The sequence below is a fragment of the Lissotriton vulgaris genome, chromosome 5 (assembly GCF_964263255.1).
Source record: "Lissotriton vulgaris chromosome 5, aLisVul1.2, whole genome shotgun sequence".
Classification (NCBI taxonomy): Eukaryota; Metazoa; Chordata; class Amphibia; order Caudata; family Salamandridae; genus Lissotriton; species Lissotriton vulgaris.
In genome coordinates, this window is record NC_141693.1 from 1446978717 (window position 1) to 1447050805 (window position 72089).

The window sequence follows — 72089 nt, forward strand, 5'->3', positions numbered from 1 at the left end:
GGTAGAGGTGTGTTGTATGGCGTTTTAGATTCCGAATGAATTTTCGCGATTCATGCCCTTATATGGGTACAATTCACGTTGCGCTTACATAGGCATAGAAATCAAGCCCTTATTTAGGCATAGCCCGTGCTGCCCAAATACTTGCATCCGTACATCTACGTCACAACGATTTCGTAGAAAACCAGCTTAAAGCCGTTAGGGACTTACGCTTGCTTGAATATTGATTTCTCCAAGAACTCAGTTATTTTACAATGAACATCTATTCCTTAGGGGTTCATTCATGACGTTCATATGCCCGACTTTACGTCAATCCTGGCATTCCTAAACACCTTCAAGGTATAAATGTACCTTCACTTGCTATGGCAAAGCACGGTGTGGTTTGATGCAGTTTGACAACCTACTTGCCCGACGCAGCTCACTACAGCAAGTGCCGAAGGAAGTCAACTCTTCAGCTGATGCACTGATCAGGAAGCTGCCCTCCTCTGCCGAGATTCCAGCTCCAGTGTTTCTGACTCCCCTAGCGGGGTGTTGGGAAATCGAGTCCGACGCAGAGATACCAGACTCCTTCACTCTAAAGGTATGGAGCTGATTAGAACCTAGAGAAACCTTCTGCCAATTCTTGGCAAAACTAAACCTATGCTAAAAGACCATACTTACTTCTTCCCTCGTACTAGACTTAGGTTAGGTACATTGGGGTAGGCGTATTTTAGAAGCACCAGTTAAGTATTTCAGCGTATGTTATTTATGTATGTATTTTCATATGGCTTAGAAACCATACAGTGCTCTTACAGTATTATTTCATATTACTGTTTACGCTGTACGCATTATACTTTACACTCTGCCTAATTATTGTAGCATTTCACCTCTCTTGCATGAGAAAGAAGACTGTTCAATAAACCCTTTTTTATTGAAACGCCCGTCTCTCTATTTCTGTGCACCCTCTGTAGAAACGAAGCATGCATGATTGACTGAGTGAAATACTTATCTATTGTTTCCACAACTCTGAAGATAGTTATTCCAGTCCTAGGGAAACAAAGTTGTCATGTTTATGCGGTTGTCAGAAACTAATCCCTTCTTGTGTATTCGAGAAAGTTTCTAGTGACCTCTGAGCTAGCTGCCACTCACAATTAAGTTTAGTATATTCGATAGAGACCTACTGACCTAAGTCCTACGTCATCTCTATAGGATATATTATTCCAATGCGCAGAGCCTATTGGGAATATAGGAACTACACTACATGGCGCCCAACGTTTGGTAAGGCACTAATTTAAAGCTAGGTACTAAAGTAACTCAGTCGTGCTTTTCTCAGTGACCCCTTTTTTCCGTAATACTCTAATAGACGTGTGTAGTGGGTTAAGGGATACTATCCGCCATAGCTAAGTAGGACGAAAAATCCTATGTATTAGCTTTTTGGTTTGTTCAACGTTGAAGGATACAGTGTTCCAAAATATTGTGCACCTTATCTTTGTTTCCTTGAAACTTGCTTTGCAACTTTCATTAAACAATGTCTAATAACGGCAACAACACCGAGGCCGGTGGAGTTACAGGTGATGACGCCGTACAAGCTTTAGACTATCCAGATTTCCAAGAATCCGATGAGGATGCTATAATCATTCCTCCAAATTTAAGGAAAGCAATCACTATAAAACTTATGAAAAATGGCCTATCAGCAAGAGGTGATAGGGTAGTTTTTGTAATAAAGGCACATGAATATAACCAGACGGAGGTATTCAATTCATGGATAATCTTCCCTGAAGTAGATCCAAGAACACAAGTGTTTCACTTCTACAAAGAAGATGAACCACCAACAGAATAGATTCCTTTAGAGGATATTGAAATTCCACTAACATAGCAAGAGCATGCAGTCTGTTTTAAAGGCGCCCTACAACATTTAAATCACATTACCAGGCTCGGTCCACTAGGTAGACCAGGAGCAACATGGCCAGCTATACACCACATCCTGAAATTAATGAAATGATAGATGTGCTAAACTCAAAGAGCTAATTAAAATCTATAGACAATTGGTTCAATATGTCATGCGGACTCTTACAGTCCAGCCTGCAATAACGATTCGACAACATCCCCCTCACCAGGGGAACACAAATACAATTACACCTCAGACTTTACATTCAGTCATTGGTAAATTACCCGCAAAACCGGAACAAATTCCATTCTGGATAGCTCAAAAAATGATTCAGCGTGAAGCAGTATTTACTAATACTACCCCTCATGAGAAACTCCGAATTTTAACAATCTGTTTACCAATGGGGATCGCACCACATCTGGAAGACTGCGGAACTTGGGATATAGTATTTGCTGCAATCTACACTAAAACACATGGTGTTCCGTCGATGAAGGTAATACCGTCCTTAAACAGATTCAAAATGAATACGGGGCAGAGCCTACTTTAAATCTAGGTATGAAATTACTGAGCGATTTCAAAACAGGTCTCAATGATAATATTAGCTAATATAAACGTGAAGCAGCATCCGTGGCAATCCGTCAGAAATTAAGGGAATTTGATGTAACTGAGCAACCTCAAGAAATAGCCAGAAGAATTGAAAAATCCTATGAAGAATTAGGCTGAGACAGTTTAGGTGGAAAACCAGTGAAACCACAACTGTTTGAAAGTCCTGAAAAGGTCTTTACTAAAAACACTCCTACTCCTTCTAAAAAGAAGTGGGAAAACACTAAACAAACTTCTAAAGAGAAGCGTTCTCATTCCAGGGGTAGGTCTCCTCAAAAGAAGCCCTGTGAAAGGAGGTATAACCTCAGGAATAGGGATAATTTGAGAAAACCTGATAGATATCAAGATACTGATACACGTTCCTCTCGTACCTTTCAGACTTCGTCACAGAAATCCGAAAGAAGAGGACGGTCAGAAAACAAGTTAGAACACGTGAAGTCCAAAGACAAACAGCACGTTCAGAAAAACAAGAAACCTCAATTCACCAAAAAGAAGGTAGCAGGTCTAAAAATCAGACATGCAGAGGATCTTGAGGACACAACTCAAGAAAGGGGAATAGGCTCAGACAATGTTGGACAGCGCAGCAGAAGTCACCATAGCTCGCAAGAACTTCAAGGATCATCTGGAGACAGTGGACTTGAATGAGTACATTCAAGTTGAAACTGCAGATACCAGAGTTAGATCTCCACATAAGTTATATGAAGTAACACTCCGGATGGAGGGAGACATACCAAGAAAAGTGAGAGCACTCTTTTGGGAGCGACTCTCTCAGGGCTATGATATTCTTCTCGCTGAACAAGACTGGCCACCAGAATTTGTCAGGGAGTGCCCACATGGTGAAGACATCATTATGCCAGCCTTCTCCAACCACATTCCAGTTCATGTAAAATATACTTATGCCAGGAATTGGGTAGTTGCCCAAGCTCCTGCATTATACAAAAATGATGTAGGATGGGATGAGAATTCTCCTCACCATAATATCCAGTTAAAAAATCAACCAACTGCACAACAGCAGTATCCAGTTAAGCAAGAAGCTAAAAAAGAGGTCAGGAGGATCTTGAATACCAAGGGGTGATTGAAACATGCACCTCGTCAATGAACAATTCTTTGTTTCCTGTCTCCAAAGCAGATCTTGAATACCAAGGGGTGATTGAAACATGCACCTCGTCAATGAACAATTCTTTGTTTCCTGTCTCCAAAGCAGACAATACCTATTGTCTAGTTTTGGATTACAGACATCTAAACTCTTGTTGCACTTTGGCAGTACAAAATGCACACAGTGCAGCATTAATGAATAATATTGCGCGTAAAAAATATAAAACCACTTTAGATATTTCTAACGGTTTCTTCTGTCAAAACATTGCACCAGAAAGTAGGAATTTGACCGCTTTCTTAATCATGGGGACACAGCATCACTTCTGTTGTCTCCTTCAGGGATTCAAGAATATTCATGGGTTATTCTCAGGTAACAGGGTAACAGAGTTACTACAAACTTATGATGATGAAGCATTGCCATATGTTGATAACATCTATCTAACAGATGATGAATTGGACAGGCACTTGAACAGGGTGAACACCATTTTACTGGGCTTTACCTCTGAAGGGTACAAATTCAGTTTTTAAAAATTGAGAATTGCCCATCTCAACGTCCTTTTTCTAGGATATGAATTATCAAGTGAAGGCAAAAGCCTTGCAGCAAACTTTCTAGAAAAGTGTGCGCTGGTCCAACCTCCAAAAACGCTGAAAAACTTAGTCGATTCTAGGTTTCCTAAACTTCGGAAGAACTTACATTCTAAATTACGCAGAAGGGGTTACACCTCTCTACAAATTAATCAAACCTGATTTTAAAACAAATAATTGGACACAAAAACACACTGAAATTTTGCGTTCATTGCAAACAGACATGTTAGAGACAAAACCTTTACAAACACGCGTAAATGTACGCAACTTAGTGATCAGGATCATTCCAGGAAAATGCGGATGCACATACTTAACTTTTAACAAAGGTGAAAAAGTACCAATAGCTTACAAATCACATTTGTATACACAATCTGAAATGAAATTCATTTCTACAGAAAAAATTCTGACAGCGGTTCAAACTGCGGTAGCAAAAAGAGAGAGCCCTCGCACAGGGTAAGCGCATTATGGTCGTTACACCAGTACCAGCCTTAGAAGCAGTGACAAATGCGGGCATTCCAAATGCTAAAGCTTTACATCCAAGATGGATACAATGGGTTAATTATCTTGCTGCAACAGACGTTGAATACGATTTTGATCCTGATTTGAAAACACAAGAATTTTGGCAATACGAACAAGAATGTCCTCTGCCTACGGAAAATCTGCCTCTGGAGCAGTATGAATGTATCATTTATTCTGATGGATCAGCACAGCGCGCTACGGGGGGCAAACAAGCATATGGTGCTGCATGCGCGAACGATAAAAGTCATTGGAGCGATGGCAAATTCCGACCAATGGTCACTAAAACTCAATCTCTAGGAGATTGTACCGCTCAGCGAGCTGTACTACAAGCATTTAAGATGGTGCTTGAGAATACGGACTGCGAATTCCCCACACTCATAGTGTGCGATTCGTAATATTGTGTTCAATCTTACAATGAATAAAATGATGCAAAAGGTGGCACAATCAAGCATAAATTGCTTTGGAAACAAGTAGTACAAAACACTCACGTGATAAATACGCTGAATCATCAACATGATGGTGTTCACATTAAAGGGAAATCATTGGATAATGAAGCCCCAAAGGCAGCTGTGCAAATGGCTTCCATAGCTGCAATCACTCATACAAAAATTAAAATAGATGGCAAATAATGTTAGCTGTCAGTGCCACAAGCAAAGACAATGGTAAAACAGTACCAAAAGGCTGTCCACTCAGATACTCATAATTAACTGATGCGAACAATGTTCCGGTTGCTCAAATCCCTGGAGTGGGGGATAGAGTAATTCCAAACAAGGAACATAGATTAGGACTAATTTTAGCAGCAGGTGTTAGTAGCAGGTGTTTCCGCCACAGTATCATTATTAAAACAGAGATTCTGGTGGCCGCGCACTAGGAAACAAACCAGAAACTATGTTTTGGAATGTGAATATATGCCTAAAGATAAAAGTCTCTTCAATGAAACGTCCTGCGCAGACGCCCCTGTTAATTTCAGATAAACCATTAGCTTGCGTTTACCTGGATCACTGTGGAACCTTACAGAGGGATGGTAACTATAAATATATCATGATCGCAGTGGATACGTGTTCAAGATTCATTTGGATGTGGTCTTAGCGCTCGGCAGACGCTCAAACTGTTATAAAAGATTTGCTCTTTATCGGCACATACGCAGTCAGCACACTACATTTTAACCAGGGTCCTGCGTTTAGCTCTCGAGCTTACAAGGAGATCATGGCCAATCTGGGCATTGCATTGCGGTACTCTAGTCCATTCCATCCTGAGGAAAATTCGGTGGTGGAGAGAAAAAAACGGGACATAAAGCAATCTATAACAGCTAGGGTATTAGGTTCGGGTGAAGGGTGGGTCAAACATCTAATAAGTGTCCAACGTAGTCTTAACAATCTGCCAAGAAGTTCTCTAGGGGTATCACTCTATATGAAGTCCTTTTTGGAACCAGAATGTTAGTAGCGGACCTCGATTGTCAGACTTCAGTGGTAGACCAAAAACCCTTTGATATCAAAGACCGTTTGGCTGTTTAACAGGACTTAAATGAAATAAGAACAAAACAAAGTAACGTGTTCCTGAAGCCAAGCACCACTGAAGAGAAACCGACCGTCCCAGCAAGGCCTGTCTGGGTCCCTAAGCTTGGATTTTTAGTTTTTTTGCGTGTTCGCCTGGCTTTTTGCGTGTTCGCGGACCGCTTGAACGGCGAAGTTACCTTTGCGGTCGTGTATGGGCACGGCCATCTTGTTTGCGTGACGTGTTTCCGTTTCCGGGCACTAGTTGCATGCTCGCGTTGTATGTGGCGCACAAACTTACCCACGCGGTCCTCAATGGGCGCGGCCATCTTGTTTTTCATTCATTGCTATGGTTCTGTGCATGCTTTCTAATCCTCCTTTCATCTGTGCAATCCTTTGTTTCTTTGGACTTTTTAAAAAATCTTTTCTACTCTATATCTATCCCTCTTTTTTTCTAGATCTATATTTTGTGTTTTTTTCAACTTTTCGTTACACTTAAAGATACTTTTTTAAACGTTTTCCCTATTCTTCCTTTTTTTTTCTTTCTGCTGTACAGGACCATGGCAAAGGGTGGTGGGAAGGGCAAGGGGAAGGGTCCCGCACCCCGTACCCGCTCCCTTGCGGGCAGTTATGAGGGGAGGAACTGATGGCCAGGGAGATATTCCGCGTGGTGGAGGTGGCCGCACTGACATTTTATGTGCAGCGTCACCTCCCCAAGACCGTGGCAGCAGGCCAGCAGGGGGCAGCAGGGGGCAGGCTCGCATCAGGTTATGGCCTCCGGGAGCGTCGCCAGCTGTGGGAAAAGGTGTGCCGGGCCTTGCGGAGGGAGTCGGGGGTCCGGCGCACCTACCAGCAAGTGACGCACCGGTGGTTGGACCTCCTTGACCGCGAGCAGGACCTGCTCCACCTGCTCGGTGTGGAGATCCATGGCCTTGGTGAGTAGCTATTTAATAACTACTTTGTTTTCTTCTGCTCTGTGTTATATTTCTAATATATGTTTTTCCCGAAGAGCAAGAATGCTGCCAATTCGATTGCATTGCAGGTAAATTAATGTTTTAAATAGCTTCTGTGATTGCAGGTGCTTGCCTGCTCAGTGGCGTTGCTACTATGCTTACTTGTTTGCAACTGTGTGCTCATTTGGCCTGAATATGTATGAGTGTAGTACATTACAGAACTGCGTAATACTAGAGAGATTAGAGACAAGTCTAGTCCTTCCTTTGTACTCCTGCTGCCACTAAGAAGAAGATATAGTGATGGATTGATAGGTTCAGGTTGAGTATATTATGACTTGTTATTAGTAGTAGTAGTAGGACATTTTTTAGTGCTCTGCAATCATGATGACGGACTGTGTCTGTCACGTCGCTTGCTGCTGAGAGCTGGCAGTCGTAGAAGAACCTTTTTGTTGTTGGTTTAGTTAGTGATTTACATAACTTTCCAAGTAGACAGTCCGCAAATCCAGCAATACTGTACTAGTATCCTCCTAGTTGACCAGATCAGATAGGTCAATACATGTAGTGCAATTGTTGCTAATTTGTTTCCCCGAGATAATTTAGGATTGTGGTCAAAGAAATCAAATATTTTCAAAAAACAATCATCCATGTTTGTGTTTATTTCATGATCATCAGCACCTCCCAGGGGCAAGAGGACAGCAACACCCCGAGACTCCGGCGGAACAAAGTGCACAGGAGGAACGGTCCTCTGCAGGCTCTTCTGCTGGCCCCAGTAAGTTGTTCTGTTGTTAATATAATTATACTTCCCTAACTCTATTTTTTACAAAATAGTCTTTGATCTTCTTGTACACAGTTTCTACATTCTTATCCTGCCTCTCTACCATCACTCTCTGTGCTACTACTATTTACTAGCGCTATAGGCACTCAGTGCAGTCCTCTGGGTTGCCCTTGCTGTCTATTCCAGTCTTCTTAATGTTAGTGCTTTGACAATTTCCAACAACAGAATGTCAATGTCCACCAATAAAGAATAAGCTACTAGTTGTCTTTTTGATTTGATACCACGCTAGTGTTTCAGGGACTATTCTGCACATACAGAAGTGTGGACAAGAGAAATAGGACATTGTTGATGATAGGTGCAGTTCGACTTTCCACATACCTCAGTCACAAGTAACTGTGCGGGACTCGGGTGCCCTCACCTTGTTGGAACTTCAAGTCCTCTTCGCGGTGATGAGGAGTAGTTGGTTCTGTCTGTAATTATAAAAATGTTGCACGTTAAAGAGCAAGCATTCATCAGTTGTGCCAAAAAGAGTTGCATGTTATGGCTAAGCATATAAGTTAACACCCTCCCCAAAACCGTGACTTCTTTTCAGACCCAATATTAAAAAATTGTTTAACATTTTCTCTTCCATTACGAGACGAAGTAGGGGGTGGTGTATGGCATCTAAAAATATGACATGTTTTTTCTAGGCGTCACAACATCTGATTCAGCACTTGCCACCAACAGTGCCGGGGTCAGCAGCACGGAGGGGTCCACTCAAGCAGCGGCGCCACCAGGAGGAGCTCAGCAGCAGCGGACGGTGGTAAGTTATTATTATACTCCTTACTTTTTGACATTTTAGAGTAGGCTCGCAAAGGAGTGTATGATGTACTATACAGTAGAAAGTACACTACTACAAGTACACTGTACTGTTAAGAACAGTTACTAATTTGGAACAACATTTTTTTTTGTCAATCACGGAGAAGACAGTCACCCTTGACTTAGCAATAGCATTAGCAGCGGTAGTTCTCGAGTAAGCAACGGCCCCCTCTATTTGACTTCAAATCAGGTGGGAAACTTTTATCGTGAAGCCAAGTCATATCAGATGAACTTGAGGGATGTGATGAACGAAAAGGGAAAGAACTTCGGGTCAATGGAAAGACGAGCGAGTCGTAACACTTATGACTAAAGAATGATACGTATTTTTGAATGCAGGCAGAGGTGGCTCATAGGAAGGAATCAGATGCATGGCTGCTTGAAGCAAGGATGGTTGGAGGAGAAAGAAAAAATGACTGCCTATGTGGGTCAATCGGAAAATTCGTGTGTGGTGTGCATTGCAATATATCATTTGGGTGAAACTCAAATGCAAGTCAAGACGGTGGTTTACCAAATAAAATGAAAAGGGTATTATTTGGTTGTTGAGAAAAAGTAAAGTTGTTACATTTGAGACATTAAGAAGAATGATAGACGTTTACTTTGGAAGCCTGGATGGTATCTTCTTCCTCATACATAGCAGAGGTGTATGTAGAGCAGATGCTCAGTGCATGAAGAGTGTTACTTTGTTCGAACAGCATGCCCGTGCCAGAGTAGAAAGGCAGAGGAAATCCAAATACTACAAGTTGTGATTGTTCAGAAACTCTCCCTTGCCTAAAGTAACAGTACAGTAGTTTACTTTGCAAGCACAGCATATATTGTGTATGTATTGTATAGTTGACAATTATATCAAGTCAAGTCCCTTCCTCCGGCAATTATGGTTACCACACTCACTCACTATGTTCATAATTTTCTATCTGCTGTGTTAATCATGGGTGGACTATCGCTGTTGTTCACTCAATCTATCAGAATAAAGCACCTCAAGTCATCCATCACATAAGCAAAGAGATCATGTGATTGGCTGGATACATGATCAGAAATGAATAATCTTAAGTTTCCTTTTCTAGTACTGACGGCCCGGGGGGGGGGGCAGTGCGAAATATAAATTACATTGAGCAGTAGCCCTTGATATAACTGAGTATGGCCAGTGCCACCCCTATACAAAAGTAAGAGCTTTCCTATCCCCACCTGCATATACTGCTTAAAGTAATGCTTGCAAGTCTGCGCCATCATGGCTTGTGTCTCTTTTTCTTGGGTGCAAGCTGAGTGAGCTGGCATTATGCCGGCTACCACAAGTTCACGTACAAGTAATTTCTTTCACAAAAGTAGAGAAAAAAAGAAGAATACTGGTATACTCTCTGACTCTCTGACTATGTATTGAGTCCATAGTGCTGCCTGGTTGTAGAATTCCTGAAACGCCCACTGTTACAGGCCTACAAAGACGGCGGAAAGATACATGCCAAAATGTTATACTGTGCTTGCAAATTGCTAGTGTTACTGTGAGACAACTTTCTGTTGAATTATTTTGTGTTATTGTTAAAGAGTATTGGTTACATTAGGGGAGATGGCTGTCCGGGCCAGGGCCCGTAAGATGGAGGCCATTGCTGTGGAATATCGCCGGCTTTGGGCTCGGGAACAGGAGGAGGGGGCGTTAACAACCTCCTCTAGTGCCCCCGGGGCCACCAGCCAGCAGCCTCCATCCAAACGGCGCCATGGCCCGACGGCCTCCCACCGCTGCCACACAGCAGCCAAAACAACTGCCCCCCCCCCAGAGCTTGGATGACACGCCTGTGCCTCCTGCGAAAGCGAGTGGACTTCCTGGAGCGCTTGGCAGAGAAACAACAGCGCCAGCTCCGGGAGCTCTGCAAAGAGCTGCGGGAACACCTGGCCACAGGACACCGCCGGAAGTGACTGTCCATTGCCCCTTTTTTAAAGACTGTTGGGGGGGTGGGAATGGGGCGTTGGGGAAAGGGATTTGAAGGACATTTGGACATTGGTTGGGCTTAGGGAGGGGGTGAGTCGGGTTAGTTTATTTTTGTTAGGGAAAATATATTCATTTATTTTACATGCTTAAAGATAGTATACGCGTTCATATTATTTTGTGTGGTGGTGGGCGGGTGTTACCGTACGTTTGGTTTCTTCAAACTTACTACCAGAATGGCTTATCTAAACGTCCAAAAATGTACAAAAGTGCAAGTAACAGTGTTAGTGAATTCAATTGCCCTACTAGTTTTACTAGTACTACTGTCAGTCTCTCCTCTCCTCCGAGTCCTAACCCATTATTCTACCCCCCAAAATGCTTATATTACCTGTGGTTCGTGTTTGAGAATAGGGCTAGGTAGGCACAGGGCTGGCTGCATGGCAAATAGCGAAAGGTTTGGTGTTGACTTGAATACTGGATGGATGAAATATCATCATTGTGCTGGTAGTAGTAGTGGTACACACTGGCAGTAGCAGCATATGAAAAAAACCGAAATGAAACATAGAGTGGCCTGAACGTAGCATTAGAAACAGTACAATACAGATAGTACGGTAGAGAACAGTGCCATAAATTGTAGCCTAAGCAGTGCTAAAGTAATGTAAATATAAGTAGTAGTTACATGGAGTATGACTACTATAAGAAATAGTATTAAGCCAAAGGACATAGCAACGTAAGCATTAAGCATTTGATTTGTCACATAGGAGGAGGATGTTGTTGATGATCAATCCACGATTGCGCACATGAAATTCTGATTGGAATGATTTCTCGGTTGCTTTAACCTTATCCTCCCCAGCAAGCGTGTGGAATTTATTGTTGTCAGTCACACCTCAATGAAAAACCACACAGCCCGGGGGAAGAGAGCTAGGGTTTGCAAATTGGATGGGAATGGGGGTTTTCGGGAAAGTTTGGTAGAGAGGAAAAAAAACACAGCATGGACAAACAACAAATGTAGAGAAACAAATCTTTGGATTCGAAGATATTGATAAATCTTCTAAGGTACATAAAGGAAGTGCACTACTGCATGCATGAAGTTGTTTGCTAATTGGATGGTTAGGTTACTGAAAAGTAGTACTACTACTTACTGCAACTTACTAGTAACACGAAGAAACAAGTTGACAGTACAGGGCTGCAGTAACTAATTACGCAATTTCACTTGCCTCTCTGCCCTCAGAGAGAATAAAGAGTAGACTTATTATTAGAACATTAAATTAGTTTTAAAAAAAGCAAAGACGTATATCAAATAGCTGGAGGGATGAATTTGAAGCAGAGGCGGAAGCCGGGAGTGATTGAGACAATCTTCTTATTTTTAAAACGCTTGTGTGTGATACTCTGTACTTTTTAAAACAATTACCTCATTGCACTTGGCAGTTCACGAACAGCGAGCTCATCGCTGCAACGCTTGTCACTCCCCCACCGCCATTCTCGAGGGCGAGGCGCGACGAGAGACACGCCCACCTCAGGCGGCCACGCCCCCTGATTACACTATAAATAGTGCGCGCAGCTGGAAAGCGCGACACTAAGACCTACGAGACTCCTGAGGCGGAAGCCGGGAGTGATTGAGACAATCTTCTTATTTTTAAAACGCTTGTGTGTGATACTCTGTACTTTTTAAAACAATTACCTCATTGCACTTGGCAGTTCACGAACAGCGAGCTCATCGCTGCAACGCTTGTCACTCCCCCACCGCCATTCTCGAGGGCGAGGCGCGACGAGAGACACGCCCACCTCAGGCGGCCACGCCCCCTGATTACACTATAAATAGTGCGCGCAGCTGGAAAGCGCGACACTAAGACCTACGAGACTCCTGAGGCGGAAGCCCCGGAGTGATTGAGACAATCTTCTTATTTTTAAAACGCTTGTGTGTGATACTCTGTACTTTTTAAAACAATTACCTCATTGCACTTGGCAGTTCACGAACAGCGAGCTCATCGCTGCAACGCTTGTCACTCCCCCACCGCCATTCTCGAGGGCGAGGCGCGACGAGAGACACGCCCACCTCAGGCGGCCACGCCCCCTGATTACACTATAAATAGTGCGCGCAGCTGGAAAGCGCGACACTAAGACCTACGAGACTCCTGAGGCGGAAGCCGGGAGTGATTGAGACAATCTTCTTATTTTTAAAACGCTTGTGTGTGATACTCTGTACTTTTTAAAACAATTACCTCATTGCACTTGGCAGTTCACGAACAGCGAGCTCATCGCTGCAACGCTTGTCACTCCCCCACCGCCATTCTCGAGGGCGAGGCGCGACGAGAGACACGCCCACCTCAGGTGGCCACGCCCCCTGATTACACTATAAATAGTGCGCGCAGCTGGAAAGCGCGACACTAAGACCTACGAGACTCCTGAGGCGGAAGCCGGGAGTGATTGAGACAATCTTCTTATTTTTAAAACGCTTGTGTGTGATACTCTGTACTTTTTAAAACAATTACCTCATTGCACTTGGCAGTTCACGAACAGCGAGCTCATCGCTGCAACGCTTGTCACTCCCCCACCGCCATTCTCGAGGGCGAGGCGCGACGAGAGACACGCCCACCTCAGGCGGCCACGCCCCCTTGACGCCTCTTCTCTTGACTATAAATCATGTGCCTCGCCAGGAAGCGCAGCGGACGAGCGCAACGGGCGCGACGATTGCGCGCCGAAGGCGCGCCTAAGGTAAGCCCGTCTGCGCCCGTCCGCGCCAGACCGAGCCCTGAGCCCATACCCCAGGCTGGTCACAACTGCCCTCGATTGAAATATTCACTCGATACTCTGTACCAGCTCAGGGAACTAGTTAACATTAGATGTAATGGAACTATCATGCCGGAAACCGATCCTATTGGCTGCCCAAACTGTGACTACAGGTTATCCCCATCCCCCCAACCCGAACCAGTTTATCTTGAGATGGCCCTGCTTAATTGTAGGTCACTCCCAAAACATCAGACAGAAATTCACTTATTACTATCAGAGTCGGACTTAGATGTCCTGTTCTTAACAGAAACGTGGCTTTCCCCTAGCACAGATCCAGACATCAATCAAGCACTTCCTCCCGGATACCTCATTAAAACACTAAATAGACCGAAGGGTATTGGTGGGGGTATTGCGATTATTTATCGTGACAATCTTTCATGCCAGCTTAAAGATAGCCCCATTCTAGATAGTGAAAACGTTCTGTTCTCCCTTCACCTGCCGCCATCTACGACACTTTCTGGGGCCCTAATCTACCGCCCACCGGGACAGGTAGGGTGTTTCATAGACTCACTCATGCACGCCATCTCTTCTCGCGCTTGTGTGACCCCAAACTTCACAATCCTTGGAGACTTAAATCTCCACTTCAATGATCAAGGCAACAAACTCGCCACTGACTTAAAAGCCGATTTGGATTCCCTTAATCTTCATCTACTCAACAATGAACCCACCCATACGAAAGGACGGCTACTGGACCCCATCTTTTCCAACCTTTCCACCCTCATTGTACAAACCCCTCTGCCCCTTCCCTGGTCAGACCACTTTTTGGTCCCTTTTAAACTTCAACTTCCAGGCAAATCGTCTGACACCCCCCTCCCTCGAGTCCCATCTTGTCCCTGGAAAAAACTGGACACAATCTCATGGGATCACGCGCTGACTTCCACTGTACCTCTAGTGGACCCTAATCCCTCGTCAGCTGAAATCCAACTTCATAACTTGATAAAAGACTCCCTCGACTCAGTCTTACCTCTTAAAACTCTCCCTTCCAGTAGGAAATCGTCCAAACTACCATGGTTCACTGAAGAACTTCGTGAATTAAGAAGGAAGGGCAAAAGGCTTGAACGCCATTGGAGAAAGAACTGGAATACAAATGACAAAAGCGACTATAGAACCCATACTAGGCTCTATAAAAACGCATTAAAAACTGCGCAGGCCAACTATTTTGAGGAGCAAATAGCCTCAGCCGCTAATTCCGCGAAAGAGACCTATCGAATAGTGAAACTCCTCACCAAAATACAAGACCCTCCATCTTCCCCAGACGTGGATGGCGCAAAATGTAACCAAATGGCAGATTTCTTTTCGGCAAAAATTGCTAAAATCCTGACTTCCCTTCCAGCTCCATCTACCACTCATGCATTCCTTGGTTCCTCCCCTCTCCAAGACACCCCAAGATTAACCTCTTTCTCCCAAATCTCCACTGAAACGTTTCTCAACGTTTTACAGAAAGTCAAAAGTGGCTCCCCATCAGACCCAGCCCCCATTAGTAAATTGAAGCTAGTTGCTCCCACTATTGCTCCCCTTTTTACCAAGCTGATCAACGCCTCCTTTGAAAACGGTATAGTCCCGGCGAACTGGAAAAAAGCCACAGTCAAGGCTCTCATAAAAAAACCGCACTTAGATCCCACAGATCCTTCCAATTTTAGACCAATCTCATTGCTACCAGCTATGAGTAAAATAGCCGAACGAGTAGCAAATCATCAACTTTCGGAATTTTTAGAGACCAACCATCTTCTCTGCATGTCCCAGACAGGCTTTAGACCAGGACAAGGGACTGACACCGCATTGTTAGCCGTGGTCGAAGAAGCTAGGGGCATATTGGACGCAGGAGGATCAGTGGCAGTGATCCTCCTCGACCTGAATGCCGCCTTCGACACGGTGGACCATGCAACCCTTGTCCAGCGCCTTGGTCTGATAGGAGTGGCGGATTCCGCTTTGGCCCGGATCTCATCCTTTCTCAAAGACAGGTCCTTTCAAGTTGCTGACGGGTATTCCGTCTCCAATGCTCAGTCTCTTAGGTGTGGTGTGCCTCAGGGATCTTCCCTGAGCCCCACACTTTTTAATGTTTACATGGCTCCCCTTGAGGATGTTGTCAAGCCGTTTGGCATTAAATCAATAATGTATGCTGATGACACCCAGCTGGTCGTCTCCCTTAACCAGTCTGACAACGCCTTGTCCAATCTGAGCAGCTGTCTGGAGAAGGTGCATCAATGGATGTGCGAATCAAGGTTAAAACTAAATGGGGAGAAATCTGAAATACTCCTCTTAGGAACATCCAACAAAATTCCCACATCCCTTCCTTGGCCACCATGCATGGGAACGCCACCTATTCCCAAGTCCGAAGTCAAGAGTTTAGGGATATGGCTTGACCAGGATCTAAGTTTCAAAACTCAGGCGAGAAAAACGGCGGCAACCTGCTTCGGCCTGATAAAGATGGCTCGAAAGATTTTACATCTACTCCCGCTCCAGTCCAGGAAACTCCTGCTGCAGGGGCTTGTGAACTCCAGATTGGACTATGGAAATGTCCTGTATCTGGGGGCCCCAGCCTCGGTTGTCCACAGACTTCAATGCGCACAGAACGCGGTGGCGAGAATCCTCACAGGAACCTCAACGAGGAATTCGGCCAAACCAGCTCTCAGAAGCCTGCATTGGTTGCCAGTAAAGGAGAGGGTAAATTTCAAGACCCTGTGCATTACTCATAGAATTTTGCACAATGAAGGCCCTCCCATTCTTAGGACACTTGTGACTCATCAACAGTCAAGTCGACAATTAAGATCCAACTCTCTTTCCCTCGCCAATGTCCCTAGAATTAGGAAGGCCAGAACAGGCGGTCGCCTGTTCTCCTATAATTCTCCTAGACTTTGGAACGCCCTTCCTCTCTCCCTGAGGCAAGAACATAACCACCTCAGGTTTAGGAAACGCCTAAAAACCCTACTTTTTCCGTGAGCTCGTCTTCCTGACCATTCCTTCCCTCAGTACCGTGGTCTTTTTAGCGCCGGGATGCCCTAGGGTAGCTGTGCGCTCTAGAAAACATAAAATCAAATCAAATCAAATCAGAGATCAAACAAACGCACAGAGTCACACTAGTAGAAGTAAGTTCAAGTTCACAACAATAACATTTAAAAGATAAGGAGAATTTAAGAGGATACTGTAACTGTATGTTGTAGTTGTCCTGTTGAATATGTGAAGTTGATGCATCCAGCCATTCCTCTTATTGGCGGTACTCCTTCATTCCATCTGATGCTCCGTCGATCAATCTTGGTGACCAGACACACTGTCCACTGCCTGCCGATTGCGGAATTGCGGATTGCTAATGGTAAGCCTGAGTAGTACAACATTTGTTCCATGGCACAGGGTAAAAGCCGGTTTTGTTGGGTATGTTGGCCCAACGAACCATGCACTATCCACTTGGTGCTATGCACCTGAACTGGTTGTGTTTTTTCAACAAACAATAGTCTTTCTGTTTTCTCAATTGCTTCTATTTATTTTTGAATATTTTTTATCTTTTTTTCACATCTGTGTATTACCACATCATATTTCAAGGAATTATATTTCATTCATATTCACAAAACCAAAACATAAGCATTACATTTCATGTAATATTCAACAATGTTAAGTGCTGTACAATTTCTGAAAAATGCCCGGTGCCCAATGCATTTCGGCACTACCAAGGTGCCTTCATCAGGGAAGAATCTGTAAAAAAAAAAATGACCATGTAATTTCAAATTTGAGTTGCCCATGGGTGTTGTTATATGTGTGCCCGGAATATTATCATACCTGTTTGTGTATTGCGCAAATCTTAAATCCTGTGTAGAAAAATAAATCTATTTAATCTTTATGCCAGCCATGTATAACAATTCATCCTAAATATTAATAAATAGACCAAGTCTAGATTGCAAGCATTAGCTTACCACAGATCTCGTGTGTTCAAAAGTTCCCTAAACGACAAACAAGAAATGTATTCAGTGACCTCTTCACTACTACAAGATATTTCCGTGCATCTTAAAACACTCCTGTATATTGGCAGGCATACCTGTTATTCCAGCACTGTTTCGTTCTGCAAGACATAATAACAAATTGCGTGTCCTATATTAATACTCCAATGTTCTGAACCGCTAATTATATTTCAACATCCTATGCATTCCACTCCCGCATACCTGTTGAATTTGTCCGTATGATATTCACTGCGAAACGTAAACAAACAAATTCACCGTTAGTACTAAGACCAGTCACGAATGACTACACCACAGCTACATCACTTTCGGTATAACCGAGGACTTCTTACCTCTTTTCCAAACTATCCTCTCCGTACCAATATGACCTGCTCTCACATCAAAGAGTGTCTCAACTGTTGCTGATGTCTCCGCGTCTCATAACAGTTCTCCCGCGCGCCTGAACTCACGAACATAAACAACGGACTACTACACTGCCATTAATCAAAACACGGATGCCATATTTCAATGGGTTTTCTATGGCATTAATACTGTTCGCATCACCTCCGCTTAGTTCCCGAACCTCGTCCTACCTAATATGTTAAGTGTCAAGTCAATAAGTTCACTGTGTAATTATTGTATTGTCACATCACAGTGACCCCGCGATTCTCCTGTTATTACCAGCATAAACCTCAGACTTTAACGCTACCATCAGTCAGTCTACGGACGCCATATTTCAATGGGTTTCAGTCTCGATAACACCGTACGCATAACCTCCACATTATGCTCAAACCCTCGTCCTGACTAATGTACTAAGTATCTTGTCAATGTGTTCACTCTATGGTTGATGTTTTGTAGTGCAATCAGGTTTATATTTAAAAAAAAATTTTTATGGGCAATGATAGTGTGTGTTATAAGATATAACAATATATACATGAACCAATGTATTCAAGTACACAAAAAGTTCTTAATAGGTACAGTTATATCGTGATTACATTTCTTAATATACATTGCAATTAAATCTCAATACCCTTGCTGCTTGTCTCAGTGCTGTACTGTGATTGAGTTGGTTAAATTTGTGCAACTTCTTACGTTCTTAATATTCATAATTTTCAGTTTATATGTGCTAACCTGTCAGGGCTGTGTTTTTAATATACTGCACGTACTGATCAGATGCTTTGTTTACTTATAGAAAGCAAGATAAATCATATTTGTCGTTAAGACCAATGGGAGCCATCGCTTGCAAGTTTTTAATCCAAAATAATTCTCTTTGCAACAGTCTTTGGTGGTTATTGATTCCTGCCTTCATGAGTACTTGTTCAATGATAAAGAACCGTAATTGAGAGATTGTGTGACCTGTGTCTCTCCAATGGACTGCTAATGGTGACGTTAGGTTTAAGTTGTATTCTGCTCTTATGCTCCGTAATTCGAATCTTAATCTTGCGTTCCGTTTTTCCTCCGTAGAGCTTGCCACATGGGCACTTAATTCCATACACTACGTTTGCGGTATTTCAGTCACTGGTGTGTCTCAAATCTATGACTTTTCCTGTAGTGGGATGGCTGATGGTGTTCCCCATTATTACATTATTGCAATTTGTGCAATTCAGACATTTACTCATTCCTTTGTGAGATACTGTTAAAGATGTTGGTGATTTCGGCTTCAATCTTTCACGCAAATTGTTCCCCCTTGTATATGCGTGTACTGGTAAGTCTTTGAATAATCCTTTGAAATCTGGTTCATTCATTAAAAGTTCCCACCTGGTGTTAATTATCTTTTTGATTTCTCTCGACAAGTTGACAGTACAGGGCTGCAGTAACTAATTACGCAATTTCACTTGCCTCTCTGCCCTCAGAGAGAATAAAGAGTAGACTTATTATTAGAACATTAAATTAGTTTTAAAAAAAGCAAAGACGTATATCAAATAGCTGGAGGGATGAATTTGAAACGGAGCTCAAACAAACGCACAGAGTCACACTCGTAGAAGTAAGTTCAAGTTCACAACAATAACATTTAAAAGATAAGGAGAATTTAAGAGGATACTGTAACTGTATGTTGTAGTTATCCTGTTGAATTTGTGAAGTTGATGCATCCAGCCATTCCTCTTATTCGCGGTACTCCTTCATTCCATCTGATGCTCCGTCGATCAATCTTGGTGACCAGACACACTGTCCACTGCCTGCCGATTGCGGAATTGCGGATTGCTAATGGTAAGCCTGAGTAGTACAACGTTTGTTCCATGGCACAGGGTAAAAGCCGGCCTGTAATTGTTGATGGAAAAACAAGAAGTGATAAAAACACCACGGAGAAAGAAAAATATAAGGTACACTGGGTAGTGCAAAAATAACACTCTCAGTTTCAGAGTTGACAGTATCACTCCCAAAAATCCAGAACACCCCACATTACCCTCCCAAAAACATGCAATACTGCTACCTCGCAGAGGCCTAAGTTCAAATCGTGCCAAAACGCACTCAGAAAGTAGGCCCAAAACCCCCCTTTTTCACCATGGATTTTCTTCAAACCACTTGCAACCAAAATAAGACATTCCCACGAGTGCTCCAAGACCCGGCCAGAACCCAGTCGCAAAAATCTAGAACACCCCCAACACATGCAATACTGCAGTGCTAACCCTAACGAGCCCTAAGTTAAAAATAGTGCCAACCGCTCTCTGCAACTAGGCCAAATCCCCCCTTTCCCACCATGTATTTTCTTCAAACCACTTGCAACCAAAATTAGGCATGCCCAGCAGTGCTCCAGGACCCCCCAACCCACCCCCAAACACCAGGAACCCCCCAAACAGCCCCCCGAAAACACGAAAGTGAGCGAAAAGTCTGAAAAGTAAAAACTTTTTCACCATGGATTTTGTCCAAACCACTTGATTCCGATATTAGACCTTCTCAGCTATGCCCCCAGACCCCTGCAGCCACCCGCAAAAAAGCAGAACACCCCCAAACAGGCAAAAAGCAAAAATGCAAAAACGGGCACTTAGAAAAATGTATGCCTAGTTCCCAGATCAATCCATGCGCGCTCTGCAGATAGGCCCTAACTCCCGTTTTCCACCATGGATTTTCTCCAAACCACTTGCAACCAAAATTAGGCATGCCCAGCATTGCTCCAAGACCCCCCAACCTCCCCCCAAACACCAGGAACCCCCCCCCCGAAAACACGAAAGTGAACGAAAAGTCTGAAAAGTGAAAAACCTTTTCACCATGGTTTTGTCCAAACCACTTGATTCCGATATTAGAACTTCCCAGCTATGCCCCCAGACCCCTGCAGCCACCGGCAAAAAAGCAGAACACCCCCAAACAGGCAAAAAGCAAAAATGCAAAAACGGGCACTTAGACAAATGTACGCCTAGTTCCCAGATCACTCCATGCGCACTCTGCAGCTCGGCCCTAACTCCCCTTTTCCACCATGGATTTTCTCCAAACAACTTGCAACCAAAATTAGGCATGCCCAGCATTGCTCCAAGACCCCCCAACCCCACCAAACACCAGGAACCCCCCCAAACAGCCCCCCAAAAACACGCAATACTGCTAGGCCTCAGTTTAAATTGTGCCAAAACGCTGTCTGCAACTAGGCCCAAACCCCCCTTTTCCACCATGGATTTTCTTCAAACCACTCGCAATCAAAATTAGACTATCCCAGCAGTGCTCCCAGATTCCCCAACCCACCCCCACAAATCTAGAACACCCCCAAACAGCCCCCCAAAAACATGCAATACTGGTATATTCATAACATGGCAAATTGCGCTGTTCACAAAACATTGCTGTTTTCAGCACTTCCCCTACTTCGATCCTCTTGAAACTTACCTGGACACTTGTTCCAGCGATTCCCAAGAATCTCAGCAAGGCAGAACAAAATCGAACCACTGTGCTCTTTGAAGAAGAAGAAGAAGAAGAAGGTCTACGACTAGTTTTCACTTAGTTTTCACCCAAACACACGCGCCCGCAAAACACCCAAAATTCTGCCAATTCTGGACCAAAGAACACCAAACCCCCCTAAAACCTTGCCAACATCATTATAACCGAGCCTGCATCGGCCCCTGAGCCCTAGACTCAGCGGGAACCCTACCAACTTAAACCCAAAAACCCTAGTAAATCACACTGAACCCTAAACCCTAGATTTGCTTTGTCTGTCTGTGTCAAAGAGCCTAGGTATGCTACATCAGGAGGATGCTTCACCTAGTGGTGCCTGCCTTGACCGTCTGCATGGCCCTGCCGCAAGCATGGGCCAAAAATCCGTTCCGCTCAAGAATTTGCGATTTTTCAGTAATTTCGCGAGATTTGCGAAATATCGAAAAACAGCAAATTTTGCAAACATAACGGATATTTGGCCCAAGCTTGAGGCAGTGCCATGCAGACGGTCAATGCAGGCACCACTAAGTGAAGCAACCTGATGTAGCATACCTAGGCTCTTTGTCAGACAAAGCATATCTAATTGTATGCAGCAAGCCACATAGCCCCAATTTGACATGAACTGCTGTCTGGAGTGGACTCTGCCTGGCATAACAACAACAGTACACTGACTCGCCCTCGACCACTAGATACCACAAATAGACAGACATGTAGTTCTGCTGTAGTAGTTGTTGTAGACAGGTTTACCTGTTTGCCACTCACGAATTGGCCATAGTTCTTCCGAAAACCGACGCTGATGATCCATCCATCCCAGTGAGTGACTGTAAAGAAAAAAGATATATTATTTAATCCATCATCATGGTATATTGGCAAGTGAGTCCACTCCAAGGACATTTTTCATATTGTAAAATGCAACATAGTGGCCCCTGAATTTGAAGTACAATTTGAATTAAACAAAGTAAAAAAAAAAAACAGAGTAGTTGACATGAGTTACAATTACTGTGTAAAAGATTAAATAATAACTAAGACAAGACATATGATTCATCATTTCATGCACAAAAAACAAACAGCAATTGGTTTCATCAGAGCCAGCCAGCCATTGCTGTCCACTGCATGCCATCTTCTCAATTATTCATTACCTGTTCTACTTTTTGTCTGCATCTTCTTCGGGAAGTGAGGGCCCACAGGGCAGCCTCTCCTGTCAGTATCAGAAGTAACTCTGTCAGCAATCAGCAAGCATGTAGTCAGTCAGTAATTTCAGTCCCACTTGAGGGGACACATCGTAATCCATCCATCTGCCTTGAGGGAAATGGATAGGGGGAGTCTGGAGGAGTAGAGGAGCATGATTGAGTTGTGAACTTGTGAACCTCAGGAATGCAGACTGCGGCACCTTCATATCAATAAGGAAAATAAGATGAAGACAGTGCTGCTGATGGACTTGTTGTGATTAGGTGATTAGAGTTTTGTTGTGGTAAAAGTTGCAAAACAAAGAAAGACACACAGGAATAAAAGTGAATAAGGACGAAAAAAAGGAAGTCATTTCCAGGCCTCGGTGTCAGGGAAGTAGAGCTTGTCCTCAAACTCTATGAATTGAGACGGGAGTAGGTCAGCTAACAGAGAAGAACTTCTGTCACCTAAGTCGGTGTCCTCTTCTTCCTGCGTGCATTCACATACTTTGTAATCTGGTGGTATGAAGTGCTGATTCATCTTGATCAGTGTTAACCTCTCCACATTTGTGGGCGAGACACGGGTCCTTTTTGAAGTTACAATGACACCCGCAGCACTGAATTTGTAAAGTATCAAGGACCCCCTGATAAGGATAAAGAACCTGGGTCAGGGAAAAAGTTTCAAATGCAAAGGTATCTACCCAGGCCAACTTTAACATAAAAAACACACTGGCTATATTTAACAAGAACTATAACACAAACATTTGTACTGATAAAAAAGATTTTTAATTATTTTGATAAAAAGAGATTTAAACACATATGTCTTATATGCACAATAATTTACACAATTAAAAGTTTTTTTGCTGATAAACAAAAGTAAACAAAACAGGTGATGGACAGAATGTGGATCATTGTCACACATTCACCCCAGTCCAAAGATCTGGGCCCAAATCCATCGTTTTGTTGCACTCCACACCACCCTGGGTTAGACAATGGCGATATGCAAATCAGCTCTGACCCTGTGCCCCATGGGAACAGTCCAGTCCGAACTACAAAAGCCATGTCCTTCCCAGAACGGAATCAAGCATCCGAGGACCGGACCGGTTTCGAGGTAACACCTCTCATCAGCCCGGCTAGCTTGACTCCAGTGGTGTGGAGTGCCTGGGACCCACGTCTGAGCATCCCCAGCGCACTTAGGGCGGAATTTGCAAACAAAACAGGTGATGGACAGAATGTGGATCATTGTCACACATTCACCCCAGTCCAAAGATCTTGGCCCAAATCCATCGTTTTTTTGCACTCCACACCACCCTGTGTTAGACAATGGCGATATGCAAATCAGCTCTGACCCTGTGCCCCATGGGAACAGTCCAGTCCGAACTACAAAAGCCATGTCCTTCCCAGAACGGCATCAAGCATCCGAGGACCGGACCGGTTTCGAGGTAACACCTCTCATCAGCCCGGCTAGCTTGACTCCAGTGGTGTGGAGTGCCTGGGACCCACGTCTGAGCATCCCCAGCGCACTTAGGGCGGAATTTGCAAACAAAACAGGTGATGGACAGAATGTGGATCATTGTCACACATTCACCCCAGTCCAAAGATCTGGGCCCAAGTCCATCGTTTTTTTGCACTCCACACCACCCTGGGTTAGACAATGGTGATATGCAAATCAGCTCTGACCCTGTGCCCCATGGGAACAGTCCAGTCCGAACTACAAAAGCCATGTCCTTCCCAGAACGGAATCAAGCATCCGAGGACCGGACCGGTTTCGAGGTAACACCTCTCATCAGCCCGGCTAGCTTGACTCCAGTGGTGTGGAGTGCCTGGGACCCACGTCTGAGCATCCCCAGCGCACTTAGGGCGGAATTTGCTAACAAAACAGGTGATGGACAGAATGTGGATCATTGTCACACATTCACCCCAGTCCAAAGATCTGGGCCCAGATCCATCGTTTTTTTGCACTCCACACCACCCTGGGTTAGACAATGGAGATATGCAAATCAGCTCTGACCCTGTGCCCCATGGGAACAGTCCAGTTCGAACTACAAAAGCCATGTCCTTCCCAGAACGGAATCAAGCATCCGAGGACCGGACCGGTTTCGAGGTAACACCTCTCATCAGCCCGGCTAGCTTGACTCCAGTGGTGTGGAGTGCCTGGGACCCACGTCTGAGCATCCCCAGCGCACTTAGGGTGGAATTTTCAAACAAAACAGGTGATGGACAGAATGTGGATCATTGTCACACATTCACCCCAGTCCAAAGATCTGGGCCCAAATCCATCGTTTTTTTGCACTCCACACCACCCTGGGTTAGACAATGGCAAAATGCAAATCAGCTCTGACCCTGTGCCCCATGGGAACAGTCCAGTCCGAACTACAAAAGCCATGTCCTTCCCAGAACGGAATCGAGCATCCGAGGACCGGACCGGTTTCGAGGTAACACCTCTCATCAGCCCGGCTAGCTTGACTTCAGTGGTGTGGAGTGCCTGGGACCCACGTCTGAGCATCCCCAGCGCACTTAGGGCGGAATTTGCAAACGAAACAGGTGATGGACAGAATGTGGATCATTGTCACACATTCACCCCAGTCCAAAGATCTGGGCCCAAATCCATCGTTTTTTGCACTCCACACCACCCTGGGTTAGACAATGGCGATATGCAAATCAGCTCTGACCCTGTGCCCCATGGGAACAGTCCAGTCTGAACTACAAAAGCCATGTCCTTCCCAGAACGAAATCAAGCATCCGAGGACCGGATTCGAGGTAACACCTCTCATCAGCCCGGCTAGCTTGACTCCAGTGGTGTGGAGTGCCTGGGACCCACGTCTGAGCATCCCCAGCGCACTTAGGGCGGAATTTGCAAACAAAACAGGTGATGGACAGAATGTGGATCATTGTCACACATTCACCCCAGTCCAAAGATCTGGGCCCAAATCCATCGTTTTTTTGCACTCCGCACCACCCTGGGTTAGACAATGGCGATATGCAAATCAGCTCTGGCCCTGTGCCCCATGGGAACAGTCCAGTCCAAACTACACAGCCATATCTTTCCCAGACCGGAATCAAGCATCCGAGGACCGGACCGGTTTCGAGGTAACACCTCTCATCAGCCCGGCTGGCTTGACTCCAGTGGTGTGGAGGCTCTGGGACCCACGTCTGAGCTACCCCAGTACACTCAGGGAGAAAATTACAAAAAACAATTTGATGGACAGAATGTAGATCATTGTCTTACATTCACCCCAGTACAAGGATCTGGGCCTAAATCTATCGTTTTTTGCACTCCACACCACCCTGGGTTAGATAATGGCTTTATGCAAATCAGCTCTGACCCTGTGCCCCATGGGAACAGTCCAGTCCGATCTACACAGCCATATCTTTCCCAGACTGGAATCAAGCATCCGAGGGCCGGACCGGTTTCGAGGTAACACCTCTCATCAGCCCGGCTAGCTTGACTCCAGTGGTGTGGAGGCTCTGGGAGCCATGTCTGAGCTACCCCAGTACACACAGGGAGAAAATTACAAAAAACAATTTGATGGACAGAATGTAGATCAATGTCTTACATTCACCCTAGTACAAGGATCTGGGCCTAAATCCATCGTTTTTTGCACTCCACACCACCCTGGGTTAGATAATGGCTTTATGCAAATCAGCTCTGACCCTGTCCCCCATGGGAACAGTCCAGTCCGAACTACACAGCCATATCTTTCCCAGACCGGAATCAAGCATCCGAGGACCGGACCGGTTTCGAGGTAACTGGGGTAGCTCAGACGTGGGTCCCAGAGCCTCCACACCACTGGAGTCAAGCTAGCCGGGCTGATGAGAGGTGTTACCTCGAAACCGGTCCGGTCCTCGGATGCTTGATTCCGGTCTGGGAAAGATATGGCTGTGTAGTTCGGACTGGACTGTTCCCATGGGGCACAGGGTCAGAGCTGATTTGCATAAAGCCATTATCTAACCCAGGGTGGTGTGGAGTGTTACCTCGAAACCGGTCCGGTCCTCGGATGCTTGATTCCGGTCTGGGAAAGATATGGCTGTGTAGTTCGGACTGGACTGTTCCCATGGGGCACAGTGTCAGAGCTGATTTGCATAAAGCCATTATCTAACCCAGTGGTGTGGAGTGCAAAAAACAATGGATTTAGGCCCAGATCCTTGTACTGGGGTGAATGTAAGACATTGATCTACATTCTGTCCATCAAATTGTTTTTTGTAATTTTCTCCCTGAGTGTACTGGGGTAGCTCAGACGTGGGTCCCAGAGCCTCCACACCACTGGAGTCAAGCTAGCCGGGCTGATGGGAGTCAAGTCAAGTCAAGTCATAAAATTTGTATAGCGCACTACATACCCAGAGGGTTTCAAGGCGCTTAGGAAGGGGAGGAGGATTATTTGTCAAATATCCACGTTTTAAGCTGCTTTCTGAACGCTAGGTGGTTCTGGGTGAGGCGAAGGTAAGCGGGGAGTGAGTTCCATGTTTTAGCAGCCAGGTATGAGAAGGATCTGCCTCCCATGGTGGTCCTGTTGATGCGGGGTACAGTGGCGAGGGCTTGGCTGGAAGAACGAAGTTGGCGGGAGGGGGTGTAGAAGGACATTCGAGAGTTGAGGCAATCTGGTCCGATGTCGTAGAGTGCTTTGTGTGCGTGGGTAAGCAGTCGGAAAGTGATTCTCTTATTGACGGGTAGCCAGTGGAGGTCTTTAAGGTGATCAGAGATGTGTTCGTTGCGTGGGATGTCTAATATGAGCCTGGCTGAGGCGTTTTGGATTCGTTGGAGTTTCTTCTGGAGTTTAGCGGTGGTACCTGCGTAGAGGGTGTTTCCGTAGTCCAGTCGGCTCGTGACCAGAGCGTGGGTGACTGTTTTCCTTGTTTCGGAGGGGATCCAGCGAAATGTTTTTCTGAGCATGCGAAGAATGTTGAAGCAGGAAGAGGATACGGCGCTGACTTGTCTGTTCATTGAGAGTGAAGAATCCAGGATGACTCCAAGGTTCCGTGCGTGGTCTGTCGGGATGGGTGCTTTTCCGAGGGCTTCCGGCCACCAGGAGTCGTCCCAAGCGGAGGGGGATGTGCCTAAGATGAGGACTTCTGTTTTGTCTGAGTTCAGTTTCAGACGGCTTTGTTTCATCCATTCGGCAACTTCTTTCATTCCTTCGTGTAGGTTTGTTTTGGCGGTGCTGGGATCATTGGTGAGGGAAAGGATCAGTTGAGTGTCATCCGCGTAAGAGATGATGTTGAGGTTGTGTTGGCGTGCGATGGCCGCGAGGGGGCTCATGTATACGTTGAAGAGGGTGGGACTGAGTGAGGATCCTTGAGGTACGCCGCAGATGACTTCAGAGGCCTCGGACTTGAATGGAGGAAGGCGGACTCTCTGGGTTCTTCCGGTGAGGAACGAGGTGATCCATTCAAGTGCTTTTCCTTGAATTCCGATGTTATTGAGGCGTTGTAGAAGGGTGCTGTGGCAGACTGTGTCGAATGCTGCAGAGAGGTCGAGGAGGATGAGGGCGACTGTGTCTCCATTGTCCAGTAGAGTTCGAATGTCGTCTGTTGCTGCGATGAGGGCGGTCTCAGTGCTGTGTTTTGCTCGGAAGCCAGATTGTGAGGGGTCGAGGGATTTGTTGGCTTCGAGGAAGGCGGCGAGCTGGTTGTTGACGGCTTTCTCGATGACTTTGGCTGGGAATGGAAGAAGTGAGATGGGGCGGTAATTTTTGAGTTCGGTGGGGTCCGCTGTTGGTTTTTTCAGAAGGGCGGTGAGTTCAGCGTGTTTCCAGTCTTCTGGGAAGGTAGCGGAGTTGAAGGAGAAGTTGATGACGTCTCGGAGGTGCGGTGCTATGACGGAGTCTGCTTTGTTGAAGATGTGGTGAGGGCATGGGTCTGTGGGGGATCCTGAGTGGATGGAATTCATCAGGCGGGTGGTGTCCTCAGTGGAGATTGGGTTCCAGGCGTTAAGGGTGTTCACGGGGGGAAGATGTTCAGCAGATGGTAGGGTGGGTTGGTTTCCGGGATGGTTGTCAAAGCTGTTGTGGATGTCTGCAATCTTGTTGTGGAAAAAAGAGGCTAGGGAGTCGCAGAGGGTTTGAGAGGGGGTGATGTCGTTGGCGTTGGCCGAGGGATTGGAAAATTCCTTGACGATGTTGAAAAGTTCCTTGCTGTTGTGGGCGTTGTTGTCAAGTCGATCCTTGAATGCTGTTTTCTTGGCTTTTCGGATCAGTTGGTGGTGAGTGCGGGTGGCGCTTTTGAAGGCGTCCTTGGTGCTGGTGGTTGGGTCTTTTTTCCAGGCCTTTTCAAGGGAGCGGCAGAGTTTCTTGGACTTCTTGAGATCATCGTTGAACCATGAGGCTTTCTTGCTGCCAGGTTTGCTTTGACGTTTTTTCAGTGGAGCTAAGGTGTCGGCGGTGTTGGATAACCATAGGGTGAGGTTGGCGGCGGCTTCGTTGGCGTTAGATGAGAGGGCTGGGGAGTTTCGAAGAAGCGATGCGGAGATTTGGTCTGTGGTGATTTTGTTCCAGTTTCTTTGCAGGGTAGGTTGGGAGTGGTTGATGGGTTTTGGCTTGTTGTAGGAGAAGTGAACGCAGCTGTGGTCGGTCCATAGGAGCTCCGTAGTGTGGCTGAAGGAGACATGATTGCTGGAGGTGAAGATGGGGTCGAGTGTGTGACCTGCGATGTGGGTGGGGGAAGTGACTAGTTGTTTAAGTCCGAGGTTGGCGAGGTTGTCCACGAGGGTGGCGGTGTTGTGGTTGTTTATCTTTTCAAGGTGAAAGTTGAGGTCTCCCAGAAGGATGTAGTCTTTGGAGGGGAGCGCGTGAGGGGTGATGAAGTCCGTGATGTCTTCACTGAATTTTGCGCGGGGTCCTGGTGGTCTGTAGAGGAGAGTGCCTCTGAGTGTTGTTTTGGGGTCGATGTGGATCTGGAAGTGAAGGTGTTCTGAGTTGGCGAGGTTGGCATCAGAGCTGGTTGAGATGCGGATTGTTTTCTTATGGACGATAGCGATTCCTCCTCCTGTGTGGCTGGTACGGTCTTTGCGAGTGATCTTATAATTTTCAGGGATGGCAATGGTGATGTCTGGTGCGGAGGAAGCGTTCATCCATGTTTCCGTTAGGAAGGCGATGTCTGGAGAAATGGTGTCTAGTAGATTCCATAGGTCAATGGCGTGTCTGTGGACCGAGCGGGTGTTGAGAAGGATGCATTGTAGGTGGTTGGGGTCGGGATTCTGTGGTGTGGTCGTAGCGGAGATGTTGTCGGTGCCGCTGAATTTGCAGGAGTAGCAGGAGAAAGGTCCATGGGTGTGTTACCTCGAAACCGGTCCGGTCCCCGGATGCTTGATTCCGGTCTGGGAAAGATATGGCTGTGTAGTTCGGACTGGACTGTTCCCATGGGGCACAGGGTCAGAGCTGATTTGCATAAAGCCATTATCTAACCCAGGGTGGTGTGGAGTGCAAAAAACAATGGATTTAGGCCCAGATCCTTGTACTGGGGTGAATGTAAGACATTGATCTACATTCTGTCCATCAAATTGTTTTTTGTAATTTTCTCCCTGAGTGTACTGGGGTAGCTCAGACGTGGGTCCCAGAGCCTCCACACCACTGGAGTCAAGCTAGCCGGGCTGATGAGAGGTGTTACCTCGAAACCGGTCCGGTCCTCGGATGCTTGATTCCGGTCTGGGAAAGATATGGCTGTGTAGTCGGACTGGACTGTTCCCATGGGGCACAGGGTCAGAGCTGATTTGCATAAAGCCATTATCTAACCCAGGGTGGTGTGGAGTGCAAAAAACGATGGATTTAGGCCCAGATCCTTGTACTGGGGTGAATGTAAGACATTGATCTACATTCTGTCCATCAAATTGTTTTTTGTGATAAACAAAAGTAAAAAATGTGTTCTTAAAATAATCAAGGGACAGCATTGTTGTCCTGTATATTGTTGGTACGGCTGTAGTCAACGCGTTTCGACACCTTATAGTGTCTTCGTCAGGACCATTTTATTTTTCAGCCAATTATTTCTAAAAAGAACAAAACATTTTTTAGTATTTGTCTGTATTCTAAGAAAATGTGTTATAGTACATGTTTATACTTTATTAGATCATAAAAAGAACACGCAGCACTGAAAACACGCTTGAGAGTGGGCAAGACAAATAATTTATAGCCAGGTTGGTGATCAATGGCCATAGAGGCATTTTCCTGTACCAATACAGCAATGAGTTCTTATTAACAAAGACCTCTGTTGGGTCATTCAGATAGGCCTGCACCGTCGACTCAAGGTTCTCCACGGTTGCTCCACTTTGCGTACCATCTGTGGTCTTTTCAGCACTGGAACGAGCAAACCCTTGATTAGTTAGCCAATCCGCTCCCGACAATATTATGGCTGGGCCTGGTGCAGGTGAGGATGATGATACGGTTGCTGCTGGTGTCGGTAACAGCTGTGAGAGAAAGTGACTCCCTTCGCCCACAGATTCAGAAGTGGTACTTGACGCCGGATGGCCTGCTGATTCAGTTGGACTTCTGCCGGCTCCTTGAATTTTCTGCCGATCTTTTTTGAACCGAGTGGCTGACACAGCTAGCCAATGTTTGTACTCTGAAACATCTGCTTAATCAAAAGGAATGAATGCTTTGCTGGCCACTGCCTTTTTGAACCGTGGATCCAGAATAGTGGCACAAATGTAATGTTGTTCTATATGTATGTTTTTAAGCCTTTCATTGTCAACTAGGCGGCTTAATAACCTCTCCGCCAACTGATATGCGTCTTGCTTTTTAGCAGCATCTCTGATGGTTGAAGACACCGCCTTCAGTTGGTGCTCTAGCATGACCAACAATGGGATAGCTTTGCCCAAAGAACAGTCCTTCCTGCGGACTTCACACGTGAAGACCTCAAAAGGACGAAGCATGTCTGTCAGGCTTGCAACTAGCTTCCATTCCTCCAACTCTAGCCTGATGTCTTTCATAGTAGGACCCCGTCGAAAGACATACTCATTGATTACCATGCACTGCTCAGACAGACGCTCAAGCATGTAAAAGGTTGAGTTCCAACGTGTTGCCACCTCCTGGATGAGTCCTTTGACTGGCAGTCTACGTTCATGTTGAATGCCCCTCAGCTGCTTCCGGGCCTTAAAAGAATGGCTGCAATGAGTGCAGATTCTTCGGCAGGTGGTCAATAACTTGCTGACTGTGTTTTCATTTTTCAAGAAATCTTGCACCACAATGTTAATATTGTGCGCCAAACACGGCACTCTGAAATAGTTACCATCATGCATGGCCTTAACTATATTACTGCCATTATCCGTGGAAACATAACCAACTATGCGATTTCTTGGATGCAGCCATTCAGAGACCTTCCTATCAAACTCCTCCAAAAGGTTAGTTGCAGTATGAGTTTTCTCCATGGCAAACATGGCTAATGTTGCATGTTTCCGAGTAGCTGAAAAAGTGTGTCCGTGTCAACACCTGCACTTGACTTGTCTCTAACTCCTGCAAAAGAGACCCAGTGTGCAGTGATGCACATGTAATCAAGGGCTTGGCAACTGGTCCACATGTCTGTTGTCAAGTGGATAGTGTGAACAGCACTCTTCTGCAAAGCTGCCCCAATCACCTCCAGCACATCTTGATGTAGTGCTGGAACTGGAACTCTGGCAAAATAGGACCGGCTAGGAACCTTCCATTTAGGGCAGACTGTTGCCACAAATTCTAGAAACCCCACCCCTTCCACGAAAGAAAAAGGGAGAAGGTCCAGCACTAGCATTTTAGCCAGCTTTGCGTTATACAGACGTACTGTTGGGTGGTTGCGTTCAAATGGCGCCTCCAACCTGAACATTCCGCTAATGGTGGGCTGGACCATTTTATGTGAAGATGATGATGACTTCTTCAAACCAGTTAGGCCCAGTGACGTAGTTTTTCGCATTGGTGTCTCTCCCAGACTCTTAATGTGCCTCATACATGTTGCTGGGGTAGAGGGTGTGGGCGATACCACTGCTGTGCTGCTGCCAGGGTTACTGGGTGTACCAGAAAAAATGTCTGTCGCTTCTTCACTTCCCCCCCGGCACGACCAGCCTCTCGTCATCATCAGATGCAATATCAAGAGATACATTTGGATTTGTTTTTCATTTTGCTTCCACGATCTTACTTAGGTGTGCCTCCCACAGGATAGTGTGGTGTTTTTTGAGATGACCTCTCTATCCTCCGGTACCATAGTTGGTACCAAGCTTACCCCGACTAACTAATGTTTTACAAATCGAACAAACGACCATGTTTTCCTCACTTGGCTAACAGTAAAGAAGTCCCAAACTGGGGACTGGAAATGTCTGCTGGTGGTGGAGGTGCTACTTTGACTTTCAATGCCAGATGAAGTGGAGGATGGGCGTGGCTGAATTTGTTTCTGTTGTTCACTTACAGCACCACTACTTGAGGTCGAGCTGGATGGAGGTCCCTGCCGGCCCTTCTGACTAAAAAATATGGAAGCTGTAGGTCGTGTTGGTGTTGTAGTTAACTGCGTTGGTGGTGGTACCATTGCCACGCTGCCCACATCCCGCTCAGCAGCCATTCGGGATAGGGTCAAAATGTCTGTCTGCTGCATGCCCGCTGGGGCTGGAGTGACGACTGTGATGACTGGGTCATCGTCAGACTGTTCATCAGCAGCAGAAGACACTACTTCTTGTTCGTCGTCATCACCCATAAGTCGAAGCCTTGCGGGAACCTTCCATTTAGGCATAGCTACCTTTGTCCGCTCATGGTGTGCCTCACTCTCAGACTGCATTTGTGGGTTCCAATCAAGATCAAGGTCATCAGAATGAAGAGGGCTTGAAGAAGAACTTGTAGTAGTAGTAGTCCCCCTTGACCTTTCTCTTGCTGGGGATCTGGAAGACAATGGATAATCATCAGGAGGAGTGGCGTTCTCGGATGATACCTCCTCTTGAATATCAATTTCCTGATGTGCCCCTACTTCTGGGGGAACAAGCGTTGTAGGCAGTTGTGCCACTCCATGAACCTCTAGTTACACCTCTCCATGCACCTGTCCATGCGCCTCTACTTGCGGCTCTACTTGCGCCTCTCCTTGCCCATGTACCTGCGCTTGTACTAGTTGCACCTGTGGTTGTCGTTGCACCTGTGGTTGTTGAACACTCGTCAGCTGAGTTACACCCGGCGTTGATTTGATGGTACTTTCTTGTGATGAGCTGACATCACTGGTCGATGGTGATTGAACAACCAAAGTGGCTGCCGCAGCAGCACTCATGGTCTTGGACCTAACTTGGCATGGTGGCACTGAGCCCAATGAAGCGGAGGTGCTGCTTCCAGCTTGGTCCCCGGCGGACACTGCAGCTGCTGCAGGCGTAGTTTTTTTTCCCAAAAAAGGTGTCGGTGGGCACACCAGTCTCCTTGGTAGGTGGTGCCACTTGCTTCTTCTGCTACTTCTTACTGGCAGTTGCACTGGCAACTTTTTTCGCTGAGGCGCTACGGCCACCTTTCTTTGGGGCCATCTTCTTCAGATGTCAGAACAGCAGGCCACAGTTGCACGAGTTGCAGAGTTGTCTTGTCTGTGGCCACACGTGACGTCATGTGACATTGTGGTGTACACACCCCTGCAGGACTTCTTCCTGGCACTGGTGGTTCTCTTGTGCACCTAAAAGCAATGGAAGCCATAGGAACATCAGTTAAACACCCCAAAAAGTGGAAAAGCACACAAAAATCACCACAATCCAATGCCATCCATGCCCTCAAAGTTGTTTAAATTCAAGACACCCCACAGAAAGACTTGGTCCATGCACCACTGAGTACCCCTGGGCATAATGGTTGAAAGCAAGGCAAACTGGGTGCAGGCCTGAGCACACTGCCTGGCTTCAAAATGTCCCCTTGACCCCCACCACATGGCCAGGCCCTGCCTGTACCAGGCCTCAAAATGGCCCCCACCCACATGGCCAGGCCCCAACAACACCCCAACAAGTCGAAAAGCACACAAAAATCACCACAATCCAATGCCATCCATGCCCTCAATGATGTTTAAATTCAAGACACCCCACAGAAAGACTAGGTCCATGCACCACTGAGTACCCCTGGGCATAATGTTTGAAAGCAATGCAAACTGGGTGCAGGCCTGAGCACACTGCCTGGCTTCAAAATGGCCCCTTGACCCCCACCACATGGCCAGGCCCTGCCTGTACCAGGCCTCAAAATGGCCCCCACCCACATGGCCAGGCCCCAACAACACCCCAACAAGTCGAAAAGCACACAAAAATCACCACAATCTAATGCCATCCATGCCCTCAATGATGTTTAAATTCAAGACACCCCACAGAAAGACTAGGTCCATGCACCACTTAGTAACCCTGGGCATAGTGTTTGAAAGCAAGGCAAACTGGGTGCAGGCCTGAGCACACTGCCTGGCTTCAAGATGGCCCCTTGACCCCCACCACATGGCCAGTCCTCAAAATGGCCCCCACCCACATGGCCAGGTCCCAACAACACCCCAAAAAGTCGAAAAGCACACAAAAATCACCACAATCCAATGCCATCCATGCCCTCAATGTTGTTTAAATTCAAGACACCCCACAGAAAGACTTGGTCCATGCACCACTGAGTACCCCTGGGCATAATGGTTGAAAGCAAGGCAAATTGGGTGCAGGCCTGAGCACACTGCCTGGCTTCAAAATGGCCCCTTGACCCCCACCACATGGACAGGCCCTGCCTGTACCAGGCCTCAAAATGGCCCCCACCCACATGGCCAGGCCCCAACAACACCCCAAAAAGTCAAAAAGCACACAAAAATCACCACAATCCAATGCCATCCATGCCCTCAATGATGTTTAAATTCAAGACACCCCACAGAAAGACTAGGTCCATGCACCACTGAGTACCCCTGGGCATAATGTTTGAAAGCAATGCAAACTGGGTGCAGGCCTGAGCACACTGCCTGGCTTCAAAATGGCCCCTTGACCCCCACCACATGGCCAGGCCCTGCCTGTACCAGGCCTCAAAATGGCCCCCACCCACATGGCCAGGCCCCAACAACACCCCAACAAGTCGAAAAGCACACAAAAATCACCACAATCTAATGCCATCCATGCCCTCAATGATGTTTAAATTCAAGACACCCCAGAGAAAGACTAGGTCCATGCACCACTTAGTAACCCTGGGCATAGTGTTTGAAAGCAAGGCAAACTGGGTGCAGGCCTGAGCACACTGCCTGGCTTCAAGATGGCCCCTTGACCCCCACCACATGGCCAGTCCTCAAAATGGCCCCCACCCACATGGCCAGGTCCCAACAACACCCCAAAAAGTCGAAAAGCACACACAAATCACCACAATCCAATGCCATCCATGCCCTCAATGTTGTTTAAATTCAAGACACCTCACAGAAAGACTTGGTCCATGCACCACTGAGTACCCCTGGGCATAATGGTTGAAAGCAAGGCAAACTGGGTGCAGGCCTGAGCACACTGCCTGGCTTCAAAATGGCCCCTTGACCCCCACCACATGGACAGGCCCTGCCTGTACCAGGCCTCAAAATGGCCCCCACCCACATGGCCAGGCCCCAACAACACCCCAAAAAGTCGAAAAGCACACAAAAATCACCACAATCCAATGCCATCCATGCCCTCAATGATGTTTAAATTCAAGACACCCCACAGAAAGACTAGGTCCATGCACCACTGAGTACCCCTGGGCATAATGTTTGAAAGCAAGGCAAACTGGGTGCAGGCCTGAGCACACTGCCTGGCTTCAAAATGGCCCCTTGACCCCCACCACATGGCCAGGCCCTGCCTGTAACAAGGCATCGAAATGGCCCCCACCCACATGGCCAGGCCCCAACAACACCACAACAAGTCGAAAAGCACACAAAAATCACCACAATCCAATGCCATCCATGCCCTTAATGATGTTTAAATTTATGACACCCCACAGAAGGACTAGGTCCATGCACCACTGAGTACCCCTGGGCATAATGTTGAAAGCAAGGCAAACTGGGTGCAGGCCTGAGCACACTGCCTGGCTTCAAAATGGCCCCTTGACCCCCACCACATGGCCCGGCCCTGCCTGTACCAGGCCTCAAAATGGCCCCCACCCACATTGCCAGGCCCCAACAACACCCCAACAAGTCGAAAAGCACACAAAAATCACCACAATCCAATGGCATCCATGCCCTCAATGATGTTTAAATTCAAGACACCCCACAGAAAGACTAGGTCCATGTACCACTTAGTAACTAACCATGGGCATAGTGTTTGAAAGCAAGGCAAACTGGGTGCAGGCCTGAGCACACTGCCTGGCTTCAAGATGGCTCCTTGACCCCCACCACATGGCCAGCCCTCAAAATGGCCCCCACCCACATGGCCAGGTCCCAACAACACCCCAAAAAGTCGAAAAGCACACAAAAATCACCACAATCCAATGCCATCCATGCCCTCAATGTTGTTTAAATTCAAGACACCCCACAGAAAGACTTGGTCCATGCACCACTGAGTACCCCTGGGCATAATGGTTGAAAGCAAGGCAAATTGGGTGCAGGCCTGAGCACACTGCCTGGCTTCAAAATGGCCCCTTGACCCCCACCACATGGACAGGCCCTGCCTGTACCAGGCCTCAAAATGGCCCCCACCCACATGGCCAGGCCCCAACAACACCCCAAAAAGTCGAAAAGCACACAAAAATCACCACAATCCAATGCCATCCATGCCCTCAATGATGTTTAAATTCAAGACACCCCACAGAAAGACTAGGTCCATGCACCACTGAGTACCCCTGGGCATAATGTTTGAAAGCAATGCAAACTGGGTGCAGGCCTGAGCACACTGCCTGGCTTCAAAATGGCCCCTTGACCCCCACCACATGGCCAGGCCCTGCCTGTACCAGGCCTCAAAATGGCCCCCACCCACATGGCCAGGCCCCAACAACACCCCAACAAGTCGAAAAGCACACAAAAATCACCACAATCTAATGCCATCCATGCCCTCAATGATGTTTAAATTCAAGACACCCCAGAGAAAGACTAGGTCCATGCACCACTTAGTAACCCTGGGCATAGTGTTTGAAAGCAAGGCAAACTGGGTGCAGGCCTGAGCACACTGCCTGGCTTCAAGATGGCCCCTTGACCCCCACCACATGGACAGGCCCTGCCTGTACCAGGCCTCAAAATGGCCCCCACCCACATGGCCAGGCCCCAACAACACCCCAAAAAGTCGAAAAGCACACAAAAATCACCACAATCCAATGCCATCCATGCCCTCAATGATGTTTAAATTCAAGACACCCCACAGAAAGACTAGGTCCATGCACCACTGAGTACCCCTGGGCATAATGTTTGAAAGCAAGGCAAACTGGGTGCAGGCCTGAGCACACTGCCTGGCTTCAAAATGGCCCCTTGACCCCCACCACATGGCCAGGCCCTGCCTGTAACAAGGCATCGAAATGGCCCCCACCCACATGGCCAGGCCCCAACAACACCCCAAAAAGTCAAAAAGCACACAACAATCACCACAATCCAATGCCATCCATGCCCTTAATGATGTTTAAATTTAAGACACCCCACAGAAAGACTAGGTCCATGCACCACTGAGTACCCCTGGGCATAATGTTGAAAGCAAGGCAAACTGGGTGCAGGCCTGAGCACACTGCCTGGCTTCAAAATGGCCCCTTGACCCCCACCACATGGCCCGGCCCTGCCTGTACCAGGCCTCAAAATGGCCCCCACCCACATGGCCAGGCCCCAACAACACCACAACAAGTCGAAAAGCACACAAAAATCACCACAATCCAATGCCATCCATGCCCTCAATGATGTTTAAATTCAAGACACCCCACAGAAAGACTAGGTCCATGCACCACTGAGTACCTCTGGGCATAATGTTTGAAAGCAAGGCAAACTGGGTGCAGGCCTGAGCACACTGCCTGGCTTCAAAATGGCCCCTTGACCCCCACCACATGGCCCGGCCCTGCCTGTCCAGGCCACAAAATGCCCCCCACCTACATGGCCAGGCCCCAACAACACCCCAAAAAGTCGAAAGCACACAAAAATCACCACAATCCAATGCCATCCATGCCCTCAATGATGTTTAAATTCAAGACACCCCACAGAAAGACTAGGTCCATGCACCACTCACTACACCTGGGCCTACTGGCTAGTGAGGCTTTACAGGCACCCCAAAATTAAAAAAAATAATCAACATATAACAGTGAGCTAAAATTCCATTACATAAATGAGAATTAAGTAAAAAAAAAATCACAGAAACAGTTGTATCATGCACCCATGACTAACCCGGGGCCTACTGGATACTGTGGCTACCCACAATATATATATTTTTTTAAGTTGTGAAAAAAGTTTTAAAACTGTATTTGCCTCAACTACAATGCCCCAAACAAACAACACCAACTTACTTGTAAAATCTCAAGTCCAAAAGTGATCCAACCTCCAAAGTCCAAAAAGTCCTCAAATACAAATATCCAGCAGCAGCCACAAAAAGTAATCCTTCCAGCTCCAGATCCAAATCAAAAGTGACCAGGAGATGGAAAAAGCACTGGGAGGAGCCTGCTAGACAGGAACAGGAAGTAGGAGACTCTGGGGCACTTCCTTCCTCCCACCCCCCCCCCACCCCAAAATGGACTCCTTGCACCAAAAAGTGCAGCCAAATGTCAATCTTAGGAGTTATTCTGATCAAAATCATCATTTTCAGAAGGTGTATGCTTCCTGCGGTGGATTTCTTGTGCAGAATTGCAATTTTTGCAATTTCGGTCACGCGAGCTGTTCAAATCTCCAGCCGGAAGTCAGCTGCGCGCCGCATCTACGTGTTCGGCATTGCTTACTCCCGCAATGCGTGATCACGGGCCCTTATGACGTACTCGCGTTGTCAAACTCTCGTTGTGCAAAATGGCCAGCTGCGATAACGTAAATGCGTTTGAAAAACTCTTGTGCGATCACGCAGCAAGATCGAAAATGGCGCAGCACACGCAAACCGAGAGAAAAACAACTCGGCGGACTCAGAATCACGGTAAGTGAAGGCAGCGTGCGATATTGTATTTTTCAAGCGCGACCAAGCAAAATAATTTGCAGCTTGCAAATTTGCGGATTTTTGGGCAAATTCGCCCGATTTGCGGACTGTGAAATTGCCAAAAATCCGCAAATTTGCGCGCGAAATGGATTTCTACGCCCACGCCTAATGCAATCCCAACAATTGACAGAACTGCCTCTGGCTATTTCATTAACTTTGATATGTTTTCTGAGGATCCCAGTGAACCTGAAAGGATGCTAGCTAAAAGAACTTTCAAAGAACAAGTAACAGACCTTTTTCGTCACCTGGAAAACATTTATCTGGTTTCACTATGGATTGAAATTTGGATTCTGTTGGGTGTATTTTTTCTTCTACTTTGGTTGACTCTGGTGATAACTTTGGAAATGCTGATAAATGGAGGGGGGGCGTGGCCAACTGCCGAACATGGCGGCAGCTTAACTCGGGAGTTCCGCAAGGCTGACCGGCCCGCGCACATATCCGTCTGCCCATCCGCACACCAACCCGCCCGAAGGGGTGAAATCGGCTCCAGGAACCAAGCGGCGCACATCGAGCCGCCCCCGGTGCAAATCCGACGTCCAGAAGTGCTTCGATCGGCAACAGCGAGGTGGGGCCTCCAGCTGCCCAGCAGCACCGGCCTGAAGTGCTGAGGGTGCCCGACCGGAAGTCCGTCCTACCCGGCCGGAGGGAGTCGGCCCCGGCCGGCACCCACGTCCCACCGCCAGACGGCGGGTAAAACCACGGAATCAGAACAGCGCTGCACCAGGGCTTTACCACCAGTCCCTCCGGGACGCGAAATAGGCGCCCTCGGGGGCATGGGAGTCCCTGCACCGCGGAGAAGCCATCCCGCGACTGCGCTGCCGGGCGGGCACCTCACAAACACGACCAGGTAGGGCGAAAGGCGCCTAGGTCAAAGCAACCCCCCCGCAGCTCGGCAAACTGGACTTTGGCCCGAGATAGCGTGGGGAAGGGGAGACACTTGCAGCTTGGCGGTGCATACGGCCACAACACCCGTAAAAGCTTGGGAAGCGGTAGTGCGACCCACGTGGAGGGGGCACCACCCCGGGCAACTGACATCTGTGTAGTACCCATAGCGCAGACGCCGCCAGCGGCGCATCAAGGCCCTATAGTGACTCTACCTGCAATGACCACGGAGGTGAGGGCCTAACACGTGGCTGGATCATAAGACTGGACTCCAGCCAGATTGCGACCCAGGCCTGACGACAGGGGGCTGCGGTGCACTGCAATCCACACTCCTGCCATCTGCATCACCGGCGCACACCCAGGGGACCGGAAAAGCAGCGGAAGGCCGGACCAAGGGCCACTGAACAGACCGGACAGTGCGTAACCGAACGCAGCGTAATGGCGGGCAAGAACACGAGGAATACAACGTCGCAAGCGCGGCTTGAAAAATTTGCCTTTTCCCAGAGCGGCCACTCGCAGGGACCTGGGCGTCATTCCACCGGTGCATCCACAGACGCAAATGGGACTGGGAAAGTTACACTGGAAGCAATCATGCAAACCCTCACTGAGGTCCAGGCGACGGTGGGCACCATTTCCACCGAAGTGAACCTGCTGAGAGCGGACTTTAAAAAAATGTCGGAGAGGGTATCTCAGGTGGAGGTAGTCACAAAATCACTCATTGAAGACACCTCAGATCTACAGGTGGCGATGGAGCGACTGGAGAAGACCACCAAGCAACTACAAGAGAAACTGGATGACCAGGAAGGGCGCTCACGAAGAAATAATGTCCGCATCCTAGGCCTTCCGGAATCGGAGGGGAAGGGGGCCATGGACCTCTACATCGAAGATCTTATCAAGACCAAACTACAGCCTAAAGGCCTGTCCAACTTCTTCTCCATCGAGAGAGCACACCGGGTCCCTGGGGGTGCGGCCAAACCAGGAGTCACACCGCGGCCGGTGCTAGCCAGACTCTTCAACTTTAGGGACAGGGATGCCATTTTGCAAGCAGCCAGGATGGCACCGCCTGTGAAAATTCAAAACTCTACTCTGGCATTCTTCCCAGACTACACGGCCGAGGTGGCCAGACGTCGAAAAACCTTCAATGAAGTAAAAAAGACGCTACGAGACAGGGGCCTGCCCTATTCGATGCTCTTCCCCGCCAAACTGCGTATTGTGGCTGAGGGGAGGACGTGGTTTTTCGATACCCCTGAGGTGGCACGAGAATGGCTGGATGGCTGGAGACCGGTGGGCAAACCCCAACGCCCGCACAAGGAACGCCAAGACCGCCGCAGCGAGAGGCCGACGGACCGCCGGGCAGCCAGCCCGGCTACTGAGCAGGGAGCAGCCGGGGGATTAGACTCTGATCTTGAGAGGGACCCGTTTGATTCCGGTCAGCCTGGCAAGGGTTGACTACCTAAGCTGAATGCAACACGATCTGGACATAGCCCTTGGGACTACGGGCCGATTGAACTGAGTAGGGCGGGTTCTGGCCGGTGCCTGTAGGGGACTCACCAACCCCACAAGCAAGTAAGACTAGAGGGGGGGGGACAAAAGCACTCTGCCAAGTTGGGGATGCGGGCGGGATCTCGTCCGTGGTGCAGGGGAGCAGGGAGGGGGTGGGGGGAAAAGAGTTGTGATGTTAAAGTTAAAGTTAAGGTTACTGGTCGTCATCATTGCGATTGTACAAGGCACAGTTACGCTACTAACCGCAGGCGCCAGGTACTACGGCACACTGGCTTCACCACATTGTTGCCCATTGGTATCACGGGTCGTAAACCCAAATGGCACAACGAGAACATGCAGCACCCGCTGAGGGCACTCCTGTGACGACACTGGTGCCCCCGCTAAAGATACTTACATGGAATGTCAGGGGATTGGGGGACAAAATTAAGCGTGGTTTGGTACTGCAAACCATTAAACGTCATAAATCTGACCTGGTGCTGCTTCAGGAAACACATCTGGCAGGGACCACTTGCAAAGCACTGAATAGGCGTGGCTATACCATGGCAGTGCACTCCGAATTCACCTCAGGTTCCAGAGGCACCGGGATACTCCTCAAGAACAACTCATCCTTTTTAGTCACTAGCCACAAGACAGATGATCAGGGGCGGTTTGCGGCGCTCTCAGGCCAATGGGAGGGGAGGGCTCTGAATGTGATATCTGTATACATCCCCCCAGCGCTACATGCTACAGCACTGCCAGCACTTGGCCAGTTTCTCATCGATCTCCCGGAAGGGGATATGATCCTTGGGAGTGACTTCAATGCTATAACGGACCCCCTACTGGATACCCTTCCCATACGGGATCGCCGGAGAGGCACTACCATGCTTCCTGGATTCCTGACTGCCATGGGCCTCACGGATGTGTGGCGTCATTTGAACCCCACGGCGAAGCACTACACGCACTACTCAGCCCCTCACGATAGCCTTTCACGTATTGACTTCTTCTTCTTTCTGGGGGTGGGGTTGGGCTCAGTGGACGGGCTGGAAATTCTGCCAAGAGGCATCTCTGACCACTCCCCGATCTCACTTCACCTTTCTACCAGAGAGCATAAGCGCGCTAGGCTATACCCGATATACCCCAATTATCTGCAGGTACCCGGTATCAGGAAGAAACTTAAATTGGCTACGACACACTATTTCAATGAAAACACGGGATCGGTTGCCTCACCCTCAGTACTATGGGAGGCTTATAAAACGGTCCTGCGAGGGGCGTCAATATCGGCCATTACTGGGCACAAAAGGGAATCCAGAGCCGAACTGGCTAATTTGGAACTGGCATTACACGCGGCAAATAATGCACACATGGCAAGCCCCGCCCCTGACACTGCACATGAGCTACAGCTCCGTCAGCAGCAACACCAGGCACACCTCACTACAATCACTAAAGGACACCTTGCGAACACAGCACACCGCATCTATGATGTGGGAGATAAGGCAGGGAAGATGCTGGCATGGCTGGACAGGCGGGGCGGTAGTCACAAGGGAATACAACGACTATACGATGCGGGGGGCCAGCTGCAGACGCACCCAGAACGGATAGTCCACACACTAGCTCACCACTTCCAGGGGATCTACACACCGGCACGACCGGTCACAGAACAGGAGGCCGTGGCGTCGCTCAGCCACATTTCTACCCCTGTGCTCACACCTGAGGCACGGCAGGAACTTGATGCAGACCTGACGGAGGGAGAAATCCAGTTAGCAATACAGGCGCTGAAATCCGGCAAGGCTTTAGGCCCCAACGGCATTCCAGTGGAATGGTATAAAGCGGTGGACTCGGTACTGGCCAAACCTCTCTTAGACATGTACAAAGAGAGCGCGAAAAAGGCACTGCTTCCGCTCGACCAACGTACGGCCACTATCGTAGCCATCCCCAAACCAGCCAAGCCACCGACAGACTGCGCCTCGTACCGACCCATTTCCCTACTCAACGCAGAAGCAAAGATCCTGGCGAAACTCCTGGCCAGTCGTCTAACCAAGCATCTGAATACCCTAATACACCCTGACCAATCGGGCTTCATGCCTCACAGGAGCACAGCGCTGAACCTACGGAGTGTGCACGGGGTAATGGCGCGGGCGCATCTTCTTACGGAACAGGCTGTGATACTCTCACTAGACGCGAAAATGGCGTTTGATCTGGTGGAGTGGGAGTACCTGTTTGCTGTCCTGACCCGAATGGGTTTCGGCCCGCAATTTCTTGCATGGGTACGACTACTCTACACCCTACCGGTGGCGCAGGTGGTTGCAAATGGTCACATATCTTCAGCCTTTCCACTGGGGAGGGGAACTAGACAAGGGTGCCCGCTATCGCCCCTTCTGTTTGCGTTAGTACTGGAACCACTGGCAGTCCTGCTTCGAGCGACGCCGCTATTCCGGGGCATCACTTGGGAAGACGGGTGGGAGGACAAGGTCTCCCTATATGCGGACGACATGTTGATCTATATGACCGGACCGACAGAAGGGGTCCCCGCCCTGTTGACCATCTGCGATGAGCACGGCAAGGCTTCGGGTTATACCCTGAACTGGTCCAAGTCCATACTCTATGTACTTAAAGGCCCGGGCCCGGTGCTGCCAACCGACTGTCCCCTCAAGATAACCACCTCCTCATTTAAGTACCTGGGTATCTTTGTGACTGCCGAGGCTACGCAATTCTACACCGAGAACTTACAGCCACCTCTGCAGCGCCTGCGTGCAGATGTCAAGTACTGGGCCGCACTACCGCTGACCCTCCTAGGGCGAGCGGCACTCTATAAAATGATGGCTCTCCCACGATTTATCTATGTGCTCGAAAACTCCCCTTATGTGGTTACTCCACGATACTTCCGACAGGTAGCGGCATTGGTTTCCAGTCTTCTATGGAGTAATGGCCCAGCACGGATAGCACAGACTAAATTGGTGAAGGGCTGGTACAAAGGGGGGATTGCGCTGCCAGATCTCCAACTATATTACTGGGCGTCACAGCTTAAGGTTATTAATCATTGGATCCACGTATCACGGGAGGACCCTGCATATAAGGCGGATTGGTCACAACTGGGGACTGAGGGCATGCTCTCAGTGCTCTATAACTATCCACAAGTGAAGGCCCTCCTTGGCCCAACACTTCACACGGCGACGCTCTGGCATGCGGCACAATCACGCCTGGGGTGGAAGGGTAAACTCACCAGACTAACTCCACTGTGGGACGCTAAAACACTGGGTAACCTGCGAACATGTAAGGGGTTTGCACGATGGGACGATATAGGGATCTCGGTGGTGGGGGACCTCTGGGACAAAGGTACGATTGTCCCTTTCCCGCAGCTCCAACAGACATACGGCTTGGGCCCCTCTGAAACGTATCGGTATGTGCAAATCCGACATGCTCTACTGCGAGCAATCCCACTAGACACCACACCCCCAGAATCATCACCACTGGAAGACAGGCTACTGACTGAATTTATGGAGCAAAAAGCGACTTCACTCACGTACAAAAAACTGATTAATAATCTGCCAGATCTTACACAACGCCTTAAAGAAAAATGGGTGGGAGAATTGGGTGACATGGATGATACGGAATGGAACGAGGCACTTGCCTCGCCACGGGAGGTAGGCATTTCAGCTAGATTCCGCCTGGTGCAGCTTAAGGTTTTACACCGCACCTACTACACCCGCACACTACTGCACAGGATACAGAGGGCACCGCACCCATACTGCCTCAGGGGGTGCGGGGAGGAGGGCACTCTATTACACACGCTATGGGAATGTCCACAAATCAGGGAGCTATGGAGGCAGATTATGCGTACAATCTCACAGGCTATCAATGTATCTGTCCTGCCGGAACCCCGTAAGTGCTTGCTGAACGTCTGGGATCCTACAGACTTAAACAGGTATGGACAACTGTGGGTCACACTGGCGGTGACAGTGGCTAAACGGGACATTGCACAGCGGTGGGGAGCCCCGGAGTTGACGACGGTGGCAGGGTGGATAAGAAACATGGACCTCCTAATGGTGAAGGAAAGAGCAGTGTATGTATTAAGAGCTTGCCCCCGCAAGTGGAATAAAGTGTGGACGCCATGGAACAAGTATAGGGGCGAACCATGTGAGGCTTTACCGGAGGGTGAGGACTCGGAATCTGAGGATGACGAAGACTAGTAGCAGAAGACATGCCAGTATAATGCAGGAGGGGGCCGGGAGGATGCGGGACCGCACAGCTATCGTAGGTGAAACGCCGTGTAACTGAACCTGTAAGAAATTGTATGTAAATGAGCGCACTCAATTGCACAATGATGACCAAAGTTGGGTTTTAATGTTTTTTTGTTTTTGCTTACACTTCATATTGCTAATTTCGGACAAAACTATCAACATTGCTTTATCAGGGTATTCTCTATGAATAAGGAACTAACGTGGGTTGTGATCTACATATGCTTGTGTACACTCACTGTTATACTGCATAGCCGTGGCAAATACTGTTAATTGCTGACGCATAATATGCTGAGTTAATTTCCTCTTGAGTGCAAATGCTAAAGATATGTACCTGCAACTAACAAATGAAAGTATGAATATCTCTTTTGAACTCCTGACAATAAAGAATTGAAAAAAAAAAATGCTGATAAATGGAAGATATGTAAAAATGGACACAGCAAGTAACTGTAGTTGTTGCTCACGAGAAGCAAGGCTGGCAGTAACTCCGCCTCTTTTACTCCAAGCCCTACTTCTAGTAAGCAATGATTATAAGTACAAAGTGTGTGTTTAGGCACCGCTTGCCGGTTTTCAAAACATGAATAAAAAGCACTGTTGTTTACAATGCCAATAGCTCAAATTCTCGCAAATGCAAAACCTATTTATTGCATTGCAAATGCTTGTTTTTCACGCAGACCGTGAGGGCAAAATTGGAAAGCCCAATACAGACCTGTATCAGCACCTGCTTTTCAGAACAGCCGGTGCTGAGCACTGGCAGGACCCGGCCCACTTAAATAAAGCCCTGTATAGGTTAATAATCAGTGCTTAAATGTCCCATATATTATGCCTATTTGAGGTTAATGATGCATTTCCAACATATGTTAAGTTTGCCACTATATGCTTACAGGTTCTACAGGTTTTCCACATAGCATTGGGCTGGCACGGTGCAAGTCTGTAATTTAAAAAGTCAGGGTCTGGGATTAAATTCCGAGTGATTACCGCTTGCTGCCGGCAGTAATCAGTAGCTGAATTCTGAAATTAATCTCACCTCAAGTGATGTCAATGTCGCTTACAAAATTGCACACACTGGCTGGCATACCTTAAAAACGAAGGCCTCCAAATAAATGTCTTTGGGGCTCTGGAAACACAACCACATCAGAGCAGCATACCTAATGTAAGGAGAGGCTTTCCAAGGGGTAAATGAGATTTTATGACAGCTAGAATGGAGCTGCCACACCAAGTTGAACAAAAATAAACCTCTCCAAGTTTGAGAAAAAAACAATTTGTCCACAGATACTTATAGTTTGAAAGGCTCGTCAAAGCCTCAGCAAAGCGCTCCGCCAGCAGCAGAATCTATTAAAACAAGCTGGTGAAAGCGCAGCAGTGCAGGGCGAAGGAAAAGTGAAAGCGCATCGGCGCGCGCTGTGTAACGCCAGCCGACGGGGACAGGAGATGTGCATACGTATGGAGTGCACATCTCCTGTCCACGCGTGCACATCTCCTGTCCGCGCATGCCACCTCCTGTCTCCCTTCGGCAAGGAAACCGGCGACTATAGGTCTCGCCATGGCGAGCAGCGCATGTGCTGCGTCCCTAGGCGAGACCTAAAAATGGACCCAGCAAGTAAGAACATCAACTTACTTCTCAAGTCACACAAATCATCTCATTGTGAACAAAGAGACTTGTCATCAGTGAACATCACAGCCGTTCCTATACCTGGTGGTATAGCTTGGGACAGAACTGATTATGCCATTTTTGGCCTTGCAGAGCTGTTGAAGATTCCACACCAGTTCAAGATTTCCTTGAATGACTTTGTTTCATCTAGTACCTTTTCTGATGATTGGGACTTTGAGACTGTTAATAATATGATGTCAGACCTAGAAATGTCTACAGTATTTACAAATCATGAATATTTAGAAGGTTCATTAGACTATGAACACATGTATTGTTATTATCATTATGGTCATCATTTCTTGCACAAATCTGCAAATCCTAGAAATGTATTAATGTATAACCAAATGGAACATTGCCCTACTCCACCAAAGGGTAGCTCAAAAACATTTTTTTAGAAAAGTTCCGTACTTGTCCAATACTGAATCCTTTTACTTTAAAAATGTAAACAAAACAGGAATGAAAAGTATGTTAACAAATACCAAGTAAATTTATTCTGCAGCCTTATATGCTCAACTGTCTACATTAGGTTTCGACTTTTGGAAAGACAACATTGAGGCAAAAACTGTCTGGGGCACAAAAGATTGGCAAGTGCAGGGGATAGAAGCTTTATTTAGAGCCTGCATAATCCCTGAGCAAATTATGTTATTGAATGACACTGTCCAACAGACGTCTTGTCTTGGGTTAGCCAAGATAAAAGACATGAACAATCCGTCCATACCTACACCTACACCTGTTAGTTATAACACTTCAGAGGGGGAGGTCGACGTACATACTAATTTGCATCACAACAGAACAGATCCAGATTGGAATAAATGGTTAATCTGGCCCACAGACACAAACAACTGTCAAGATAGATTCCTGAAGAAAATACGGGGTTTCACATTCAATATGCCAGATCCAAGATATGTTCAGAGACAGCATCCAGGAATAGCAACAACATACAGTGTAGGGAAACTTTGCCTTGAATGGCTACATAGATCTACACTTAGGGATGTTAAGCAACACTTATCTTTCCTTAAAGATGCCGCTGATCTTAGGGAATTCTTGCTAGGACCAAGAACAACGCATCATAAATGTTTTATATTTGCCGGTCTCTATGCTGCTTATAATGAAGCATGGAAGATTACGCAAGCCGAGACTGCAGAACGAATACGGGGAATTGATCGTATTAATTTAGAGAAAACTTTCTCTGTGGTTGACAATGGGTTAACAGATCAAATTGGCACAAAGGGGAGCAGACTATACGGTGCTGAGCATTGCAAAACTTGAAAGATTGCCATTTACTGTCGCTGAAAAGCCAGCAACCGAATGGATAATACATGGAATAATCACTCTGACTGTTACAATTTTCCATTTTTAGTATTGCCTAAAACGCATACCAGCAGGCACATATGAAAGGTTGGGTAAAGAATACATGAAGACATCCTGGGAATTACCATTCACTTACAGATGTTGGAGTGGGGGCCGTGAAGTGTTTCTTAGCGAGAAAAACTGTGAAAACGCACTAAGTGGTTCCCTCCTTTGTCAGGGTATAAGCCTACACGGGGCCTGCGATGGTTCCTCTAACAACTGCCACCTGCAAGGTTCACCAGCTGTGGTGATTGATCCAATTTTTGGACAACTCTCGAATGGGAGTTACCTTATGTTGAACGATCACGGCTGCTGTGGCATGTTGCCAGGAATACCATACCTAGTAACTGCGTCAGCCAGGGTCAATTGCTGTATGCAAGTATTGTTTTCTAAAACCAAGACCTTCACTGAAAATCTCTTCTATACGAATTGATACTTTAAGCAGAATGAAAGCCATTCTTAGGCAAAAAACTGTGCCACTGACCTCGGGTAAAGAAACCTATGATCTGCAAGTCACAAGGACTTCTGCAGAGATACATGCCCTCTTAACTACAAATTGCCCTATACATTTCTTTGAAATGTTAAGTTTTATCTTAAACATGTCTGATACGAGCGGTATTGTACATGTATTTAAGACCATATTTTCTGGGCTATTAGCACCTTTTGAAGCAGTCCTAGGAATATTTCCAAACTTCGGGCACTCTGTGTTTGGCGGACTACCTCTCATTTTGGCACTTGCTGCAGAGATACTATTTTTAGGTCTCGCCTTTTCCATTCAAGTGCTCAAAATACTCGTCGAACCAACTTTTTTTTTTTTTTTTTTTTTTAATTTTTGAAAACCTTTATTGTCAAAAAGGCAAAACAAATAGGGGCCCACAACCATCCGGCCGGCCTCGAAAATATTTGAAGCAAAGTTGCAAAGAGACGGATCCCAGCAATATCACATTACAAGGTAGCAAACAGTTCAAGTTACACTGAACCTAAGGGAACTGCCGGGAAACAGGAGGTATGAAGGTTTATTTTAAAAAAAAAATTCTATAAAGAATAGTACCTAAAGAGGATCAGGGACCAAATTACCATCAAGAAACGGGAGCGGGCAACACCACCAGCAGTAAATAAGCAAGCAAAAACATAGGCAATATAGCGGCACGAAGCAATCCAGAAGGACAAGCAACCATTAATCATTCCACGTGCCGATCGTCACCCCCCCCCTCCACCTCTCCACCCCACCGATCCAAAGAAAAAGAAAAGTGAAAGCAAGAACATAGGAGAAGAAGAAAAATAAGGCCCATAGAACGAAAGACCAACGAAAGCCCCCCCCCATCCCCCCACCCTACACGCATGCAGAGGCTACGGCCTACCCCCCCCCCCCTTGCAGTGTGCCTGTCGCCCAAAAAAGAGTACCCGAAATTCAGCTAGAAACAAAGAAGGAAAAGAAAAAGGAGAATCACGAATGAACCGGGAGGAGAGCCAGTTCTATATGCTCCCGGTCAACCCAGCCACACATACATCCCCACCCCAAATATCACCAGCACAGCAGCAATTAGCAAATACAAGTAGAGATGGGGAGAGTCATCTCTTATTGTGCGTCTGATTCATATAGTCAATATATGTAGCAGTCCCAACCTAATCCCCGCCAGTCAGTAAAGCAGTACAACGGAGAAAACCGCTTAGCCCTGGCCCGATCTCGGATGCCCCCCCTGAACACACCCCTCGAGGAAGGCCAACCCCCTCTGAAACAAAGAGACAAAATGGACGCCAAGAGGAAGGGGGAGACTCGTGAAAACAAAATGAACGTTGCCAAACACCTAAAAGTTCGTTGACCTCAGTAAAAGGAGCCTCCAAAGTATTCTGATAGTACAAGCTCCACAGTGAAAAAAACGGAGGCCATAATGAAGGAGCTTTCGGGGGGGCCAGAAGTTGCTTAGCCGGCATTCTTGTCAATAGCAATGGTAGCAGATACAAAGAGTCAGTCCCCGGAGGGGGAAACAAAGTATCACGGGCAGAGCTGGCGGACGGCCGTCTGCAGGCGCCAATACAGTCATCACCGATCTCTCCATCGCTGGGAGCACTTGGAAACACAGTAGCCCTTTCAAGCACCAACAAGGGAAAATGCAATCGTTGCTGGGAACAGACCCTCAGCTCCCGCCCCAGAGCGAAAGCAGTGTCATCGAGCTTCTCACCTAGCATGCGGGAGCCATGTCTCAAAGCCGATCGCAGATCACAAAGGGCAGCCAGGATATCCCCATAGGACAATGCAGGCTGCGGTCCCACTGTCTCAAGATCACAAGAGGGTACATGCAATTCGGTCCCCAGCCCGGATATGGTACTGCTGTCCCAGGGCGAGGGTGGGCGATCTTCCCCATGCTGCGATTCAGCAGACACATCCATTCTGCCAATAATCCGATGGAAAAAGCGGGGGCGGGTGCGGCACGAATAAGCAACAGCACTAGCCTCTGATGCTGCCAAGGCCAGCTGCAGTCGAGCGTCCTCAGTAAGGAACCGCCTTGGCTCAAATAGATAGTTAGGGCAAATGAGCAATCCGCCGATTTCAGGCAAGCCCAGCAATGGGGTCTAAACAGCACGCCCTCAGCACCGAACAAAGGAGCTGCTCATACAGTACGACCTTCCCTACAAGCGCGATGCAATCTCGGTGCGCGGCAATCCACAGCAAACAGTGTACTGCGGTCCGTGTCCCATGCAGAAGGCAACACTCCCCAGGCTCCAGGTAACACGCAGGCAGCCCGGCCGTCACCGCTCCATCGAGGTCCGGCGGCGAGCGGCGGTTCACGCAGGGGTCTAAGCAGCAGGACGGTTTCGAAGTTATCTCCGAGCTCCGGACGAGCAGAGATCCCGGAGGAACACGGGCAAAGTCAGCACAACTTCCCGGTCTGACCACCGATAAAATAGAACAGGATTCCAGGCAGGATAGCAATGCGGGGCTCAAGGGCTGGCGGAGCCGGGAACCTACACGTCTGCTCCGGTCGCCATCTTGGCTCCTCCCCAAACCAACGTTTTTTTGGTGCGGTTTTCTTCGAGTTCACGTGGCCACAGGCATGCGCTTTTGGGCCATAAACTTTCACGGCCATCTGTTCCCCAGCTCCAGCACCTCCCCCCTCTCTCCCCGCACACAGCCTTACTTGGATTTCTCCTCCCCCTCCCCAGCCCGCTTCCCCCAGGCCGTGTTCCCTCTCACCTTTCCTCCTCTCTGTCCCTTCTTTCATTCACAACTTGTTTTTGTAGTTTTGTAGTTTTATATAGCGTGAACTCGAACAAAAGTTGTTATAGCGCTTAACATGAGGCCCAGCTACATTACACACGGACACATTCAATATTTCCTTGCGTGATTTCATTGCAAAATGCCCGCAGATAACTTTCTCTCATGCTCTTGTTAATAGTTCAGGCACTTTTGCCAGCTTTTCGAACTAACCCCGAAGGTAAAAGTTGTTACTTTCCACCTAATTGTATTGGACGCGTTACATGAGATTTTAATATTTATTGCATCCTCAGTTTTTAGAGTTCAGCCAATACTCCTTGGGTTCATTGTGCCAGCCCCATCAGGGCATGTATTTACAAATGATTATCGGCATTTTCAACTGTACAGACACACACATGGAGCTTGCTAGCCCCGTCTGGGCATGTCTTTAAAAACGAATACCGGCACTATTTCACTTGACCGCATCATTGTAACATCAGGCACTCTGCACTTTTAAAGATCCTGGCACACAAGGCGCTTATGCTGTCAATGCATTTTCTCCCCGTTTTTAACTCATTCACGAGCCTTCACTGCGCATCAGGCTCAGCGCGCCTCCCAGTCATGCATTTATTGAACCATCTTGCATACGGGTTCATTTCTGTTTCGGTCGTCCTTCTCGCCGTGTTTTCTTTTACTCCCTCCCCCTTCTTCCCACTCCCTCATGTCCCCTCTGATATGTTCCTTTGAATTAACCCATTAGCAGAACGTTCACTGCGCATTAAACTGCCTAGGGGTTCCTATTTCCTCTCTGTTTACATTTCCCTCCCCCTCGCGCTTTCTTTTCTCTCCCTCTCTCGGCCCTTTGATGCTTGTTATCTCACTCTTGCGGAGCGGTGCCCATTGTACTGAGGCCAAGTTCAGCCACTACAGCAGATTCATGGCGGCGGGGACGACATAAAGTGCCTTCATTCGAGGCTTATTTATTCTCACAGCTGTTCCCGCTGTACAAAGGGGAGGGGAGGGAGCAGGGAGAGCCGGGGCGGGTGAGCCACGCAGATAGCATAATGGCAGAACCCAGATCCTGCATAATCAAACCTAATATCCCCCCTACTTCTATCCGTGTTCTCTCTTGCCAGCCTCTTCTACTCCTCTCTACTACTCACCCCTTCCCTTTTCTCCTTTCTCTGTTGCTCGTTTACACCCATTACACCCTTTCTCCTCTCTCAGCCTCACTAGCCCCTTTTCTCGCCCCTTCATTCTGCATTGCTTTTCTCTGCTATTTTATTCTTCTGTCATTCTAGCCCTTTCTGTTTCGGTCGTCCTTCTCGCCGTGTTTTCTTTTACTCCCTCCCCCTTCTTCCCACTCCCTCATGTCCCCTCTGATATGTTCCTTAGAATTAACCCATTTGCAGAACGTTCACCGCGCATTAAACTGCCTAGGGGTTCCTATTTCCTCTCTGTTTACATTTCCCTCCCGCTCGCGCTTTCTTTTCTCTCCCTCTCACGGCCCTTTGATGCTTTTTATCTTTCTATTGCGGAGCGGCGCCAATTGTACTGAGGCCGAGTTCAGCCACTACAGCAGATTCATGGCGGCGGGGACGACATAAAGTGACTTCATTCGAGGCTTATTTATTCGCACACATGTTCCCGCTGTACAAAGGGGAGGGGAGGGAGCAGGGAGAGCCGGGGCGGGTGAGCCACGCAGATAGCATAATGGCAGAACCCAGATCCTGCATAATCGAACCTAATTTCCCCCCTACTTCTATCCGTGTTCTCTCTTGCCAGCCTCTTCTACTCCTCTCTACTACTCACCCCTTCCCTTTTCTCCTTTCTCTGTTGCTCGTTTACACCCATTACACCCTTTCTCCTCTCTCAGCTTCACTAGCCCCTTTTCTCGCCCCTTCATTCTGCATTGCTTTTCTCTGCTATTTTATTCTTCTGTCATTCTAGCCCTTTCTGTTTCGGTCGTCCTTCTCGCCGTGTTTTCTTTTACTCCCTCCCCCTTCTTCCCACTCCCTCATGTCCCCTCTGATATGTTCCTTTGAATTAACCCGTTTGCAGAACTTTCACAGCGCATTAAACTGCCTAGGGGTTCCTATTTCCTCTCTGTTTACATTTCCCTCCCCCTCGCGCTTTCTTTTCTCTCCCTCTCTCGGCCCTTTGATGCTTGTTATCTTACTCTTGCGGAGCGGCGCCCATTGTACTGAGGCCGAGTTCAGCCACTACAGCAGATTCATGGCGGCGGGGACGACATAAAGAGCCTTCATTCGAGGCTTATTTATTCGCACAGCTGTTCCCGCTGTACAAAGGGGAGGGGAGGGAACAGGGAGAGCGGGGGCGGGTGAGCCACGCAGATAGCATAATGGCAGAACCCAGATCCTGCATAATCGCAGGTGTGCGTGAGGCTTGCATAGACGCAGGCACTGATTGCGTACTTTGTGCTCTGAGTTGTCTCGGTGACTACCATTCATCTATACATCCATCCGTGTATCCACTCATTCATCCATGCATCCATTCTTCCTACCACCCATCCATCCATCCACTCAGAGCCTTCAATCCATTCCTCTACCCACCATCCATTCATTCGTCCATGCATCCATCCACTCACTGATCCATCCATTCATCATCCATCCACTCACTCATAGATCCATTCAACCTTCCATCCCCTCACTGATCCATCCATCCATCCACCCACTGATCCATCCATCCATTCATCCATCCACTCACTGATCCCTCCACTGAATGCCACAGCATCACTAAATACCACAGCATCACTAAACGCCACAGCATCACTAAGCATCACTCAATGCCACAGCATCACTCAGCTTCACTCAACACCACTCAACCCCACAGCATCACTCAACGCCACAGCATCACTCAGCTTCACCCAACACCACTCAACGCCACAGCATCACTAAACGCCACAGCATCACTAAACGCCTCAACATCACTCAACGCCACAGCATCACTAAATGCCACAGCATCACTCAATGCCACAGCATCACTCAACACCACAGCATCACTCAGCTTCACTCAACACCACTCAACGCAACAGCATCACTACACACCACAGCATCACTCAGCTTCACTCCACGCCACAGCACCACTCCACACCACAGCACCACTCCACGCCACAGCACCACTCCATGCCACAGCATCACTCCACGCCACAGCATCACTCCACGCCACGGCATCACTCCACGCCACATCATCACTCAACACCACTCAATACCACAACATCACTCAGCACCACTCAATGCCCCAGCACCACTCAACGCCTCAGCACTACTCGGCGCCACAGCATCACTCAGCACCAAAGCATCACTCAGCACCACAGCATCACTCAGCACCAAAGCATCACTCAGCACCACAGCATCACTCAGCACCACGGCATCACTCAATGCTACAGCATCACTCAATGCTACAGCATCACTCAGCACCACTGAACGCCACAGCATCACTCAGCACCACTGAATGCCACAGCATCACTCAGCACCAATGAATGCCACAGCATCGCTCAGAACCACTGAACGCCACAGCATCACTCTGTGCAACCATTCAATTCAACAACAACTGGTTCAAATATGTTCTCTCAATGTTTCAAGCTTCATTAAAAATGTTACCAAAAACATGTTAATATTTCACTTCTGTTCTTGGATTTTCGTCACAATAAAATACACTGAACATAATCTTCCCAAAAGTTATTTACAAAATTTTAAGCTATTGCCATCATAAATTACTATAACTTTTAATTAAGTACTAATTATTTAAAAAAATAAAAGCCATTGTTATTTGTACTATCAATACATTTGAAGGCACGTAAATACAACACATATTGCATTACAAATGCTATAGGTGTCAAGTTTGCGAAAGTTAAAACTATTGGCATTGTAAATGACAAAGCTATTAATTTAGCTATTTTCAAAACCAACACATAAATAAAAAAATCGTCATTTACAATACCAATAGCTCAAACTTTCCTAATGCGAGACCTATTGCATTGCAAATGCTTGTTACTACTGCTGCTGCGATATGACAAGTCAATTCAGAAGCGACACCCAGTTCTCTGTAGAAACAACTCTACTGGCCATGAGGTGTCGTGAGAGTATTGTCAAAATTTTGGAACTACCTCGTCTTGGAGAATTAAATACCAAATGGTTTCTGTCATTCAGACCAATTTGGCAAGATGGCATCTTACCTGTTTTACGCTGCCTGCTATGCGGAGAAGAATGCGTGTTAGACACATGTCTCACACTCCCATCAATCATGCCAACGCATGTTGATACTGTGCCTGAACCAGTAACTGCCCATGCACTGTGTTGTCCCCAGCAGCTACCAATTCTGATGACGGCATTCATTGAGATTTCAAAGATGCAAATTGCAACTGCTGAGGTACGAGAGGAAACAGGCGCGCAGGTACCATCCATTACGAACATTGCTAATGCGACCAGTGCTGACGGCGATGCTTCACCTGTATGTGCGATTAATCTTCTAAACGAGGTAATCCAACTTTCACCTACAATGCTAGGCAACTTTTTTACAGACTTAGAAGATTTGATATCTTCTCCAAATACTAACACTGACTTTTGAATTTGGCACACAGCGTTCTGAGAAACTTTGAATTCAACCTTCATTTTTCCAAAACAAAGTTCTAACTTTGGGACTCTTTTTCCTATGATTAATTTTTTTCTCCAAATTTGTATTTTTGGCACAAAGTAATCTGCTTAAAGTAGAACTATTCACAGAGAACTAGAATTCTTTGAAAAAACTTCCAGGGACAATATTTGATTTTGTCCACATACCAACAGTTTTATGTAATCTGACATGAAATGGTTTTGGCACCCTTTTTCTTCTGTATTTACGAGCCATTTCATAAATGTGTATTTTCATGATTCATTCAAGATAGCATTTTGAATGTCAACTACATGCTTAGAATGAAACATTGCTTGAAATGCGTACATCACAAATGCTTTTAAGTATGTACAATCAGTACCAATGCATTTTTATGTATTGTGGGTGGGTTTTAAACACTTGTTGTATAGATAGTTTTTAGATACATTTATACATGTTTAGAACTTAGTATTTAGTAGAAGTCTCACATAAGAAAGTGGATTGGGTGTTGTATGGCGTTTTAGATTCCGAATGAATTTTCCCGATTCATGCGCTTATATAGGTACAATTCCCGTTGCGCTTATATAGGCATAGAAATCAAGCCCTTATTTAGGCATAGCCCATGCTACCCAAATACAGGCATGGCTACTTCCATCCGGTCATCTACGTCACAACGATTTCTTGGAAAAGCAGCTTAAAGCCGTTAGGGACTACCCCTTGCTTGAATATTGAATTCTCCAAGAACTCAGTTATTTTACAATGAACATCTATTCCTTAGGGGTTCATTCATGACGTTCATATGCCTAACTTTACGTCAATACTGGCATTCCTAAACACCTTCAAGGTATAAATGTACCTTCACTTGCTATGGCAAAGCACATTGTGGTTCCGTGCAGTTCGACGACCTACGTGCCAGACGCAGCTCGCTACAGCTAGTGCCGAAGGAAGCCGACTCTCCAGCTGACGCACTGATCAGGAAGCTGCCCTCCTCTGCCGAGATTCCAGCTCCAGATTTTCTGACTTCCCTTGCAGGGTGTTTGGAAATAGAGTCCGAGACAGAGATACCAGACCTCCTTCATTCTAAAGGCATGGAGCTGATTAGAACCTAGAGAAACCTTCGGCAAAATCTTGGCAAAACTAAACCTATGCTAAAAGACCATACTTACTTCTTCCCTCGTACTAGACTTAGGTTAGGTACATTGCGGTAGGCGTATTTTAGAAGCACCAGTTGAGTATTTTAGCCTATGTTATTTATGTATGTATTTTTATATGGCTTAGAAACCATACAATGCTCTTACAGTATTATTTCATATTACTGTTTACGCTGTACGCATTATACTTTACATTCTGCCTAACTATTGTAGCAGTTCACCTCTCTTGCATGAGAAGGAAGACTGTTCAATAAACCCTTTTTTATTGAAACGCCCGTCTCTCTATTTCTGTGCACCCTCTGTAGAAACAAAGCATGCACAATTGACTGAGTGAAATACTTATCTATTGTTTCCACGACTCTGAAGATAGTTATTCCAGTCCTGGGGAAACAAAGTTGTCATGTTTATGCGGTTGTCAGAAACTAATCCCTTCTTGTGAATTTGAGAAAGTTTCTAGTGACCTCTGAGCTAGCTGGCACTCACAATTAAGTTTAGTATATTCGATAGAGACCTACTGACCTAGGTCCTACGTCATATATATAGGATATAGTATTCCAATGCGCAGAGCCTATTGGGAATATAGGGAACTACACTACAGGTGGACATAAAAAAAAATTGAAAAAAATGTAAATGAATGATAATGGAAGGGCCGTCTGATTCAAAAGTAGAATATTATTATCAATCAAATATTAAAGTCCATGTAAAATGTCTTTCTTATTCGATTTCTTACATAGATCCAATCAATATGACAATTATTCCATCCAGATCATTAATTCCAAAAACAGAACAGCCTTTGTTAAGAGCAGCCTACACGTTTCGTCCTCCTTATGCCATCACCAGGGCTCATTAAATTATAATTTCTGAATGCTGGTACTGTCTCCTACTTCATTATGTATTCTTCGCCATTAACAATTTTCCGACTTTCAAACAGAATATTTTCTATTTTCCAAGCTTCGTAAATTTAAGTCCTGAGCACAATAGCCCAACCAAAACGGGATATTTCTCTTTCCAAATTCTGTTATTAAAGTCCTGGGCACAGTGACTCAACATTAATCTTAAATCCACACATCTTTTTTGCTGTTATAGTTCTAGTCGTCGTCGTCAGCGGGTCCTGATAAATCTGCTTAAGGGGTGGAGATACATTGGAGAAACTGGAAATATTTAATACAGAATCAGCACCGGAGGCAAGAATCTGAGTTGAGGTGCACCGAGTGAACTGATTGTGAGTTTGAACAACATGTTAGTATTTTTAGGTTCAAAAACAGTATAGCAGTAGGTCAAAAATCAGAAACAGTGCATGACTGCGCTACACTGAAAGAGCTCTGAGGCAGTTTTCAAGAGGCAACGTAGGGGCACTAAAGTCAAATTTTAAACTTAATGTTAAAAAGCATTAGTGATAATTAATGCAGAAAAAGCAGGGCTGCGAATCAGGGCTGAGATGCATTGGAAGAGCTCAAGAATCTTGTTTACTCAGTGCTTTAAATGGAAATTCAGAAGTGCAGGAGCTCTGCATTCGGAGTACCTATTTGCTCCATAGAAGCACAAGAACTCTCTATTTTGCGTATCTATTTGCCCCGGAGTAGTGCTTGTACTCTCTATTCAGAGTAACTATTTGCTCCTGAGCAGTGCCTGTACCCTCTGGTCGGAGTATCTATTTGCTCCAGAGAGGTGTTGGTCCCCCCCTGCCTGTAAAATGTCTTCTATACACATTAGAAACCTAGGGGTCTAAAAAAGAGGATGTCTAGAGCCTCTAAGAAAAGAGTCTTGATGTTTGTTTAATATCTCAAAAACAGGCTAGTCGTTTAAAAGGGACTGGAATTGTCAAACAAGGGACCACCGGTGATTGCAGAGGAATATCATACAGGATTCCCATCAAAAGTACTCATGATGATCAATACTATCACTTGGTCATCCTTAAGGGTCTTGTGTCTCTAGATCATTGAGACCTTAATCGTAACCTTTTCCGGAATTCCGGTCCGCAAACACTTTAGGACCAAGTGACTCTGATCTGATGGGATCAAGTGCAGTGCAACAAAAGAAATGGTAAGGTGTATATTAAAAAGGATAGAGAAATCACCAAACAACTTTATTAGGAGGGTTTCTCTTCCTACTAAAATCAAGAACAGTGCAATAATGTCTGCAGTTCAACCAAATACCTGCAAAGGGGCCAACATGTTTCAGACTTGTGGGAAAAGGGACCCTAGGCTTTCTTCAGGGCCTCTGTTCTATCTCATCTATGCTACTGCGTATGTTGTAAACTGTGTAAGGTGTATAAAGAAAAATTAATAAAGTGAAGTTATTCTACAATCAAAAGGATACAATTATCCATCATCTGATAGTACTCCACAGGTCACGTGGTGTATAAAACATCCAGTGTGCCCGGGGGACAGACCTCACCTCTCCTGGACCTAGCTCAGGATATGTGAGACCCCGCTCTGTCCGTCGTTGTCTCGAGCCAAAACCGAGTCAGGGGGAGGCCTCCCGTGCACCTTCTCTCACAGCTGACTTTGGGCCCCAACCCCATAGAAGCTACCATCCGCCTCAACTTTCATTATTCCCTGTAAAAAACATTAGTAAAATCACGTACAAACTTGAAACATTGAATATAGAGCAGTAAATATAATTAGTACACACTTTAAAATAGGTTCCACACTTGCCTAATGATCCGACTGCTAATTAGAGAAACAAAAACAGAAAAGCCCTGACAGAGCTTCAGCATTTGTGCGAAAGTCTTTTTTGGCACCCCACCAATGACCTCTTTCTTTGCAGATACCATTACTACCCGCCTTCACCAGTACCCTTCATCTCTCCGTAGCCCCTATGCATTTCATTTGTTGTATAGCGCGACTCCTATCAATGTAGAGTATCACAGTACTTTACATCACACACACATTATACAGTGACAATGAATCATACAAGTATGTAAATCAGTCTATAAGGAATGTCACATAAGACAATGAGGATTACAACGTGTAGGAATCACGTCATCCATACTGGGGGCAGTATATTTTAAGAGGGTTTGGTCTGGAGAAGCACAAACTCAGAATTTAAAGCGTACCCCAGTGGGTGGGGGTTGGCTTTCCTAATAAAAAATGTATACCTGCCCAAACAAACTCTTTTTAGCAACATTAGAATAATGAAAGACTGGGGAAGTTCTAGCTTTATTGCATCACAAAATGACAAAAATAGCATAGTTTTAACTTTACCATTCAGTTTGCATGCAGCTCTTTGATGACAGTTCATAGGTCATTGTCCTATGTTAAGATCGTAGCTTGTGAACTGCAAGTAACTAAAGGATCTCTGTGACAAAGGCAGTAACCCACTGAGCCATCCACATAAAATGCAGGGTATCTGCATTTCAAAAATGCCAACTATTTCTCTCCAGCAGGATCATTTAGCAACAGTTATCTGGACATTTTTATTGTTGCCTTGCATCCATCGCAGATAATGATAAAAACGATTTAAATGAAGCATACACAAAGTATGTGTCTTGTTAGCCCCTGCAGTTTTTAAAAACAAGAAGAAATAGCCACACATTCTCTGACCTGCTTGGGACGTTGAACTCTGCCTTGCAGTTCGATCTGATAAAGCAGCAGTTGCAGGAGTCAGGAAAGGTGAATCAGTAACAGGACAAACAAACTTCTTTTCTCCAGCACTGAATAGAAAAGGCAAGATCCACGCAGCAGGGCAACAGGCAAAAGATACCTGCTGCCAAAGGAGAGGATTTGTCCACTCGCCATGCCTCTATTGTAACTGCATGATTGGGCGGGGACACAGCCACCTTTCTATAAGGAGATGCGTGATTGGGGGTTCCTGTGAAAAAGAGCTCCAACAAATCGCACAACTCTTGGAACAGGAAGAAACACAAAGTTCGGAGGAACGTTTTCTATTAAAGTGGGCATTTTCTATTGGCCTTCATGTCAGCACTGGGAGGGCCAAGGCTCATGTTTGGGCCTGACCCACCTGCTAGAACCTGAGCCCCAAGTTCAATTCTGGAAATTATGCCACATTTCTGCAGACGGCTGAGACTCTCTCGATTTCCCAGCCTAGGCCTTACAATCCCCTACTCCAACCCCACAGCCGGGCAGAAGAAAGTTTAATGATTTCCTGAAATCGGCCCAGAGCGGTCTTGGTAGTTGCGCCACACTCCCAGCAGCCATCTACCCTGAATCCCTTTTGTTTTACCTGAAAATCACTGCTAGAGGGGGTTAGGGTTTTCAAGCAATGTACCTAACAGAGTATAGCTCAAATTCAATAGAATACATTTCTAAATCAATTTGAGGATCATGCATATGCAACCAAAGTGGACCTAAAATGAGCTGAGATTTTCATGCGAAGAGTGGATCAAAACTGATTTCCTCTGAAAAATCTGCTTGAAATCTCATTAATAAATCTACTGTTTAACATACAATTGATCCTTAGATTAGTTCAGAGTGATTAATAGTTTTAAACGGTCTCAGGTTTCCTATTATCCTTTGTAGACATCTGTACGGTATTTGCGAAAGCAATATCCACAAATAGGCCTGCTGCCCGAATCAATTAATGCTGATACTGCTGTTTCCAAAAAGCCCCTGCACAGTTACTGAGATAGATACTAGGAAGTGCATAGTAAAATCAAATTCAACATTCAACAGTTTATGAGAGGCTGGAACAATATTAAACTCAGAAGTATGACCTCATTCATTATGAAAGATTTCTTTTCCCTGCCCTTCTTGGCCAAGTACTCCAAGCTTATTCTTTGGTTATATAGGACAATCTATCAAGAAATTATCAGATTATCCACAATAAAAACAATGGTTCCTCTTTTGACCTAAATCCTCCTATCTGCATTGGCTTGCTTTCATCAGTTATAGGGATGGGCTCAAACTTTTTTTCTTTAATAACATTAAAGTTTTCATGCCAATGTTCAGTCAACCAATGCTCTAATTCTCTAATTCATAATTCTGATTAATTTAACCAAATAGGCAAGTTGTAATATCTACCTGTACCTCTTTTGTCATAGAATGTTGGGCGGTATACCACAGCCTCACACAGGGCTGCCCCATCGTCCACTTCCATGCCAATCTGTGTGCTGTATGTGGATCAAGGCAACCCAAGGGCAACTCGAGAAAAATAAGGATGTTAAATGGTACGGTTCCTGATTTTAAATAAGCAATTGCCTATCATTTTTCTTCTTCCTTTTAACATTTCTTAACTTTTAACGAATGGTCAATGGGCGTAATTTAGATGATAATGGATCCACTGGCGTAGGAAGGAGGGTGCGGTGTGTGCGGGCCGCCCCGGGTCTCATCACTGAGGGAGGTGACAAAATGGCAAAAATACGTGTTTAGGTCTCACAACACTTTTTGGGAAAAAATTATATTATTTAAAACCAGTTTAATAACTTAATATGAAAATCAATGAATCTCAACAAGTCAACAGGGGGAGGGGTGACAAGACATTTTCTGCACCGGGTACCACCTGACCTTGCTACGCCACTGAATGGATCATAAACTCAAAGTTGTTGGGAACAGGTGTGGCCCAGGGACTCCAAAATCCTTAAGACATCCCTGCTAATTCTACCACTAGATCGATTAGATGGGAAAAAAAATTGAGGAATCTCTGCTATTTGTGCCAGTAGATTTTTCAAATCATCCTGAAACCCACTATAAAAAGGATTCTTGTTTGCACTCTAGCCGCCCTCATCAGCAAATAATAGATTGAATTCTATCAGGTAAATTACGAGATCATTAGTGCTTTGCTTCAAATGTATCAAACGTAATAATTCCATATCTGCAGATTGGACATACGTATGTTTGGAAAAACCTTTTGTAAATTCTGTTTTAAAAGAATTGTAAGTATACTGAACTAGGTCATCTCCTTCAATTAATTGTACCGTCCATGAAGCTGCAGTACCAGCAAAATAAGGGAGCACAGACTGCTCACTTGGAAAGTTAGTATGGTGACAAATAAAGTGATACTGGTACTGGGAGAGAAACACTGCAGATGTATCTATGGCCCTGCTAAAGCGTTCAGATGCAGCCAAATGAGTAGACTGCGGGGTTACAATCTGACCCATAGGAATCTCACCTGAGGCTGGAAGTGCCGGTTCACCTATATTTTATGAACAGTCCTTTCATTAAACTGAAATGAGGCCGGCCTACTTGGAGGACAAAGGTCAATAGGTGGAGAAAGGGACCAAGAAGAAACAGACCATTAAAGGCAATTGAGACTTTGTGCTAGAGTGTGGCTAGCATCCTGGGGTTCTTTCAAGTCCTCAGATACAGCTTGATTTTCCCTTTGCTGCTACATAATCATTTGAGCCAAACCAGAAACGGTAATGGCCTTAAGGTCCATTATGTCCACCCAGGAGAGTCATTTGTGAGCTCGTCGTTTTGGCTCGATCATGATCGTCATGTAGATCGTGGAAAGACAATATGGATTTTAGAGCAGCAGAAACCACTCCCCCCAACACTGTCTGCCCCCACCTCCATATTTGTATATACATAGGATATATAGACACGAGTGAGGAAGGGGAATTGGAATGGGACATCTTGCCATGAGCTCACTCATCTCACAGACGTTCCTTGAATGCAGAAGGGTATATTAGCACTAAGTAATAAACCATCATCTAATAATTTTCAAAGTTTTCCAGCTATTACACGTCACCTGAGTAGTTTGTATCCAATAATACACGGCCATCCTTGAAAAGTGGGCGTGTGATGATCTTCCTAACAAGAAAGAAACATTTGTGTTTAGAAGCTGAGGTGTAGAACTGTTTACCACAATAAGTAGAAATAGAAACTAGAATCAGAACCTATAGCCACAAAGCCAATTGTTTTTACAGGAAATCCAAGAACTTTTCAAGGTGATGACTGAGATTAAACTTGGAAAGAAGGTAATTAGGACAAATTGCAAGCTATCCCCAGTAAAAGTAAGTCTTTTGGAAATATTGTCCACCAGGATATATACCATACACATGGCAGAACTGTTCTACGCAAATGCAAGTAAAAAAACAACAATATATCAATCACATGTACATTGAAACATTCAGCTTTGCTCAGGAGGCACTCTCGGGTTCTTCATCTGGCTAAACTACAAAATGCGAGTGGATGGACTCAATCATTTTTTTAACTCAGGCATGATACTGGATGTCACACCTTTCACTCGTAATTGGGCAGATCGTTAACACAAAATTTCACCTTACCCCATGTCACACCTTTTCTTCCCTGTTTCTTAAATACTGCCATTAAATAAAAGGGCCAGTGAAGTTCCTGTGTTACATGAGTGGAAGCTAAACGACAGGAAAATAACTCCCTGTAGTTTCACTATTTATTTTACAGTGCTTCATAAGGCTTTTGAACGCCGAGGACTGTACAGGAAGGCAGACAGAGAGAGAGAGAGAGAGAGAGGAAGAATACGTTAGAATCCATTTCAAAGATTAAAAAACTCATCTTCCCATGATGCTGTTTTAAAACGTAAATAGCTTTCTCCTCTGTTTCTTATTGCTAGCCGATTTTTGTATCTTTTTTGCTCATTGTTATCCGCTCTGTTACTGCTGGCTCTTTGTGGCATTTCTTATTGTTTAATAAAGCTTATTAAACAAACAAACAATAAAAACTCATCTGATGTTCTTAAGTTGTGTCTGTTGAATGGATATGGAGTATCAGTTGAGAGCAGGTGAGAATAGTTCAGTTTTCAGAACTTTCCTGAACAGCTAGTGGTTGGATTGGGATCTAAAACTAATGATGAAGGTGCTCTATCCTTGAGTAGTCGGGCCCAACTGCATATTTCATCATCTTGTAGGGTCTTGCAGTAATGCGTGCTAGGCTTCACTATGCAATACTCTAACAATACCCCAAACTGGGTCCTTTGGATTTATTCTAATAAATCCCTAACTCAGTCCTGGTAGTGTGGCACAGAGCAGTCAGGCTTTACTAGAGGAACATGTGGCAAGCTTTTCAGGGTTCAACATGGATAAGTAAATGACAGAACACAAAACAAATCCAACACACATTTCCAAAAGTAGAGCAGGCTTTTATATAAGTTTAGACACCAAAACAACACAATCAGATAAGTATAACTGGAGTTATAGATTTTCCAAGGGAAAAAGAATCTGTGTAATTCACTACTGCAAAACATTAACGTTGAGGTCAATTGAGAAAACAGCTCGTGACAGTCGGTCACTTGCAGGTTGAGTCCAGTGGAAACCACTGGGGGTTAAGGTAATGCAGGCCATATGACTAAGTCTCAACAGTCAGTTCAATTTTACCTGGCTCCAGGGGGCCTGAGTGCAGAGTTGTCTTAGCTGTCTTTGGTGCTGAAGTGGGAGCCGTGGCAGTGCTGAATTAACCAATAAATGGTGTTGGTGAGGAAATGGCTCCAAAATCTTGACAAAGGGGCCGCCGAGGTGGTGATCTAAAGGTGTCGCAGGTACCCCTCGAAGTGCAGCACCGAACAAAGGTCGTGGCAGCTGGACTGGTCACCAACAAGCCTTGGCTGCAGTAAGCTCATCTTTGGGTTACTTTGATGTCCTGGAGTCTGGGGGAAAATGGTAGCCACCTGAAACTTGCTGGAGAACAGGGCTACATTTCCTACAATGTACTAGGCCATTTACTTTTGGGCAGGGCTGATGGCCAGTGATTCTTTGGTTCTGGGAGCGTTCAGTGCCTGTGGGCTGCAGGGGACTAGTACCTCTAGTCCAAGGTAGTTCTGGAGTTGCATTTGGTGCTCAGAAAAGATCCTCTTGCTTTTGGAACTGGTCTCTGGTCCAGGACGAGTCTCAGTCATGCAGTTACAGGGTGGTTGCCACAGGTGCAGGTTATTGTGCCTTTGCTTTGTACAGGTCCTGTAGTCACCGACACAGATCTCTTCTTTGTCCTTCGTTGCAAACTGAATGAGATCTGAGGTATTGGTGCCAGGGGTGCCCCTTAAATCCAGGATTTAGGGGCATTGGGAGTGTGGGTGCAAGTAGCGGATGGGCTACTAGCTCCAGCAGCCAATCCATACCTGAAGTGACCACATCCAGGGGGCATGCCACCTTTTCCCTCCAGAATCCTCTATTCTACCACTTTTAAAAAGCAGAACCCATCCTCTGCTTCACAGAGCAAGCAGCCCACCCTAGGGGTGTGGCTAGCCTTCTGGGGTGTACGCCTCCTGCTAATTTTCCCACTTGCCTAGGTGCAAATGTACCCGAGGCGGGAGGATGGCTTTGTCCTCCTTTGTGAGTCAGCCTGATTGCACATCAGAGGTGGTGTGGGCTTTGAAGCTCACCGCCTTGATGTGCCACTTCCCTGGACATCCTGTCAGGGAGGGAGGCGACACTTCCCGCCCAGGAAGGCCTTTGTTTCTGACTTCTGGGAGTGTCAAAACCTCCTGGCCAGGGTCAAAATCATGTCTTGGCGGCACCACTAGGCTGCCAGCCAGGGCACAGGAAAGACTGGGGCAACCTCTAAGGTAGCCACCTGGGTGTATGTCACGTTAAATATGACTTTGAAATAATGAGGTTTAATGAGACAAGTCGATTGATATTAAACATGAAATATTTCAGCGGGCCATAATGAAGTTCGCGACCCCGGATGCCCAGGGGCCAGCCTATGTTAGGCTATGGTCCCCTGACCACTTATAGTAGCCCTTAATGGAAAGTGAATATTTAGGGATATATATAAGCTTGACTTCTATGTCTTCACCTTTAATATAATGCACCCTGCCACCTAGGCTTAGGAGGCCTACCTTAGAGGTGAATGACAAATAATGCTGTGGCCTTGCCACACATGGTGAGGGCAAAATCAAATTAGAGCAGTTTACACTGCTCCGGCAGTCTGCGATGGCAGGCCTGCTGTCATCCATTTATTTGAGTCACATAGGGTGGCACAAACAGAGCTTCAGGCCCTTGTGACCACTTTAACTCCCATGCCCTGGGTATCACAGGTACCATAAGGGGGTTAAAGTATTTGCCAATTGGTGATACCAGTTTACATTTATTATATTTAGGGAGAAAGCACTGGCACGGAGGCCTGGTTAGAAGGCTCCAGTTAACCTTCAGAGCCAGAATCATCAGCATTGGGGTAAAAGGTGTGGGGTGGCAATACAAAATGGCACTTTCCTACATGACCCCACCCCCCAGATGAAAGGTGATGAGCAACTAAACTACACCTGTAGTGGTAGAGGCACTCTTGTGGTCTGACACCCTGTGATGACCTTTGACTACATTATTTCAATTGACTTTAGTGTGTTATTTTATCCTAGTCTGAATGTATAATGTCCCGCATATGCTGGTTTCTCTTACAGGTTTCTTTCTTGTAATCTTGCAGTCTTTCAGTGGGAGCTGTCACGTAGTAGGACAGCCTTGCCAAGACCAGAATCTGTGGTATGTGCATTTGAAAGCGTGAGACGGAGAGAGAGGTGTGGAATGTACTTTTTGGTTTCGAAGTACAGTGTCATGGGCAGTGATGCACACATGTGCTCGGTGTTGTACATTGAGAGATAAAGTATGTGATGCTATAGGATATTGAGACATGAAGTATGAGAATCTATAAGAAGTTGTGCACAATTGTGCATTGTGTTGTACATTGATAAGAATTATAAAGTTCTTCCTATTGGCTTTGAAATGGCCTCATTTCATCCTTTTTTCTGACTCTGGCTTGCATGAGCTTCCACTGCATGCACAGCAGCGCTTGCAAGTTGTTTGGGTTATTCACGTTCAAGGATTGTTTTTGTGAGACATTGTTTAATGTACCTAAAAGGCTTTGTGAGCTTCGTCAAGATAAAGGCTGGAACATGCAAGATTTGGAGAGGGGGACGTGGGAACTCATTCGTGCCATGGGAATGCTTGCTAGGAACCTGGCCAGTTCTGGTAAGATTCTTCTGGCGCGAGGGGAGGTCTCTCGCGAACCTTCTAGTGTATAAAGCTGAGGGTTGTTGACTTAGAAACCGGAAGTTTGGAATCCGAACAGGGACTGACGCGTCTACCTCGGAGTGTGGAACCCTGGTGGCTCAGGCTCTCAACCACAGCTGTTTAACTTCCCTAGTCAGGAGTGGGCTGAGATGCAGTGTTTGCACCAGGTGAAGCATTGAGTTTTGACTAGTGCCATTGTGATGCGTGGTTCCAGTGGTTGTGGTCATTTGAAGTGTTGAGTTTTGGTTATTGCCATTGTGATGTTTGGCCAGTGGCTTTGATCATTTGATGTGTTTTCTTTGTGATGTATGAGTGAGTCAAGGTGCACCTCCAAAGTGCTCATTTGGTGTATTCAGTGTATATATCATTCTGATCTCTTGAGGGCGTGCAGCATACTATAGTTTCTTCAGTGTTATCTCATATTATTTGTTGCTTGTTTATTCATGAGAGTGTGTTATTATTGCTTACGTATGAGCATATATATCTGTATTTGAATCTGTGCATTTGCCATCTGGGAAAGCCTTTTTGTTAGAGAGCAATTCTGTAAAATAATACCCCAAACCTTGTTCTAAAAGAGAGAGAGTCCTTGCATTTTGTAAAATAAAACTCTTTTCTAAAGTTGTTGTTTGTTTTGTGTTAAAGTCTTTTGCTTCGCCGAGTTTTGAGGCATCGTGTGGGAGCTGTATTACCTGAGTCGCGAAAGCAAGACAACACCCTGGTAAAAAGACTACACTCTGTGGAGCAGTACCACCTCAACAATTTGGGATTCTCTCCTCTCGTCTGCATCAGCCACCCGAAAGGCCTGTAGTCTGTTTGACCCTTGAAGTGAGTCACAAACAGGCAGGGTCTCAGATTCATCAAGGACCAAACCACAGCAAAGGCTGTTGAAATTTAAAATCTGATTATCTTGTTTTTTGATTGAGGTATGCATCATCCATTTTCACCCCTGCCCTACTTTCAGCCCCGGCTCTATCCTTGACACCGCACCTGCATAAACATTGGTAAAGAATCTAGATTAGGGTATTGTAGGCTATGTATACATGCGGAGTCAGCGCAAAAGAACGAAGACGACTGCACAAAGACACCAAGGCTGTTGATTTTTACGTTACATCATTTGTGTGTTTTTCCCAAAGCCCTATTTACCACTAGGCATCATTTGTTTGTGATCTTTTGCTATAAAAACCCATGTAACTATCATTCAGTGTACTTCCTCCTTGAGTATCTCCATGGTGTTCACCGGATGAGGCCCCATTCATGAATGCTAATAAATGATCATTGGTTTGTACTTAACTCCAGTGTAGATTCCTCTTTACTTGTTAAAGAACCCGTGGATGAAGGGTGAGTTTTAAATAATCTGCTTCCACAAGGCTTCCCTCTCAATGGCAAGTCACCGCTGCTCTCTAGGGAGGAGTCACCTGATGATATAGGCAACAGGTAGGTCCAGGCCCTCATTTGTTTGTGACAACTCTTCCCCAATCCCATATTCAGAAGTATCTGTTTGAACAATGAACTCTTTCCCATTGTCTGGTGCTTTCAAGACTAGTGCTGAGCACATACCCTCTTTCAGCGTGTCAAAGGCCTTTTGGCATCCTGTTTTCCAGATGACCTTCTTAGGCTGCTTCTTGGAGGTGAGCTCATTGAGAGGGGCCACAATGGTACCATATCCCTTCACTACTCTCCAGTAATTGCCAGTCAAGCCAAGAAAAGCCCTGGCTTGGGTCTAGGTCTCGGGAGCCTCCCAATCTAGAATTGTCTATAGCATCAGCTGCAGACGCTGCTCTTAACAAAAACAGTGGTTCTGTCAGGAATAAAACAATTTATTTGATTCAAGATTTGCTTACCCAAAGGAAACCATACGAGGGGGTCGGCTGACACCCCTGTGAAGAGGAACTACTGAAGCCATTACTCTAGCTTCCCACGTGTTTTCAGGCTGTCCAACACCCCCCCGGTCCTGATGAAGACCCGACACAGATGCATTTAAGTCTGCACTACTACATAGGGTTGAAACGTCGACGTTGTTTATGTCAATCCGTCCATGCAGTCGCAACACAAATAAGGAAAAACTTCATTCTGTTGTGACTATTGATTTCAAAAGTGGACACACAAGAATATATGTATGAATATATGTCACCTTTCTTATCCTTGTACAGCACGGTCATCACTACTCACTATCAGTCACTAAGCATTTCACGGTTTATTTGTTCTTTATGTTACTTTGTTTCGGACAGCCATTTATCCATTGATTAATACATTAATACATGCAAGGTATATACTAAAGATTTACTTTTGGTACTAAATTCATTGTTGTGTGTCTTTGTTTAACATACACCCAATTTTGCTGCATTATATGTATTAAGTACAGTGAATTAAAGAAATTGTTCTATTCCTGACAGAACCACTGTTTTTGTTTAGCTTCAGGAGCCAGGTTCTGAGAGTCACTGGGTTACCCCATTATAACTAATGGCAGAAGTTGCTCTTGGCCTCCATCTAGAAGGTGGCCCAAGTAAACAACTGAGCCCTGCCGTATCTGGCACTTACTAGCTTTGATAGTTGTGCCTGCCTGCTGCAGGACCTGTAATACTTCTCACAGGTGGACCAGGTGATCCTCTTAGATGGAATTAAATACAACAATATCATACAGATATGCTGCACTAAAGTTTTCCATTCCTGAAAGAACTCGATTCACCAACCTTTGAAAAGTGGCAGGTGCATTTTTCAAGTCAAAAGGCATTACTTTAAAGTGAAAGTGTCCTGGTGTTGAAAAAGCTACTTTGGCGAGTCCAATCTGCCAGTACCGTATGTTTAAACCAGATGTACTTAAGAATTTGGCTGCACACAACTTATCTATGAGCTCACCTGCTGTATGGGATGTCCATCAGTTTTAGTGACTGTAATCCACACAAAACATCATTTCCACCCTTTGTGTGAACCTTGTGGACCAGTCCCACTGGGCATGCCAAGGGACTGTCAGATGGTTCAATCACTCCAGGTTCTAGCATCTTGCTTACTTCAGATGCGATGCATACTTTAACTTTTGACAGGGAGGCTGACATCTGTATCCACTTCATTAACTATCCTACTCTTTTCCTTCAATAAAGTTTCACCTAAAGGATAGGAGATAATTTTAATATACTCACCACTGTCAACATCCAGACAGTCTCCCTCCTGGTGAAGGTTTTGAGGTCACTTGCAGAACGGCACACTCAAGTGACAAGACCCGATGATGACGCTTACCACCGAACCACACTATGCG